We start from the raw sequence: 62,894 nt of genomic DNA on the forward strand, positions 1-62,894 counted from the left end.
AGCCCAAAATAAATGGGTCAATGAGGTATTGAGATAGTAAATGCCTTACTAGGTTAGGGAGTAAAAAGAAGAAGAGATTGAGAGACAAGGGCCTTGGGCTGAGTAATTTCCTCTTTTATCCTTTCGAACAATAATCAATTTTAATTTGTGGCAGATTTTCTTTTGTGATCTTATTCTTTAGTCTTTTACATGTACATCTTAAGATAATGATAGTTGCAGCCGTGAAATGGTAAAAGATTGAGGGTGCCTTAGTGTGAGGGGTTTTTATCTTCAAAGCATATGCTTTGGATGCTTGGATTACATCAAACCTTGCATTATAAGGTTTGATTTTTCTATTTGGAAATATAAATGATGCTGTTTGACTTAGTGAACCTTTCAAAACTCTACAGCCAATGAATTTAATGTGGAGTATTAAAAAGATAAAAATATAATGATAAGTTTCAGAATCTCAGTAAAAGTTTGTGATGTAGACTATTTACTGTTAGCTTTTAGGTAATCATAAGTTTTTGATTCATTTATTTTTTTAGAATGTTTTCAGTTATTTTTTCCTTGGTTAGTTTATGATTGGACTGGCTGTAACCTATTACTGAAAGTTAGCTAATTAGTTAGTTAATTAGTTGGATTTGGATGAGAGTTATAGTGGGTTGTTGCTCAACAATTATGCGATGACGTACCCTAACCTTTAGTAAGAGAGATCCATAACCCCAAGGATTGGCTCGAGTCGTAAGGGCCTTGGTCTTTGTGGTAGTCCCATGAGGTCTAAGGTTCGAATCCCCTTAGGTGCAAATAATTCATTGGAGCCAGCCCGCCGGCGAAGCCGGAGTATTACCCGATCCGTGTGGAGGGGGCGCTTTACATGGGTCCGAAGTTTACCTGAAGGCTGAAGTGGCCCCCGCCTTGGAGGGGTTCCCCGTCATCCAAAAAAAAAAAAAGAGATCCATGGGGTATGACCCTTGGTTTTTTTCCATGATGTTATCATGCAGATAGATCTTCTCTTTTTTTATAAATTATGCATAATCTCTTCTTCTTCTTCTTTTTGGGGCTTGTGCGTGCTGTGATTTATTTCTTTTTGAAAAGGTGAAGGACTTATTTGATAAAAGTTTTATTGAAGTGACTGAGTTGTCTATGCATATTCGTGCATATAGGTATGTCTCAAGTGTTTCAGTTCTTTTACTTTTTCCTAAAAAGGGAGTGCTAGAAAAGTGCATTTCAAGCAGCAAGATGGTTCTAGTTACGACACATCTTTTGGCTGGCATATTTAGATGGCCTTTGAATAGAGTTTACTTTGACTCGAATCTATTAGGAACAGCCATGTGGATATGTATCCAGAGCATTTTTTACCACTAGCTCTTGGGATAAATTTTAAAAGAATCTAATTTTGTTTCTTCTTCCGTGGCTTAGGCTATGTTACATAATGTGGTTGACATGCATATTTTACTCATTCTGATGTGTTCATGATACACTTTCTGTGCTTTGGGTATTTTAAGTGTCTGCGAAGCATACATAAAGTTCACTGTATTTTCTATTTGAGCTATGTCATTAAAGTCAACTTTCCCATGGACTGCATTTTTGCTGGTAATCTGGATTGAACCATGCTTCTGTTTGTACGGTGCAGTTTCAGATTTGTATTCTACTTTTAGGTAGTGATGCCTTTTACAATATTTGGTAGCGGCTAACCTATCTGGTAAGTCTGTTGGTGTCATATCAAAGACCTAGGGACGCATCCCTGCCTTCACCTGGAGTTGGCATCTAAGGCATGGGAGAGGGCCACCTTTCATTGTGCATCCCATAGGACCCCCAATCTTCAAAATAATAATAATAGTGAACAGTGGATGCACCTGACAACTTTGTTCCCTGTTTGTTTTCATGCCCTCTTTCTGAACTAAGCTACAGGGCAATATCAATAGAGAAAGTCTTAATTCTGTGTATAGAATGTTTTGCGTATAGCTATAAATTGTACCTTTTCCAAAATTTCGGGCTATCATATTGCTCAGAGATGGTGGTGACGGTTATTTTGGCAGGTTTTATGTTACTAAAGAAGGTTATTTTTGGTGTAAATTCTGATGTCATTTTTTGCCACTCTTATTGTTTCTCTTCCGTTTGAACTTGAATCTTTCACACTACAACATAAGTGGAGACATCCTTAGCTTTGTTGCTTGTGACCTTTTGACTTGAAAGTCAGCTTTTGGTTTCTCATTTGATACCAGATCACGTGTTAACGATGTGGGAAGCTAGTTGAGACCAATTTCTTTTCAAATTGAACTCTGAGGAGCTGCTCGAAACCAATTTCTTCCTTTGCTGCTAATATCCCAACATAAAATGGATGGTGGTCGGCAACATGAAAATGGGAGACATAAACCGGATTATTACAGAGGATCACACTCTCCGGTAATGAGAAAGCAACAAAAACTACCCAATTTTCTGTTGATATCTTTTCTCTTTTTGCATGCAATCGTCTTGAATGGAATAGAAATGAAATGTGCAGTGGAATATGGGGCCCCAGCATCAAGTAAAGGAACCAAATGCCTTGGTCATGAATAAGAAGATCATGTCCATAATCGCTGAGAGGGATGCTGCAATTCGTGAAAGGAATGCAGCGCTATCAGAAAAGAATGAAGCCTTGGCTGCGCGGGATGAGGTGCTCCGGCAACGGGATGAGGCAATTGCTCAGCGGGATGTTGCCCTAATGGAACGAGATAATGCCCTTGCAGCCCTTCAAGTCCGGGATCATGCCATGAGCTTCCCATTGGGTGGTGGAATTCAGCGTGGATCAAAGCGCATGCACCACCCCTCAAACCATCTAGTTAACGTGGCCGAAGCTCCTTACAGCACGAAGGAAGCGCAAATAACTGATGCCTTCCCAATAACCGTTATTGCTTCTGAAGCTGTCAAGTCACATCAGTCAAAGAGAACAAAGGAAAACAAGGCAGTTTCATCCAAGGCATCAAAACCTCCACGAAAAGGGAAGAAAGTGGGCGAGGATTTGAATAGGCAGGCTTCTTGTGATGGTACTAAGTATAGATCTGAGTGGGATAGTCAGGATCTGGGCTTGAACCTAATTACTTTCGATGAGTCCACCATGCCGGTTCCAGTTTGCTCTTGCACCGGAGTACATCGACAATGCTACAAATGGGGAAATGGTGGGTGGCAGTCATCTTGTTGCACCACCAGGTTGTCTATGTATCCACTACCTCAGATGCCAAATAAGCGCCATGCTCGAGTCGGGGGTCGAAAAATGAGTGGAAGTGTCTTTACCAGATTGCTCAGTCGGCTGGCTGCAGAAGGCCATGATCTGGCACTACCATTGGATCTCAAGGATTTCTGGGCCAGACACGGAACAAATCGCTACATCACCATCAAATAGCTTAGGAAACACTCTTTGGGATGGAGTACGTTTTGCTTTTATGGCCTCACTATCATATCTTAAATTTGTCTGATTGCTTCATTAGCAAATATTGCTGAACTGAATGGACACAAAGATGGAGCATTGCTAGAAGGTGTTTCAATGATCCTTTTGTTTATACATTGTAATTAGACCCTAGTTCTATCCCCCAATGGAGAGGAATTCTTTTTTGGGCACCGGAGTTTGTAAATCATCAGATTAGGTGGCCAGATTAAAAGGGCTTTGCTTGTTTTGCAGCCTTACCAATATTCCGCCTAGCAATTTTCAGTCAAATAGGCATCTGCTGAAGCCGGAGCTTGTTTTGCAGTCTCCAATTTTCCATTAAGCAGTTTCAGACACACCTGAAGCCGGAGACTTACACAAGAATCACTGAAACCAAAATCAATCCATGAAATACCGCCACCCATCTAATGCATGCAGACAAACAGCACAGAACTGGTTGCGGTTCATACACAAAGTTTGTGAGCAGTTAGTTCATAAATCAACTTACATCAAATAAATGTCAGAAATCCTTGTGTTCCAATTATGTTCCACTAGAACACTGAAGACCTGGCTTTGGGCTGAGGGATGGGCTCTTGAGCTGAAATGCTAATAAACATTGAGTGAAAATGGTCTACTTAATGGCCCATAAGAGAGGACTACATGAGGAAATGAAGGAATGATGGAATGGTCGGCCACACAAATTGATGATTTAACATGGTATCAAAGTGAAGGTCCTGAGTTCAAATCTTGCGTCCGTCATTTACCTCCCATTTTAATTAAACATTCTACGTGTTGGGCTTCACTTATTTAAGAAGTTATTTAAGCCTACACGTGAGGGAAAGTATTATAATATAAATTAAATGATTTAAGTTCATAATTTCTTAGTGGCTTAAGCTTTTGATACAAGTGGTGATTTAACACCGTCCTCGTGTGGATTATATGCCCCATCTTTGCCATTCTTTTCTACACCAAGGATCAAGGCCTGCATGCACTACCAATATATGATCTCTCAGAGAACCAATCACAAACTGAGGTTTCAGAAAAAGTCCAAGATCAGCAAGCTTTGGAGAAAATACCCAAATCCCATTAACCTTAGAGCATCAAACTCACTCAAGGATTTGGTGTAAATGAATGCATTCATTTATTATATATCCCACTTCTCATAAAATTGTTAGGAGAAAAATAGATAGAATTCAATGAGTTAGGTTGTAAAAGGATGTGGATATAAATGTTCACACCTAAAGTAGTACTTTTTCCATCTTGGAAAACTTGTCTTTGAAAGCAATGAAAGTGTAAACAGACCGCCACTTTTCAAATTTTTTTTTTTTTTTTGAGTTACATAAGATAGAGGGATTCTTGATTTCTTGTTCAAGGGTGTTAAATTAGCAGTTATTTTAAAAGTTTGTAAAAAATAGTGAAATTAATATTTTTAACATTTCTTTTTACGTATAGATTCAAACTCTCGTTTAATAAGTTAGAATTCAAATTTAAAACATTTACTAATTAACCCAAAATCTCAATCTAATAAAAAATTATGAATTCAATCATATTGTTGAATTACTTCTTTTGTGCCCCTAAACTTGATAGGGTTGGCATATTAACAACAAAATCAATGATTTTTTAAGACAAATAAAAAGTATCATAAAGTTTCTTGTGTGAACCATTTTCAACAAAAGTACGTTATGATTATCAATAATAAATTTGGTTTACATTTAATTTCAGTTTCAGTCAAAATCGAAACCGTTAAAATTGTGATACGTGTCTTCGTACCAGAATTCTCAAACCGAGAATCCAATCCATCAATAATTTATTAGAGGTATCAACCGGAAAGGGGCTCAGTTAGTGCATGATGTTAACTTGTGCATTGGGTTTCAAAAAGGTTCAAAATGCAATCACTATCAAATTAATCAGAGGTAGCTAGGGATAGGGCAAAGATGTAAAAGCAACGTCGTCGTTTCATGCATTTAGGCCCATGAGTGACAAAATAGGCTCCCCTTTTCAATTTAATGGGCTCGCCTATCATTACGTGGGCCCTGCTAACCTTTTTGTTTTGACAAGCGTTTCCCATGAGATCGGATAAGCTTCCTTTTTTCTTTGGGGCTCTAAAAGCTTGCCACGTGCTTACGACGTTCTTATCACCACGTGTCGGTTGTCGACCCCACTTTATTTAAGTCAACATGAGGATATCATCGATGGCGCTTTAATGGCCACGTGTAATCCATCGCGCATTTCACGGGGGTGGGGATCACGAGGCCGAAAATGAGGGTGACCGTAGAGGCCCACCGCTGAATTCTTACCCCCAATTTTTCAATTTTTGTTTTAAAGGTAGGGCATAAATAAATAATTGTGGAGATACTTTAATAAATGTCTTAACAATCTTGGTCCCATAATTGTGAGATTTTGATGAAAAAATTTATTTGACTTCCTTTCACTATGTGACCGGCCGGGAATCGGGTGTAATGAGCTACTGCAATACGTGTTATTTAGTTGGATGGAAATTAATTGTTATGTGACCGGACGGGGGATCGGGTGTAATGAGCTATCGTAATACGTGTTATATGTGTTATTTTATGTAATACAATCCGTTCATTGTGCCGGACTCAAATTATATTTGGGTCAATTTTATTTTTCAAGACAAATATTATCATATTCTTGTAAAATGTATATTTTCAAACTTAATAATTAAACTTTAAAAAAGTTTTGTAAACGTATATGAAAAAAGTAATATTTTTGTGCATATAGAAGCTGGATCAAGTGTCACCGACGTTGTAATGGAACTATTTTCTCTTTTCCGGAGCCACACTGTCCAATGTAAATAATTGGATTTGGCTTTTCCCTATAACATCACACTTGAAAAGGCAAGTACAATAATTACTAAAATCTGGTTATATTTGTTAGTCAATTTGGGTAGGTGTTTAGGTTTTTTTTTTTTTTTTTTTTTTTTTTTTTTTTTTTTTTTTTACACCTAATTATTTCGAGATGGCCTTCAAAATTGAATAGGGTCACTCAGCGGCAACTCCAACCAGATCGTGGTGGCTGTGTAATTATCCCTCTCCTCTACGGACGGTGGTCACTCAAAAATAGAAGTTAGCTCTTGTCCTTGTAAAAATTAGTCATTTGTTTTGTCAAAATATTCTTATAAGAAGGCGTAAAAAGTTTAACCTAAAGTGTTTTGTGTTTAAAAATACGTGCTATTGTTTTAAATAGTGTTTTTGAAACTAAAAACAAACACCACTTGAAGAATAGTTTCTATGTCGCATTTTGGTGGGGATTCCTATGAGTTTTGAGTGCAAAGTTGGTCATTCCAATATGAAGTGCATGCATAAATCATTTGGGTATTGAGATTTGCAAGACAATCAAGCTAGACAATGACCCCTTGTAAACCTGTTTAGGCCACTATTTATTTCATAATGTTGAAATTATGTATATGAGACAAGATATGGTTATACTAATTAAACTATGAAGAATTTCATGTACCTTTGCTAGCTATTTCTTTTGGAAGGACAAGTATTGTATTCTAGTACCATCAATAATTTTTTTTTTGACCAAATGAAATTATTGCCCCCTTAAATTCACATGAAGAGCAACTATTTATGTACTATATATATATATATTAGCCTATGCTAGCTCCAACACCTTGTCCAGGTAGGTAGCTTTTGAATAAAATTCCATAATGATATGCTCTTATGTCCCCCACAGAGTGGTAGATGTCCGAATCACTACCAGCATGCAAACTTAATTGATTTAGGTGAATTGTATAATTATTTGCCTACCCACTTAAACATTGGCAGAGATTTTCATACAATAAACGTGAAACAAGTTTTACAGAGTTCGGCAGATCTCGGACTACTCATTTACTATCTAAATTGTTAGCCGTAAGGTAATTTAACGTACGTGATATCAAAACCGAAGTATCGAGGGATTCAAGATGATGTATGGGGTGTGGATTAAGGGGGTCGTTTAGTTCTTATGATTGACACAAAAATATATAAATTAAAAAAAAATTAAAAAATTAAAAAAAAAAAAATTCATCTTATAATTTGTAACTGGCTGCACTATTTTGCATGATCATAGCGTGTGGTGGTGAGCCTAATAACCTATGTGGCACGAAAAGGAGGTCATGTGGCAAAGGGACCACATGGTAACCTCGTCCGCCGAATTTAATTTCTTTGTCAATCCATTTCGTGACGAACGAAATATATTTGAACGGCCTAACCACGTGCCGATCGGCTGCCAAAAATTCCTAGTCCAACCTCCCCGGCCAACATGTCAACCTAGTTGGTTTTCTTTCCACTCTTCTTGGATACAATGGATACAAATTCTTAGCACAAATTAAAGCTTGATGAGTGGATGGACACATGAAGAACACGTCCGAGGCTAACGTTGTTTGTGGCCAGACTGATTGAAGAGACTTTGAAAGTCATCAAACACTTCCACATCTACCATATGTGGTGGTGGCCGGCCGGTGGTAATTCGGTGGGTTCAAATAAATTTTCAAAGTAGTTTGATATATACTAGGATAAGAATTCGACTCTGAAAATGAAAATCTTCGATCATATTAATATTAGTCGCTTTGGGACCCATTGATACCATAATAAACATTTCATGCCCGTTTTCAAATAGCATGTAAAGTGATGCGTTTTTTTTTTTAAAAAAAAACACAATTTTAAATGCCGAACCTTGATTTTAACAAACACTTATGTACGTTTTAAAATTAATATTTTTTAAAATCGAGCGTTTTGAAATTGTTAAACCAAACAATCGCTAAGTTAAAAAATATTTGAACTTATGGCTCAAAACGATCAAAATAGAATAGCTAGGCTTAGAGTAAGGATCAACATACAAGGTTTAGACTTCACTTTTAATTTTTGTAACTTGGTAAATGAAAGAAAAAGTTTTTGGCTGTAACTTCATTAATTATGCATTCTTTATGTTATTGTTCCTTTTATTATCATCATTATTGGTCCTATATATATTAAGGTTAATTTCTAATTACAAATGCTGATTGATTACAAAGTAGCTAGGAGTTCAGCTGAATTATATCCATGACTTTGCCCATTTACTTTTCCAACACCTAAGGGTTACCCATTAACCTAGCCCTTGATGTTATAAAACACCCTTTGGTGCTGCTAACAATGCATGCAAGTGTTCATTGAATACCCTTTTTAAAAAGAATAATTCTATAAACTATACTATTATCCCATCATTAGGGGTGGAAGTGGAATCAAAAAATTTAGGGTGGGGTAAAACTTTTTTTTAAAAAAAAGGGATATAAATTTTCTACAATTGAGTTGTAGGAATTTGCCGAACCAATTCTTTAAAAGTGTCATGTATCATTGAGCATGTGAGAATCACTTTTTTTTTTTAAAAATGCTATTCAAAAAATGTGATTTTCGTACGTTAAGAGACACATAACACTTTTAGAGATTGGGTTAGAAGAATTTTCTTACAACCCAATTTATAGGAAATTTATGTTGGGGGAGGGAGGAAATTCGTTTTTTAGGGTCTACCATAAAAAAGAAAAAAAAAAGTGGAGAACTTCACTTACAACTCCTGATCTTTCATCACTTTTGAAAAAATGTACCCAAACTTTAAAAAATGTTAATTTAGGGTATCTATCTTCAAATTTTTTTCAATTTCAACCTCCATTAGAATTTTTCGTTAAATATTGTAAAAATTCTCCAAATATCTCTCATTTTTTTAGGGAAAAAATAAAATTGCTAAGATTTACGTGTTGGTCAGAATTTAACGGAATTTATAAAAATACCCATGCCTGAATCTTTGAAAAAAAAATTATAATTTTTTTTTTTAAAAAAAATAATAAATACAGATGCATTTTGTGAATTTTGATAAGATTTAACAGAATGTTAAAATTGAAAAAAAAAAAAAAAAAAAATGAAAGATTGATACCCTAAATTGAAAATCTTTAAAATTTGGATACGTTTTTTCAAAAGTGATGAAAGATTGAGGCTAATAAGTGAAGTTTTTCCAAAAAAATATTTATTTTTGGGGAAAATTTTTAAATTTCTTATGAGGCTTCAAGTTATAAGCTAGTTCCGCCCCATGCAACCCATCACTATTTTACCCAGATTGCGTGACAATGCCAATAAGCCCTTACGGAAAAAAAAAAAAAAAAAATGCTATATACTACTTTTTTATTTCACTTAATTTGTTAATGTGGCAATGCAGTCTTTATTTATTATTATTTTTATAATAATTAATCCAAAAATTGATTATCATACCACGTCAACAAAGTAAAATAGAACGTGGGTTTTAGCCTCACTATTTTAAAAAATGGCTCCCTTTGTTAGACGTGCATGCATGCTTAAAATTTGATGGATTATTTTTGCTTTGTTCCTGTGGAGTGGATGGCTAATGGAGTCTTCTCCCTAATTCTACAAATAGATGCATCCTTCACTGGATAATACCATGTGCCATAAACAAATGGTATCACTCTTCATTTAAAGAATCTTCCATTAGAATTATCTATTAAATTAATAGCTTGACCAACCATAAAGGCAAGCTACCAATATCTCTCTCCCCCTATCTCTCTTTCTTGCTAATTAACCAGGTAGTGTTAGTATATACATATAGAAAATGATAGATTTACAACACCACCACAATAGTTATACAACAACCCTTCACATGGAGTAGGACCCAATGTGTGGAGCTCACCCCCATGTGAAGGGATGTTGTACAATTGTTGTACCGGTGAAGTGTAGGAATAAAACCCATATATATATATATATATATATATATATATATGTATAATAATAATAATTTGAAAAATATTTGGAGTATTACAATTTTTTATTATAATCCTTTATAAACTAGTATAATAGTTCATATTTTATGAAAATGAGTGTTATGCGGACAGTAATGTAATAATCTACAGTTTAGTACCGTCATGATAAATATTACGGAGATTGTCATGTCAGTTTGTAAATATAATAAGTGTCATGTGAATTGTTACTTGACAGATTATATTTTAATGATTGACGTGATAAATACTCCGTAAAATGTCACGTTAAAAACTTGTAATAGAAGTTTTAATATCTATAAGTGCAATCTAATAATTTTGACAAAAGGAGAGAAGTATTCGCAAGCTAAAATGAACAACAGCAAAGTTGTGATTTCTTTAGCAATATATTTGTAAAAAAAAAAAAAAAAGAAAAATTAGTGGCAAAAGGCCATATATGTAATGATATAGGATTAGGAGAGAAGTAATGGCCTGGTTAATTTGCTTGGTGTACTACTAATGGCCCCGCTAAGTACTCCAATGACTCCACTGATTAATGCTTTGCTTTGATGTGCCATTTGTAAGGTCCAATTAGTGTGTAAGGTTCAATGGATTGATTTTTTATTTTTATTTTTTTCAATTACTAATGTTAAAATTCAAAATCTTCCCTGCCTAAAATGGATTGAATTCTAAATCCTCTATTTAAAGAAAAAAAAAGATTTTGATAACCATTTTTATGAGGAGTTTTTTTTTTTTTTTTTTTTGTGAAGAAAGTTATTTGTTAATATTTTGATTTTTTTTGGATATAAAGAAAAAAAGAAGAAGGAAGGAACAAAATGATTTGCAAACATGTTGAATTTAATAATTACAAGTATGCCATGGAGAAGCAAAATTTTCGGATGAATTCTGAAAATTTTGCTTCACCCAGGCATTACCCTGAATTTATTGATCATACATTACAATTGATGGTAGCAATTTTATTCAGTATAAAATACAATTGATGGTAGCAATTTTTAAATTTATAATTAAGGTTTTTTTATTTTTATATATATATATATATTATTTTTATATTTAAGGATATTATTGAAAATTTGGTTGAAAATGTTATCATTTAAGGATATTTATATTTAAGTAAGAAAATGTGGTCATTCTTGTGTTGTCACCAAACAAATGAATATGAATAATCATTTTCATTCAAACTTCTTGTATTTCTAGTAATCACCAGTTCAAATAAATAAATAAAAAAACTAATTCTTATTCCTAGATATTCATCAGTTCCATGTATTAAACATACTCTTATGCTCCGTTTGTTTCGACGTAAAATGGTTTCAGGAAATCATTTTCCGTCAAAAGCATTTTCCTGTGTTTGGCGCGTACGAAAAATCGCAAATATTTTTTTTATATTTTTATTCAATCATATTAACTTATAAAAATCAATTTTTATTTACAACATAAAAATATTAATGTAAAATAATATAAAAATCATCGATGACGAGATTCGGTCACTGACCGACAAGATTCTGACTATTTTTACTTGATTCCGACTAATATAGCCAGAATTCGAGATAAAGGCCGGAATCCGGACAGTTTCGTCAGAATCTGTGATAGCCGGATTCCGGCGAAAGTGGCCGGATTCCGACAGTTTCGCCAGATTCCGGCACAAAAGGCCGGATCCCGGCAGGCTGGCCGGATTTCGGTCAGATTGGTCGTCGGAATCTGGCTGACCGAATTCCGGCGAAGGTGGCCGAATTCCGTCGCCAGATTCCGGCGACATTAAACGGATGTTGGATTCTGATACCGGGAATATTTCGATGGTGGTCAGCTGCTTGAACATGAAGGTCGACTGTGCCGTTTAAATTAGATCGACTGTGTTTGGCGTATTCGAAAAATGATTTACGCTTTTAAAAAGCGTAAATCATTTTCTGAAATTTACTAAGCATTTTTTGTCAAACATAAATTATTTTTCGGTTGACTATTATTTTCGCCCCTATCAAACACTGAAAAATGCCTAAATCATTTTCCAGAAAATCATTTTACGCCGAAACAAATGGAGCATTATTATTATTATTATTTTCTAAGCAGTACAAGGGAGAAGGAGGACTAAAATCATTAGTGTTTAGTAAATAACAAATGTCATTACCGAGTGATGATAATAAACGAGGAAAAATTGAGAAAACTAATAACAACAACCAAAAAAAAAAGAAAAAAAGAATAGGATTATGATTAGAAAATCTAACCCATTTCTATTAGGACATTTTATTTTATTTTTTTTTTTAAAGAAAAATGGGTTAAAGAATCTTTTATTTTTTATTTATTTTTTTTTTCAATTCAATCTATTAAATTAATATATGTCATTAAAATATGTGATTTTCATATGCATAATTAAGAACAACATGCTCTAAGGACAAATGCTAATTTAATAGACTAGGTTAATAAAATTTTTTCCAACTCAATTTGGAGAAAAACTTTATCATTTTCTAGTATAAATGAGATATAATCTCATGATTTTTATTTGATGCTAAAATTTGTAATTCTTGTTTAGATAATTAAATAGAAGAAAAAAAGATAAAAAAAATCATTAGGTCTCGTTTGGTTCGTTGAATAAGTCATTGGAATTGAATGATTATTCCATTAAAATATCTATTCATTTATTTGGTAAAGAGTTATTTTCAGGAATAGCTATTACCGAGGGAATAGACATTTTTTTTAAAAAAAAAAACCATATATTTTTTTTAATTTTTTCAAACTAAACTTAAATAAAAAATAAAAAATAAAAAGTAAACAATTTAGTCCATATCTACCCACATATCTAAGGTCTATTTTTTTTTTTAAAAAATAGGGAAAAAGAAATTATGTTTATTTTTTAGTAATTTTGGTTTAATTATAATTGTGATATATGTGTTGTTACTAAACTAAAAAATTTAAATAATTATTTCATTATACTTTTCTTCATTAAGATTTTTAATAATAACTATTTATTTTTTATAATAAAATATCCATTCCACGAACCAATTAGATTCTTAAAACTCAAAGTCTCGAACCAACCGTCCTAAAATCTTCAAGAATAAATAAAAGCACAAAAATGGAAAAAAAAGAAAAAGGAGAAATTCCTATAAATCCTTCTTTTACCATAGAAAACGAAAAAGTAGAGAACAAACAAAAACGCGTAACAGTTACGCGCTTCAACACGGGCGTGAAAGTGGCACACACTTTCTAAATATATATAAAAAATGAAAAACGAGTTCTGAGAGAAAATAATTGCAAAACAAGCTGCGGAGATTGGGAGAGGGGAAGGAGAGAGAGAGAGAAATGAAGTCGGAATGAAATTGAAATGCGGAGGAAATGCAAATTCCGCCCCAAATGAAATTCTTATTAAATTCACGCGTTGTAGTCATGAAATCCGTGTAGTCGTCGTCGACGTTTTGGAGAGAGAGAGACAAGGAAAAAGAGCGAAACTTTCTTGAGCTCTTCTTCTTCTTCTTTTAGAGAGAGAGAGAGAGAGAGAGGGTCTTTTGCTTCGACATTCTCGCCGGAAAAGGTTAAATGCGGCGTTGCTGGCGGAGAATTCTCTAACGTGCACCTTCTTTGTCTCTGGAAATTCTTGCTTTGAAAAGGGTACTCTTACATTTCTTAGTCAAAAATTGTATTTTTTTAGCCTTTTGGCTTTGCTGTTTTGGTTTGTTTGTTTGATTTTTGTTGTATCTATGTGCAGATTGTTCAAATTTGATTTGTGGTGTGGAGTGGGTTTTGGTTTAGGCTTTGAATTGAGGCTTTAAGACTGTGTGAAGTGGTAGTTTATTGTGCTTTTCAAGGAACGTTAGTATCTAAGAACTAGTTCTAAAGAGTGTAGTAGTGGGTTTTGAAGGAAAAGCAAAATGGGTGACACTGAAGAGGCTAATAGTGATATGATGCAAAGGCTTCAATCATCATTTGGAACTTCTTCATCTTCCATTCTAAAGCAACCTTCTTTATCCATGGAACAACTCAATATACCCCAATTGAACCCTTCACTGAACCGTGCCCGCCATTTTCAGCAAAATTTTAGTGGAGATGGTAGCAAAAGAGTTGGTATACCGCCTTCACACCCCCACCAGATCCCACCCATTTCGCCATATTCTCAGATCCCGGTCTCCCGGCAGGTCCAGCAAATGGGTTCGCAGAATTTTAGCCCGGGACCTACTCACTCGCGATCCTTATCGCAGCCATCGTCGTTTTTCTCGCTTGATTCGCTACCCCCGTTAAGCCCGTCTATGTTTCGTGACTCCTCGTCCACATCGGTTTCGGATGCAGTGTCGACCGATGTGTCCATGGATGATCGAAATGCGGGTTCGCATTCATTGTTGCCCCCCTCGCCTTATATGAGGGCTGATTCTATGCGGGTTGGGGAGAGTTTACCCCCTCGTAAAGCACATAGAAGGTCTAATAGTGATATTCCATTTGGGTTTTCTAGTGTGATGCAATCTTCGCCGCCACTTGTTCCGTTGAGGGGTTCGGGTGTTTTTGAGAGGTCAGTGTCTGGTCGGGAAAATATGGGGACGGCAAAGCCGGCTCAGCTGGTTAAAAGGGAATCGACTTGGGAGAAAGGTGGCGATAACAATGCAGAAGGTATGGGAGAGAGGAAGTCAGAAGGGGAAGTTGTTGATGATCTTTTTTCTGCATATATGAATTTGGATAATATTGATGCGTTGAACTCTTCGGGTACTGACGAGAAGACTGGTAATGAGACTCGTGAGGACTTGGATAGTAGAGCAAGTGGGACAAAGACTAATGGAGGTGATAGCAGTGATAACGAAGCAGAAAGCAGCGTGAATGAAAGTGGGAGCAGTGTGCAGAGAATAGGACCGAATTCTTCAGCTGAGAAGAGGGAAGGGACCAAAAGAAGTGCAGGGGGAGATATTGCCCCAACAAGCAGACACTACAGAAGTGTTTCGATGGATAGCTTCATGGGGAAGTTGAACTTCAACGATGAGTCACCTAAACTGCCACCTTCACCCGGAACTCGTCCTGGACAAATGTCACCCAGCAATTCAATTGATGGCAATTCAGCTGCCTTCAGCTTGGAGTTTGGAAATGGTGAGTTTAGTGGGGCAGAACTGAAGAAAATTATGGCAAATGAAAAACTTTCTGAGATTGCATTGACTGACCCAAAGCGTGCAAAAAGGTATGGCATTCTTCATCCTGTAAAGCTCAGCACGGTCTACCGAATAAATAACCAGAAGCATTGCTTCTGTATTCTATTAACCTTAGTGGTTGATTGATATAGGATTTTGGCAAATCGTCAATCAGCTGCTCGTTCCAAAGAACGAAAGATGCGGTACATTTCAGAGTTGGAACATAAGGTTCAAACTCTACAGACGGAAGCTACCACATTGTCTGCACAGCTTACATTATTACAGGTGGGGGACTTGAACTGCTGATATTTGTTTCCTTGTCTTTAGTTTCTATTTCTTAAATTGCTTTGCCTTGTCTTCTTTACATTACGTGCAGAGGGATTCTGTTGGGCTCACAAACCAGAATCATGAATTGAAATTTCGTCTTCAAGCAATGGAACAACAGGCACAACTTAGAGATGGTACATATCTTCTCTTCGTATTTTGTTTTTCTCCATTGGATAATATATTTCACGGTGAGCAACTGTTGACACCTTTAATCTTGTGTTGGAAGTAATTATTGGTAATTGCTTCTTGGGATTGCTCGCCTATTTTTTGGTTCTTGTTTTTGCTCCAATTTTCTCAGAAATATCTTTCATCTCTTTACGTTCATTTTGAATTGGTAATGGTACTTTATGTTGGCCACCTACATGAGCCCCATTACTGGATAAACATTAGAACTGTTTTCTCAGTGAAAGTGTCTGATGCTTGTTCAGTAGCCACTATGATTGGGAGATGAGAACTTTACCATTGTTTTATTCTGTTATTTGGTTTCATTTAGCAAGATCTATCTGTTCTTTTGTGGCACTTCAACCAACTTGACTTTATGTATGTGGACCAGAACCATGAACTCCCTAGATACTTAAATATAAGGTTCAATCACCCTCCAAAGTTCACTCGTCTGTATACCTGCAGCTAAACATTTTATACCTTAAACAAGTTTCTTTTTAGGCACTTCCTGTAGTACGTTCTCCTAAGAGTTAATTGCCGATTACTGATTGAAAAATATCCACATAAAAGTGTTAGAAAGTGTGGGCTTAGTACAGCAAATTTTTTGGGTTGCAAAGATGATTTGATCAATGGCAAATATTCTTTAATTCAATTTCTAGTTCCCACCCTTCCAGCTGGATGAATATATAAGATACTGAGTTAGAAATATCTGAGATTCTAATATCTTATATATTCTGTTTTTATCTCTTGTGGAAGAACGTAAGGAAGAAACGAGCTTGAAAGGAAAAATTGATGTGAGATCATTTTTAATTGGTATGTAATTAATATGAAAACATGAGGTCACTCGAAAGTGAGATACCAGAATGTTTGTGTAAAAGTTGGTGTTCTGAAAGAAATTGCTCGGACGATCTATTTATATGTTTGAAAGAAGTATTAAAATGGATGTAGCAAAAGTGAGCATTTAGGTAGGATATGGTTAGGAAACTAGAAAACATAAGAAAGTGATTATATTTGTGAGAAGCATGGGATAGGACCTATATGAAACAAGAACAGAGCATCATCTAAACATGGTTTAGTCATGAGTAATAAAAACTATTGTAACTGGGAATTGGATTACTTGGCTCAAGGTGATGGTATTAGGATGGCGAGGCAAACTAGGAAGAGCATTTGTTGAGATTGCGGAAAAACACGTGAGGGCTTATTTTAGACAGTAAATATAAAGATATACGTCAGTCGCTTGAAGAGCCATTGCTTTTCTTCCTTCTGCAAACATCTTAATGCCTAGGTCAGAGTAAATATACGTCAGTCGCTTGTAGAGCCATTGCTCTTCTACCCTTGATGTCAATATTTTATTCTTCAGTATGCAATTCGCATTAGAACCTGACTTCAGAAATTTATATAGACTGCTTATGTAACTTTGCCTGCTTGTGGTGTAATCGGACAGCTTTAAATGAAGCCTTAACTACGGAGGTCCAACGGTTGAAGATTGCAACATCAGAGTTGAGTGGGGAGCACCCTTCTAAGTGCATGGTTCCACAGCTTTCCGTTAACCCTCAAATGTTCCAGTTGATGCAGCAGCAGCAGCCTTCTGGCCAGCTCAACATGCATCATTTGCAACAACAGCAGCAGCAGCAGCAGGCGTCACAGCAGCAGAATGGTGGCACAACCTCAAAACCTGAGTCTCTTCAATAGGTTGCGTGAAATATGGGTTTCTGTCAGTTGGATGGCTGTTTATCTTTACCAAATTATTAGCTTTTAATATTCAGTAATTGTTGCTCAATGCAATCATTCATTATCATACTTGTCTTCAACAGACGTCTTTTAAGGTTTGTTAATCATGTATTCAGTCTGCAATGTGCGTCCATCTCGGACTATGTTATGAAATCATATATACAAGTCTCAACACTAATCAATATGTTCTATCTTTTATATATTTCTGGAAGATACCTTGGAATGTAGACATTAGAAGAGTTAAAAACTCTTCTCTCTTTGTTTCTTTCAGTAAAGAAGATGATGTGTCTATTTGATTACTTCTTTTCTGCTCATTGGGGATAAGCTTACTGATCTAAGCAAAGCTTGATAGGTATGCAATACAAATGAATCTACAATGAAAGCTATAATGGTCAAATGTAGGCCATTCATTTTTTGAGAAAATTAAAAATCAAAATGTTGAATTTTCCTTTTCTTTCTTGCTTAGTAACCCAATAATGTGCCTTCTCTTTTTATGCTATATTTGTATACTTTTTTTTTTTTTTTATCAAACGAAAAATATATTTATTAACAAACATACTCTCCCTCCTCACTTTGGCCCATGATCTCATGCGGAAAATCCTTATTATTATCCCACAAAATGCACCTAGCATGTTATGGCCAACGTCACCCAACCCAAGTGGAAACGGATCCTCTCTATTTCAAATGAACTAGAGAAGAGTCGGTCCCTTATTTTATAAGAGATCAAACTTCTCTTAATTTCATTTGAAATGAAGAGGATCTTATTTTCAGGTGCAAGGAACATTGTATTTAGAAACTTGTCAAAAGAGACTAACAAAAGGATGGGGCATAGGATTAAGTATGTAATCCTCACCCTCTTCTATTTTTTTTTTTTTTTTTTTTGTAATATATATATTGTTACATATATATTATATTAGGATTAAAATATTAACTTTGCCCCTATTGGCTTGACCCTTTTGGCCTTATTATAAAAAAATAAAACTCATAGAAAAGTTCAATCTTGACCTCTTTATACCCATAGATTTTTATAATTTATGTGAGTTTAATGTGGAAATAAAACAAGGTCTTAAAGTCAATTGATGATTTCACAATGTAAAATACATTATCTCATCTATATCAACGTATATACCTTAAGGCACCAAAACAGTCAAAACAAAATAAAACTTGAACTTAGCATAAACCAAAATAATCAAACGGGTCTTAAGTTAATTGATTGCATACTATACTGTCTTTTAATTTTCATTTAACAACTATAATAGTTTTTAGTTCCTGATAAACAATTAAAATAAAGAAATTAAAAAGAAAAAGAAAACCCAAACAAGTGAGAAACACCAAAAAAAAAAAAAAAAAAAAAGGAAGAAAAAATATAGTACACAAAACAAGAGAAGCTTCACTATTACAGCAAAGCCCAAGGCTACAAAGTTAGTCTTCATGCTTTGGCCTCCATCCCTATACTTGTCAAAGCAAATTTTGTGTCTATTATAATCTCTAGGTGCATTTAATTATTTTGTGTCTACTGGTCCATCTTCAATCATCAACCATGATCAATTATTTCTCTCATTCCTTGGCCACCCTTGACCATGAAAAGGACCAATGACGAAAGCATTTCTACAATCCTTATAAGTTGAAACTAACAATGATCAAATATGAGACATTCCGTCGTTGGGTCTTGGACTTAAAATTGCGATCATAAGCATCCATGACGTTGGTCTGTAACAAAATCTGTACCGTCAAAAATTATATTTTTATTTTATATTGTTGACGTGATACGGTGGTAGTGCCAATTAATCTTTAAATAAGTTTTTGTTTAAAAAAAAAGTTAAAAGCTGATTAACACTGTTGCATCTGGGACAATGGTAGAATAATATGTTAGCAATATATAATTAAATGCTAATTAACAATATAAATAAGTAATGGAATAATTAATTATATAAATACTTATTGCCATTGCTTTGCTCAAATGAAGTGAAGAAAACTTTTTTGCAACAATCAAAGAGTCTGAAAAATAGAAATTTAAAGAGAAATTCTTCTAACCTATGCATATTAGTGCCAATAGATTGTTACGCTCTTATATATAAGTAAGTCAAGGACTCTCAATCTTTTTGTAATTGTAAATATGAGATAGGGACATATATGGAATTTCATATATAAAAGTGGTATTATCATCTCTCAAACTTATACGGTAAATTAATAAATGTAATGTAAAGTACATCAAGCAGTCAGGATGGCCGAGTGGTCTAAGGCGCCAGACTCAAGTTCTGGTCCTCGTGAGAGGGCGTGGGTTCAAATCCCACTTCTGACATTTTTATTTTTGCCTCTATACGTCGTCGTTTAAAACCTAAGAACCCTAATAAATCTCTCATTTTTTTAATCCTCCTTACCAGCGCGCAGAAGAGAGTGACACACGAACGCTCTACTCTCACACATAGCAACTGAGTTCCGAGTCGAGTCGTACCCGCCATGGACGAGTCTCCAGCGGAGCTCGTCGTGGACACGGAGAAGCTCTCGGTGGAGCCGCCGCCATCGAACGGTTCTCAGCCAACGCCGGAAGAGCTGGCGGCCAAGGCCATCGCTCCCGTGAAGAAAGAGTTCCTTCGTCCTCCACCTCCCAGAACTTCCTCCACCTCTACCGGTCTTCAAAACGACGCCGTTTCCCAAACTAAAGTCGTTTCCGTCAAGGAGAAGAAATCCAAACGCCAGCTCAAACGTGAACGCCATCAGGTCCTCTCTCTGTCTCTCTGTCTCTCTCCATTTATATATATATATGTGTGTGTGTGTGTGTGTGTGTTTGTTTCAAGTTTCTGAATTGAAATGCGATGAATCCAAGATATGTGGGAGCTAATGGTTGTGTGTGTAAACTATGCGTATGCTTAGAGATTACGCATGTCATTGACTGTTTGGAAAGAAAGAAAAGAAGAAAAAGAATTTACTACCTAACTACAGTAGAGATGTGTCCGAACCTTTGCAGGAACAAAAATCGGCGCGAAATATCTGTCCGCTGATAGCGAAGACTGGAGATGTTAGTTCGTGTCCGTATAACGATACGTGCCGCTTCAGCCACGACTTACAGGGCTTTAAGGAGCAGGTAGTGGAATTTGTAGAATGAGCATTTCGATTTCGATTTTGAATTGAATTGCAGTTGTTTCAGTTGTCGGTGGACTCGATTTGTATTTTTCACCCTGATGATTGATTGAATTGGGTGTTGTTGAATGCAGAAACCTGCTGATCTAGAGGGAGAATGTCCTTTCGTAAATGCGGAAGAGCCATGCCCCTATGGTATGGCGTGTAGGTTTTCGGGAACACATAAAGATGGTGTTCTCCCTGGAGGTTCGGATGCTCGGAAGAAAAACGAGGTCAATGGATTGAACAAAGATGTTCAAAAGCTCTTGTGGAAAAATAAAATGAACTTCCCTAAGGCGGATGCCAAACTTAAAGCTCTTGGGCTCCTGGTATTGATATTCTCTATCTGTTATCTATCTGTCTGTCTGTCTCTCTACATTGCATGTTTGTTTGCAAGCTTGTAATTACTTCATAGGGTTAACTTGCTTCGTACACTGTCAATGGAAACCATTTGAAGAAGCTTATCTTCATTCTAAACCAGTTACGTGCTTTCCGGTTCTCTTTTGTATTGACCCTTACTATGAATGCCTTGGTTGCTTATTTTGTGTGTCATTTGGTATCTTTTTACCAATGGCAGTCTCTACACCTTTTTTTTTTTTTGAAAGTTGGAGTTGGAACATAATTCGTTGATGGGCCTAAGAGACACTGAAAATGTCATGGACAATTGAATCATTCGACTGCCTTCTTGTAGACATCAGCACAAGTCATTAAAATATGTTAAGAATCTTTTGTACATCATTCTTACCAATCCTAGAACTTCTGACGTCAAGAGTCGTCACATGACTAATGATCACCAAGGCCACAGAAAGGGCTGGTGACGTGGCCGCAAATCTAAATTCCTTCATTTAAGGAGTTTAAGAAGAGAAGAATGGACTATTTAAATGCTACTTGGAAGAGAGAAGATTCATTTTCCTTAGTTGAGTTTACTTGTGTTAACGTTTTTGAGTAAATTCTTGATGTCCTTTTTGTTTCTGATTTTTCCTTATGCTGAACACGTCATTGGTTGACATAAAATTTATGGTAGAAATAAATGTATAATTTCAGTGCATTCCATTTTAAGACATTATCCTTTTAACTTCTTTTTTTTGGTTGTGTTCTTGCAGGTAAAGGTGAAGCCAAAAATAAAAGTGCTGGAAGATGAGAAGGATGATGAAACTGTTACAAGTACGTGTCATGTGACTGATGGAAATGGCTGTAGTGAAGCGAACAAAGTCCCAGATACTAAATTGGATTGTGTAGATGGAACAATTGAATCTGATGAACAGCCCCTGAAGAAACTAAAATCTGTAGTTGATGAAAACTGTAGCTCTGCTGAAGCCAACAATGGAGGTTTAGCTTTTATTCCAATTGTTCACTTTTTTATTTATTTCTTTTATCTTCTTTTATTTTAGGGAAAATCTTTTCCAGTGTTTAAATCTAAGATCTAGGTGACGTAGCTTGAATCTGCTGCTGCAGATGCGACTTCCATGGAGAAAGTTATTGGTGTAAGCAGTACACAAACTGAACCAGAAGCTAGCACTGATATTATACCACCAGAAGCCGATAGAAGCATGAAATTAAATCCACGTGAAAAGAAGCTTATCGATTTTAGAGACAAGCTGTATCTTGCACCTTTGACCACTGTTGGGAATCTTCCTTTCCGAAGGGTTTGCAAAGTGTTAGGAGCAGATGTAACATGCGGTGAAATGGCAATGTGTACAAATCTTTTGCAGGTCTCTATATTGCTTTGTCTTCTGATTTTGCTGCTTAATTGCTTATATCACTTAAAAATGAAGCAAACCTTCTCACCAGGGGTTCACACCCTTAGCATTTGCCTAGTGAATTATTTCTTCCTAACTTTTATAGGGAATATTAATGCAGTTTTGAAGTGTTACTGAAAAGCTTAATTTTTTTCCTTTATCTGTTAAGGGATGCTTAGGTATATGTATGCAGTTTTGTCACTCTGCCATGACATGTAGCCTGAGTATTGAACAATAGAATTCCCAGTATAGGAAATCAGAACTGTTTTCTGCAACTTTTAGTCTGCAGGTAGATGATAATATTTAGTTCGCATTAAGAACTTGGCATAGTCCTCCTTCCCCCTTCTTCCCCCCTTTTCTTCTCCTTTTTGTTTAGGGTTCCACTCAGATTCATGACATATTTATATTCTGTGTTTCACACTTGAACTTCAATATGACCTGTTCTTATGTTGTGGTTGCATTTTTCTTTTGCAATAGGGTCAAGCTTCAGAATGGGCCCTGCTGAGGAGACATTCTTCTGAGGATTTGTTTGGCGTACAGATATGTGGGGCATATCCAGACACAGTGGCACGGGCCATTGAACTTATAGATCAGGAATGCACGGTGGACTTTATTGACATAAACATGGGGTGCCCAATTGATATTGTAGTGGAGAAGGGTGCTGGATCTGCTCTTCTTAATAAACCAATGCGGATAAAAAGCATTATGGAAGCAGCTTCTGGCACAGTGGACAAACCTATAACTGTTAAGGTGCTGGTTTGAGATTTATGTGGTTTCTATACTTTATTTATTTATTTATTTGTTTTATTTTTTATTTTTATTATTATTGTAAATGCGAATCAAGTGGACTGTGTTAGTTTCCGTTTTAACATCTCTTAGCTGGAAAACTCGTTAACAATTTGTTTCTTTCTTCTCTGCTTTTGAAATTATGAATTGCTTGTTATAGTCTGTGCTTCCTTCCACTACCTGAGTTTTCTGAACTGATATAAACTCTTTATAGTTTTTTTCCTCATCAAGCTTGTCCAAGAAGCATTATACTTTTTTTTTCCTGGTTGCTCCAGGTGCGAACTGGTTTTTTTGAAGGAAAAAATCGCATTGATTCACTAATTACGGAACTTGGCTACTGGGGAGCTAGTGCGGTAACAATACATGGTCGATCACGTCAGCAACGGTATAGCAAACTTGCTAACTGGGACTACGTATACCAGTGTGCTAGAAAGGCTCCTGATGTTTTGCCAGTCCTGGGAAATGGGGATGTTTTCTCATATTTAGACTGGAACAGGCACAAAGCTGAGTGTCCTGAGCTTGCTACATGCATGATTGCTCGAGGAGCACTAGTTAAGGTTTGCATTTTGAAGCCTTGATTGCCCATGACTCCTCCCCCCCAACCCAACACACACACACACAGACATCTGAAAGCTTGTGCATTTGTTCTGAATTTTATGTTTTCTTTCAAGATAGTTGAACTTAAATGTAAATATGAAACGTTGTGCTTTGCAGCCTTGGATATTTACTGAAATCAAGGAACAGAAGCACTGGGACATTAGTTCTGGGGAACGGTTAAATATTTTGAAGGATTTTGTACGTAATGGCCTTGAACATTGGGGTTCTGACACGAAAGGTATATCTTATTTCTCGAATTGGCACGTAATAGTTCCATCTTATTGATTCACTACTCAATGGAGTTGTATATCCCGATTTGTCTTATAGTTATATTATTGGGCCCCAAAAGTAGATGTAGTTGCTCTTAAAAGTACATCTCCCTGTGTACTATCTGAAAGACATAGCAGAGAGTGCAGCTCCTCTATGAAATTAGCTGTGGTCTTTATTTGCCGGGTCTTCTGTCTGCAGGAGTGGAGACGACAAGGCGTTTCTTATTGGAATGGCTTAGCTATACTTGTAGGTACGTACCTGTTGGTCTTTTAGATGTCATCCCTCAACAACTGAACTGGCGCCCGCCCTCCTACTATGGCCGTGATGACCTTGAGACATTAATGGCCTCAGATTCTGCAGCCGACTGGGTATGCACTTTCCTTCTATAGTCACTGATTTGTTTCACCATTAAGCATCTAGGCATTCTAGTTTGGTTATGTTTCCTTTTCATTTGTGCAGATTCGGATATCTGAGATGTTGCTCGGCAAGGTTCCAGACGGCTTCACATTTGCAGCAAAGCATAAATCTAATGCTTATGACCGGGCGGAAAATGGCTGACATTCAACCCCAATGGTGCCTTTTCCGGATGCCGGCGTTAGAACCAGGTGATGGCAGACTATTTAATATACTTGAAAGAAATCTTGGACGCATTGCTCAGTGTTTGAATAAAAGGGCAAAGAAGGTGAGCATTTAAATCTGTACAATAATTTAAAGGCGGTTTGTCAATTGGCCACCTAAATTTTCAAGGCGTTCGTTGGTCATGAGACAACAATTGTAACTTTGTCGGAAGAATGATGACACGCAATTTTCTAGAGTTGAATTATTTATTACGCATTCTATTAGATTTGTTCTTTTGTTTAGGGTGACTTTTATGCTGACCAGTCAATATAACAGACCTCTAGTTGTCTAGCATGCGGACCAATTAGGTGATGTTGCTCTACCTGCCACATTAAAAGGTGGGGCATATTTATTAATGATAGCCATTGTCCATGAGTTTTGGCTTGGGTTGAGCCTTCTGCATTCGATAATGAATAACTTCTTTTTAGTTTAATTTATTAAATTGACATGTATTCAAAATGCACGTAAGAAATACAAATACATATGAACACCGTCTTTGAACAATTTCGTAACTAAAGTAGATGCCAATAGCTTATGAGTAGCAAGGCTTTAAGAATTGAAACACAATACACTACATCTTTTGTATATTTAATACATCTTTTTTTTTTTTATTTTAATAATTAATTAACAATTTGATCAGTAGGATTAAAAGATGTAAAAAATCATTTCTCTTGAGAATAAGTAGAGATCTATTTGTTAAATCAATGAAATATTAAATATACTAATTTTTTCCTAAATGATTTAGAGGGCTTGTTCTTCGAAAACACAAGTTTTACTTGACGGACAGTTTTCCTCAATGTTTAACTCGTTTTGCTACGCTTGTTAGGGTTGCTTTTTGCTTTTTAGCGGAAAAATTAATAAAAATAATAACAAATAACTCAAATCTGTTTTTATCTTTATGCCACCTCACAATCAAAGAGTAAAATACATTTTTTAAAAAGCATAGTCAAACGAACCATTAATCATATTAAAAATCACACGGCTCTAAAAAATGTTAGTTTAATAAATTGAGTTGAAAACTTCTCATCATCTCCACGTATTAGCCTTCCTTTTAGCGATGAAAACTGAAAAATATGGGTCATAAATTGCCGTTATCTATTGTTTCTGATTATGATACTCGGTTTCTTAGCCACTTCTGAAGGCGTTTGATAGTAAAAATACTGACCATCTCATCGTTTTTGGCAATCTAATTGCCACATTATGGGCTATTTGGCTAGGGTTTAATTAACCAGCTCATTGTTGTCACGAAAAACGGATCCTCTCAAGTTCAAATGAACGGGAGAGTATCCGGTCCTTGTAAAAATAAAGATATAATCGTCCAAAATGATTATCCTCTCCGGTTCTTTCATTTGAAGTTGTCACGTACTGCACAAAATGATTTTGTGAACTTTGCACGCTCGCGCAATTATCATTGCTGATTTCCATGTCTACATCTTGAATGCAGAATGTTTTATCTTTGGATCCTGTTTGTTTGACATAGAAAGGCAACCTCCTGGTATATTGCGACACACCCTTTGTCCTCAAATTCATCATATTCTTATCTCATGCAAAAGTGATTGAGCATGATGCTCAATGTTAGTGTGGCTAATGATAACAAGACTATCTTTCAACAGGTTCATTACCTGCAAGAAATCATCTTGCAATCCCTCCAAATCATCCATTTCAAAAAAAAATAAAAAATAAAAATTGGTTGTTTAGATTTTTGCCTGGTGCCAAACTTTTCAGTGAACAGATCTGAACCAACCTTTTGACGGTCTATAGCAACAGCTCCATTAAGACAATGAAATTGAAATGATTCAAATTGTTGAGTTTATCTCATGAAAAGGGTGGGAAATCATATGGAAGATGGAAGCCTTCAAAAAAAGATACTGTATTTGCCACATCCAAAACAATGGCTCCACCAAAGTCTCGAAATGATGTATGCTTCCATTCTTACATCTATGGACTCACATGGTTCAAGCTTTTCTCGCTTAAAACCAGAGACAATAACTTACGAGGATACTGAAAGATGGATATTTCATTAACATCAAGCGAGTGATCAATGACAAAATGCTGAAAAAGATATGTACCAAAAGAAGAAGAAAAAAAACAGTAATAGGAAGAACTATAAAGACAAGTTAAAAACTCTTGATATCAGGACACATCTCGATACAGAAGATTTAACCTTTTATAACAAAACCATGTCAAGATAAATCTAGTAAGGTCATAGAACATTGTCTATCATCAAGAAATCAAAACCAAGATAAAAGTCAGATGCAAAACTGAAAGTACGACTAACAAAATTGTACAAGCCTTGGCTTTAAGAATCCAAATTCATTTGAGGAAGCGCATAATACTATAATTGGAGATTCAGTGAAGACATCTATCACTCACCACATCTCATATCTGATAGCCCTATATCCTGCACTTGGGATCACAAAAAGCATCTATACTGTAAAGCCGACAAATTGCGACGAACAAAACCGTCAATGATAGCAGCCATTAGGCACTGCCAACCTCCAATTCTGATTTTGGTTTTGCTTGAACCCAACCCCCATCAATGGATTCCAATTCTGATTTTGGTGTTGCTTTAACCCAACCCCCATCAATGGATTCTAGACTCCCAGTTATTCCATCATCGACAAAATCACCAACCCTTTTCACCTTAACCTCTGTCGGCTCAACAGGATACTTCCCAGAGAAGCAAGCATAACAAAAATTGGGAGAATCATCACCCAACAACTTGGTCAAGCTACCAATTGGCAGAAAAGCAAGCGAATCTGACCCAATATACTCCCTAATCTCCTCCACACTCATCCTATTGGAAATCAACTCCTCCGAGCTAGGTGTATCCACTCCATAATAGCAAGACCCGATAATTGGTGGGCTTGCAATTCTCATGTGAACTTCCTTAGCCCCTGACTCCTTTATCAACCTAACAATCTTTGAGGAAGTTGTTCCCCTCACAATTGAGTCATCCACAACCACAACCCTCTTCCCCTCCAACACTGCTCGCACAGGTGACAACTTAAGCTTCACACCAAAGTCCCTTATCTTCTGTGATGGTTCAATGAAAGTCCTCCCAACATAGTGTGACCTTATCAAACCTTGCTGAAATGGCACTCCAGCTTTTGCAGCGTAACCAAGTGCAGCCACTACCCCGGAATCCGGCACTGCTATCACAACATCACAGTCAACTGGGGATTCAGTTGCAAGTATCTCACCAAACTTACGGCGAGAATCATACACAGACCGCCCGAAAATAATCGAATTGGGCAAAGCGAAGTATATATGCTCAAAGATACATTGCTTTGGTTCAGGATGAGGCATTAGGCAGAGTGAGTAAATACCAGTTTTGTCAACCACCACAACTTCACCAGGAAAGACCTCCCTCTCATATGTGGCTTCAATCAAATCAAGTGCACAAGTCTCAGAGGCAAACACCACAGCACCGTTGCTCCTCCTTCCCATAACCAAAGGCCTAAACCCATAAGGGTCTCGCACCGCAACCAGCTTATCATTGGTCAAAAAGACCATTGAATAAGCCCCCTCAAGCTTCTCACACGCGTCAACAATCCTCATAACAAAAGGCCTCGCTTTTGAAATAGCAATAAGATGAAGCACAACCTCAGTATCAGAGCTAGTATTAAAAATTGAACCAGTGTCTTCGAGATTAGCACGAAGAGTACGATAATTCACCAAATTACCATTGTGGGCAACCCCAACAGAGCCAAACCTGTACCCTGCAACAAAGGGCTGCACGTTCTTGAGCATAGACGAACCGGCCGTCGAGTACCGTACGTGCCCGATAGCCAAATCTCCAGGCAACTGATCGAGTTTCGACTCGTTGAACACGTCGGAGACTAGTCCCACCCCAGTAACGGAATGAAGCACGTCGTTATCCACCGCGACGATGCCGGCACCTTCCTGGCCACGGTGCTGGAGCGCGTGGAGAGCCAAGTAGCTGAGCCGAGCGGCCTCTGGGTCGCCAAATATGCCAACGACACCGCACTCTTCGCGTGGCTTATCGTCATCATCGAAATCCACAGAATGGTCATCTGGGTATGGTTTATTTGAGGGGAAAAAGTCGGAGATAGGGTTTTTGGATGAGGCCGCGAGAGAGGCTTTGTGGTGGTGAGAGGAGGTGGGGTATTGGGAAAAGTACGGTTTTGGGAGGGTTTTGGAAGGGAGAGATAGATGAGTATTGGGTAGGTTTCGAGCGAGAGGAGTGGGTTTTGAGAAAGAGGAAGAAACGGGAGAAAAATTGGTGGCCGCCATGGTAATCAGTGACAGAGCTTGAAGAGAGAGAAGAGGGAGAGAAAGAGAGAGGTTTTAAAGCAGTGAGAGAGAGAGAGAGAGAGAGAGAGTTTGAAGTAATTAATACGGTTCTCTAGGTTTCCAGAGTTTGAGGGAAATTGGAATCAAGTGATTGGTGTTACCAATTCATATACGCTATTAGTATTTTATTTATTTTTTATTTTGTATTTTGTATTTTGTATTTTGTATTTTTATTTTTATACCTCCTAAAAATAAAATCCTTATTAATTTATTATGATAGAATAGGATCGTCTCCTCCGTATCAATTGAAATTGACAGCTTACTATAAAGATTTTATTATGAGTAAGATTAATGCTATATATACGTTTTTATTATATTTTTATTTTATTAAATTGTTGTGAAAGTATGTATATAGGTTCTTAAATTAACATTTTTTATTTTAATAGATTGATGTGACCGTGTAGATTAACTCTTAGATCCTCATTTGTTAATAAATAAATAAATAAAATCTAAGGTTTCGTATATATCACTACTCTCTTATTTTATTGTTTTGAATAATATAATAATAAATTCACATCGTAATAACGGACGGATGGATATTGCCATACGAGTGCAATGCGATAAGAATGGAATGGAGATCTAGTTTATATATATATATATCATTTTTTTTTTATTATTATTAGATTTAACTGCGTACGTATTATCATATTATATAAAATCTTTAATAATATAATAAATTAATAAAAGCATATTCACAACATAAAAATAATCATATTCTATAGGAGAGGCAGTCAAGGTTAATGTATAAGGGAGGGGCATAAATTCAAAAGTTGTTTGCTTGTAATAAATAAGTTGTTGAAAGAACTAGATCCGGGGATTACTTAATTTTGTTTGACAGCTAATGTTAGTATGTTAGCATGGTTCTGATTATGAAATGTTATTATTTGTCGAGGACTAGAAGAGGCAAGCAAAAACTGAGAAAAGGGGGCTTTGGGTGACCTTTTATATATATATAAATAAATAAATATCTACAACTGCCTAGAAAAATAAAAAAAATAATAAATTTTTCAATTTGTCTTAGTCAAACCATATAAGGCTGGTCGGCTGGTCCAAAATGACCAAGACTTTTGAATGAGGCGGTCGTACGATTGTCATGAATCATAGGGAAATAATACCTGCACTATAAGAGTACACTCTCCCCCTCACATGAGGGTGGGGCCCAGTGTGTGGACCCCACTCTTATGCGAGGGAGAGGAGTGGACATGTTGTGCGGCTGTTGTAAAACTAACATTTTCCTAAATCATAATGTTGTCATTGCACGTGAACAGTTAGTTCGACGAAAGTTGGAACTGGAAAACAATTCCCACGTACACGCTTGTGAATTGTGATGTCAATGGGCGTGTTGGCCAGGATGGTTGGCAGTCGGCGCCTTGATTTTGCCCTTTAATTTTTAATTCTTTCTCACTTTGAGTGAATAAGTGGATTACCTCTTAACTCTTTCACACTTTTTTTTTCTTTTTTCTTTTTAAATAAATAAATAAATAAAATTTGTCACTTTGTGTGAATAAGTGGATTACAAAAGTGGACAAAGACCAAGGAGGGAGAGAAGAAAATGGGAAAATACTTCTAGAGAAGGGATGGAATGGAAGCTACCCATAGGTCATATGTGAGAGTTGGGATCGACTTTAAAATTAACAATTTTTTATACGATTTATAAATTTGATACGAATTCAATTTGGTTATCTTGTCAATTCTGAGAGATTATATTATTGACCTTATTATTTATGAAGCCAGTGTAGCTTGACGAGCCACTTTGTTCTATAGTGAGTTGGGACATTAACATGTGAAAATTGGAAGAAGGTGCTCTTCATGTGGTGCAGGTCGTGCAAAAAGAATATTGTAATTTAAGTAAATATGATCATTTAATTAAAGAGGCTTGTGGTGTCTTATATGGTCTCTAACAGTGAAAGATCACTCATATTTGACGAATAGTCGATGAGACTGCCTACAGTCTTCCTGTAAATGCCCATTAGATGAAAGGACTTGGTCAAAAAAGGGTAGTGATGAATGATGATCATAGGATTCAAGGTATATTTATAGTCAACAATGTGGTGCTATATATGCCCACTTGGATGGCAGAAAAGAACATCTTTTAGACCAAGTGGACTCCAACTGTGGGTATGCTTGGCTTGGCTAAAAGTGCTTCTACAAGTTGATGAAATTTCTGTGCTGCCATCGAAAGTGAGCCCTAAAATCCCACGGGCCAAGAAAAATGGCTAAAAAACCTATGGATGACAAAGGATGCACCACATACTCAAAGACAATACAAGATATTATGGCATGTTGCACCAAAAAAAAAAAAAACAAATGGAGACAAACTATTTTATTCTTCTTTTTAATCTAAAATCCACTTCTTGTCAACACACATAGGCCCTCTTTAGTATCGTCCCTCCCCCGACAAAATATTCCTGCCAGTGTCTGAATGTCAGCCTTTCGGCATAAGACTTTTGCTCGTTTTGAAGCATTAAGCTTTAAGAAGCTTCACTCCTCCCCTGAAATTATAATTTTACCCTGCATGGCATGAAAAAATCGTTCCTTGAAAAAAAACTACTCCTGAAATTCATACGGGGTAAAATGAGAATTGATTAAACGCTGGCTTCTTGAAGAAGCCAACATTTCAGTTTTCTTTACTGTACCGTACTGACAGCAAACAGGACCAAAGCGGGGAAGGGGAGGGGGAGTGAGTTAGCAAACAGGGCCATAATAACAATACCAAATTTTGCATGTTTGAACGGGGCTGCAGATCGCTTGCAAAACAAGAAAAGAATTATTGAAGTGGCATCGGCGGAGAGCCTCCAACAATCAAGTTAATATTCGTGTCTAAATGAGAGAAATTGGGTAGAGAGACGGATTTTTTTAGAGGAGTGATCTTTGCTCCCTTGAAGGTTTTTGGACTCTTGTGAGACAAGTGACTTATGTGCAACAAGCATAAATAATAGTGGTCGTGTTCTATTAAAGGAGTAATTTGGCTAGTTTGTCTGTTTAATTTTTAATTTGTATTTTTAATTTAAAGAGCTATACCGCCTATACGTAAGAAGATAGAAGATAAAATATCTATAGAGAAAATTGACAGGAAAATGTAGGCAAATACATTAAAACTTTTAGGGAGAACTTCATTTATAACACTTGAATTTTCATCTCGTTTGAAAGAAGGTACATAATTTTTAAAATGTTTCAATTGAGGGTATCTATTTTTCAAAAAGTTTCAATCTCAGTCCTCCGTTAGAATTTTCTGTTAAATCTTATTAAAATTCTCAAAATACTGTTGTGTTTATTTTTTTTTAAAAAAAAAATTATAAAAATTTTCAAATATTCAAGCATAGATATTTTTTCAAATTTCGTTAAATTATAACCAAGACAATCCCAGCAATTTTTTTTTTCTCTAAAAAAAATAGGGATATTTTGAAAATTTTGATAGGATTTAACAGAAAATTCTAACGGAATATTGGGATTGAAACTTTCTAAAAAAATAAACATATTAAATTGAAGCGTTTTAATATTTAGGTACATTCTTTCAAAAGTGGTGAAAGTTTAGGAGTTATAAATGCAATTCTCTCAAACTTTTAAAGGCTATATGTTAACACTTCAATTGTCAAGGCTGGGAATGATTTTTTTTTTTTTTTTTAATTATATATATATATATATATATATTGCTATCAAACAACAATTTATTGAAGCAAGTAATGAAAGAATAAAATGAAGAAAAAGACTCAACATCATAATCTTCTACTCATTTAAGCCAGATTGATTCTTTTTGCTATCAAACAACAATTTATTGAAGCAAGTAATGAAAGAATAAAATGAAGAAAAAGACTCTACAGCAGAATCTTCTACTCATTTAAGCCAGATTGATTCTTTCCAGGATGCCCAAGACCCTTATGATGGGTTCAAAGTCTAAGTTCCACAGTGCCTCTCCTGTCGGCACAAAAGACAAAAAGTGAACAGTATTTTGTCGGCCACCCGACAAAGTACTATTCATGAATAGTGAATTTTTTACTATTCACATACTTTTACCATTTCTTTCAATACAACACTTAAGTAAAAGCAAAAAATATATACTTTCGGCAAGCACTTCGAACAGCAAGCTAAATGAATCTTATCCTGCTAACTCTCTCCTCCTAAGTCTATTTAAGAAGCAGAAGTCAGTGGTTCAAGATAGGGCTTATTTTATAGAGCTAATCCTAGAACCAATTCTCATTGTAATAGCCTCTTAAAAGACAAACACTTGTAATGTCTCATTCCACTGTTGATATTTCTAAGCTTGTAATCATCAGAGCAACTCTGATCTAAGTTCATTTGTAAGGTTTCGTATCAAGTTTTAAATCAAGCATTACTTTAAGTTTATTATGATCTATGAATATTCTGTAATTTTATATTCAGATTTTGATCTTGAAGTTCGAATGCTTATTACTCTATTCACTTATTCTTATCATTTCTCCATCTATTCTACCATTTCTATTGCTTACTTCAAAGTATATCATATATATATATATATATAATTATGCTTACATGTATAACTTGTAAACTATAATGCTTCCATCTTGCATATAATCTTAAAAAACATGATACGGTTTACGTTAGAATATCAATTAAATTGTTAAATTTATTAATTTTTAGCGGTATAATTTTTTTAGATAATTGATCCTTTAATTTAACCATATAATATTAGAGCAATGGTGTTTTGCAAACAGTCATAAAGATCATAATATTGTCCATGTTAAAATATTAATCAAATTGTAAAATTTATCAATTTTTATTCTTATAAACTTCTTTGTTTTTTGAATTATTCCTATAAATTTTTAAAACAACTAATGACGTAACAATATAATATTAGAGCCTCTTATGTAATACTATACATTACATATTTATTTTACTTTTATTTAAATAAATATGTTGACGTGATAATGTCTAATAATTATTTAATTTTTTAAAATTTTGTTTAACAAAAATTGATATAAGAATTACTGCACTTTACTTATATATATATATATATATATATATATATATATATATATATATATATATATTGTCACGCTAATATAATTAGATAATAGTGACATATTAATATTATTGTGATATATAACATTTTTCATAATATTTTAATTAAAACGGTTAAAGGCGCAATCTAAAACCGCCGTCTGAAACAGCGGTTTTAGTTCGTCAGGGCCAAAACAAACAATTCACATATGCGCTACAATTCTTAGGTCTTCGCTCACACGCACAAAGAAGAAGAAGAAGAAGAAACCTCCGATGGCGCCGCCTCCAGGACCCTATTCCGGGACTAGCACCCTCGCTTTGGTAAATCCATATCTGACTCTGTTTGGTTTCCGAGAAAAGGGAAGTTAAAATCTTGAATCTCTGAAACTTTTGTAAATGTTTGAGTTTCTGGGGTTTGGCTTAATAGGTGGCTCGTGCTTCGGCATTCTCTATTGGACTCGTTTACGGTAGCCTCAAGCTCAAGTACCTCAAGGTATGGTACCCCATCGTTTGCTTCTTATTCTTTATGCAAAAAAAAAAAATGCTATCTTTCGGTTGGATAAGCGTGAATTGTTTTTGAGCAATTAATTTCATTGGCATCAGATTTCTTAGTTTTAGAGTTAAGACCCCTGTCACTGAATGTAGATTCAATCCGTAGTTGATAGTTCAATTTTGAACATCCTTTGCGTTGTGTTTACCAGTCTCTCATTGTACATTTTGGGTCCAATTTGGTTCATATTCTGCTAAAACTTGTTTAATTACAATTTTCCATTTGCATATCAAGTTATTATTATCAATTGGTTAATGGGTTGTTCTAAAGCAGTAATACCGGAAGCCCAATATGAACTTCTGTCTAGAATTCACAAGCTATTATGAGGAACTAGTATGGTGATTTTTTGTGGCCTTCCCTTTCCTTTGTATTCTGAGTCACTCTCTTATCTTATCGCTACAAAGCAATTCCTTACTTATTTTGCTTTATGCGTTCTTGTGTAAAGTTGTTCACATTTGGTTCGGTTTCACTTGAGTTCTAAGTCATTGCTGGGCTATATGGAATGATAATCTTTTGTTGTGCTTTATGGAACAACAATCTTGTGCTTCTTTTTGAGTTTGTTTTTCTGATGAATACATATGCTGTTCTGGCCATGTTCTTTGCCGTGTATCTTTATGTGTACACAATATCACAAAGTGCATTTACATATGCCTTATTGTTTATGTATATATTTTTATTTTTTACCTTCAGGCAAAGGCTAACTCTCATAAGAAAGCTGAAGCAAAGGCTCATCACTGAAGGGAGTGGGCTGTTTTTATTGCTGGAATTGAGGTATGTGCTCCATTGGGAGTAGAAATAATGCATAATGATGGACTGTACCAATTTTTTCATCTTTGATTAGAAGCATTTTGGATTATGGTGGACAGCTTATAGTTGCTGAGGTTTCTACGAGAATTGTTAACTTAGTCCTCTTGAGATTTCTTTGCTTGGTTGGCCTTGGCAATAGGGATGGTGTTTCAGTTTCTGTTGCTTTGTGAACCATGGGAAAAATGTTAGATGATGGCATCTCTTCCCTTTACTTTAATAATTGTTGTTTCTGGCTGAAACCCTATTGCATGGTTTCTGCAGTGTTTCATACACCCTTTACTCTCTAGGGATTTACTTGTCGTATTGATCGTTGTGATGCAACCAATAATGATTCTTGTTGATCTGCGGTTTCAACAGTTTATATTCTACAAAAATTCAGAACAAACTTATGGATGAGATTTTTTTGGTACCTCGATACTCGTTGCGGAATGATGATGTAAAATTTTGTTTGTATGGATAATATCTTGATTTCTTTCATTAGGCTTCTTGGTTGTGATTGACCAAAATGGTTCTTCAATATCAGATCTTTAGTGTTGTGATTTTGTGAAGCAAGTAGAGTTATGACCGTATGATGTTCTGGGAACTCTATGCTTCTATTATGAACAGTGAGTCTAAAATATAATGATGACCCAAGTACATGCTCCGCTCGGTAATACTTTTTGGAGAGTGCCTTTTTTTTGGTTTGAAAAAATGTTTTGATATGACAAAGGTGAAAACCGTTTTTGAGTATTTTGTGTTTTAAGTTGTTTGTTAATGTTTTTGTTTTGAAAACAAAAAATAAAAGTGAGAAGAGAGAATTAGACTGTGCTTGTCTAATAGGCCGAATTGAGCACATATTGTTGCTTAATTTTGTGAGGCCGTACTAGAGTAGATAAGATGACAGTGAAACTGTATTCCTGTTTGACGCCAGAATGCTGGACCGGGATCCTCTCTCATTTAGGGAATTTGGCCAGGTAATTCCAGGGATCCCAATCCCAGAATGTTAGTGAGATTTAGATTTTTTTTTTTTTTTTTTTTTTTTGAAAAATTGAAATACCACCAGTTGTTTTAGCGCTGTGGGAGTGTGGGTTGGCCCTGCCCTACTCTAAAAAGGAAATTCTGGTCCTTTAGTTATGGGTTACTGTTGCCTTTGTGTAGTTGCAGATGATTACTAAAATCAATCCTTTGATTCTTCATATGGGAAAATGAATATGGACATATTGATATTATTGGTAACAGAAATGTTCTCACAACAATGTAGAGAGTAATTCCTAGACCAAGAATGGCACTATGGCAGTAACAAGTCTTATCAGCTACATGATTATAGTTTCATTTAAGCTGTGGCATCGATGGCTATGATCTATTTTTGGAATTTCAAGGTTTTCAAGATCAGGTTGCCTATGAAATTGTAACTGAGACAGGTCACCGGTTTGTCCCATTTTTTTATCCCAACCAGGCATTCTTTAAAGTGATATTGCATACTTACCTTGGAGAGATACTAGAAGGGATTACCTTAAATGTTTCATGACCCAAAAAAGCACACTATTGCAGTTGGTAGTCTATCACCAATGTGATTGTAGTTTCATCTAGACCGTGGCTCTGCTCAGGGCAAAGGAAGGACATTAAGGGAGATGGAGGAATTACAACTAGATTTCCATTCTCATCCATAAAAGCATCTGTATCTCTCATTGTCTGACACTTGAAACAGCGGGGCACTCTTTTGATGATTAAAACTGCTGGGCGCTCATTGCAGCTGAGCTCATATAACATTCTTATTTTATGGATACATCCCAAATAAAATTTGTTGGAATTGTGTCTTCACAAAAGGAATGTTAAACCCGATTATGAGTTTCATACTTCACAAATCCAAAGCCTATATTCTAAAAGCGAGAATGACAAGTTTATCCAAGTCGAAATCTGTCTGATTGGGTTGCGCCCTTTTAATAAATTTTGCTTACTTTATTTATTTATTTTTTATTTTTAAAAAAACACTGAAGTTGGGGCTTCTTTCTTATTCATTTGAGTTGGAGCTATGAATTGTGTTTGAGTTGGGACAGACAATTGTTAGCAGTCTCCGTATGAAGCCTATTTGTCCGAGTAGGTCTCGGGTTATCCAAACGCTTATTTGAGCACGTGGGCATCACATAGATCCTCTCATAATTGTCTACCCAAATTGCAAACAATTGTATTAAAGCTCAATCCCATTCACAAGCCTTCTATTCTTACACTCCTACTTTGCAGCTCCTCTTTATTGTCTCTCGTTTCCTCACAGCTCTTTCAGATTATATAAAATATACGAAATAATTGACGATTTTTTCATACAAGCTAAACGCCAAAAAAAATGCATTTTGAACCATTTTCAGGGTTATAAACACAACGAAAATAACCATTTTTTGAAAAATATTTTCAGCTTAAAATATTTTCTGATAGAAAATATTCTGTGCCGTAACGAATGGAGCCTAAGTTAAGTTTGTTTTTATACTCAAATTAGTGCTCAGGAGTATCTGATCCCAACTTAATGAGTTGAGTCAATCAGAAATTTAAATCTTAGTTTACAAATTAGCAACAAACCGTGTAAGGCATAGGAGGACGGGGACAAACATTTTACATGGGTACTGTCAACTTTCATATGCTATGAACACCACTTCGCAACAAAATGCTTGCACTCATTGTAAACAAGTCAATCAGAAGATCATATAAAACACGAACTATTCCATATGAGCAGCAAAACAAAGGGTTAATTTCACATGGAATGACATGGTTGATGTCAAGTAATTCAGATGCCGGGGATGCATGCAGTGTATTGCTTCTGTCCAGCTTAGCGAATGACTGAAGTCTTCACCCTGCCCAAAATAGAGCAATTTATAAGTTTTATACTCCTGATCGCCCATAATCAGAGGCTGTCATGTGTGCATATCGTGTCATATCACAACCGGTCCCAAAAGGCCAAAAAGCCATGAGAACGCCAGTAAAAATAAGAACCTCATCAGGACATCGGTCATCACTACAAAATAGTACCTCTTTAATCCATTCAATGGTTTCATTACAGCAATCCTACATTTCAAATGCACTATATTACACCAAAAAACAACTGTTATGTAGATATTTGACTATCTTTTTGTATGAGGAAAGCTAACTCTGAATTCATGAAGATAAACTAACCTGTGAACAAGTATAGCCATACGGCCCATACTCCAGTTCACAAAGGCCTCATTGTCGAGCAACTAAGGAGCGACTAGTTTACGTATATAATGTCTTCATCTGGGTCATCACCCTCCCACTCTCCGTCCTCTTGAGACACAACAGGTGAATCAAATTGCTCTTCATCTTCGATGTCTTTGGTCTTTTTCTCATTCTTTATCTTGTCCAATATTGCAATTACCTGGAAAGGTTAAACTCAAGATCAGTAATTTTTGAGACCCTCATTTAGTATTAGAATCCTAAGCTAAAACTCAAGCAAGACAACCAAGTTTTAATTGAAAAGAGACATGAAAGTATGATCATAGGCAAATGCTCAGCAATGTTTCTTCCTATCATTATAAAAGTTCTTTCTGATTCCTTTTTCTCTTTTCAGCATCTATAAAGAGAACTCAGAAAAGAATTATAGGTTGGGAATCGGGATACTCAAGGAATCTTCAGTAAGATTATCTCCAAGCTCCATAAACTGCATGTGTCTTAAAAACTTTGTATGCAGAAGAGACATAGTTCTCCGAGCAGACAAATCCATAATCATAGCCATAATTTACTACATTCTTAATAAATAAAAAAAATGTAATACATATCAATTAGCTTAATAACGAAAAGATGACCTAGTAAAAGGAAGCCTGGCCTTGAATAAAATGATGTGCATGAAAATGCGACCTATAGACCAGAATGAGTCTTTATGAAACATCTTTTATGAAGATAGTCCACTGTAAAGTCATATTCTATGCTTATGTTGGAGCCATTACACAGAACTTAGTGGGCTAGGCAAAGATCCGAAGCAGAATTAAAACATTAAACATCTCTGTCAACCTTTATGTGCAGGCATAGACTCAAGGTTAAATTTTGACCAACTGTGTGAACCTTGATGCTAGGGTAATTCAGTGAGAATAAAGATAAGCCTTGGCTCATGACTTAAAATATGGAAGAAAAATGCAAGAGGAAACTAAAAATTGTGTTCAGGACTATAGGGTGACAATGTTATGAAAAGATTTACCCTGCTTCCTCTCTCTAGTGACTCATCTTCTATAAATCGTATCTCAGGAGTTAGCCGCAACTTCATACGCTTCCCCAACTCGCTTCGGACATACTTGGCTTTTGCCTTCAAACCAGCAATGGCAAGCTCCTTCCCTTTTTCATCACCAAACACAGATACATATACCTTAACCACCTACAAACATAGAAATAAACAATAATTACAAACAAGTAACCATAAAGCTGTTCAATCATAAGCAGCATCATCAGCATTGCGGAGACACAAGAACAGTCATGCAGTTTCTAATCCTTTGAATGTGCACTGCTCAAAGAAGGCAAAATTAATCTTCTTATTCTTTTTCCCTGGAATGTGCACCCCTAGAAGCAATAAATATACTTCAACTACATATAACACACAGAAGGCCTCGGGCATATTAGACCAAAAGGATTGCAGCAGAATTATATCTGCTAAACGATTGGTCCTGACCATTTTTAAAAGCTTGTATCATAAAGTTTTCTCAGTTGGAAAAAGAATTACAGATGCCATACCCAATGTATCTATCAGCAACACATCCTTTTGTATATGATGACTGATTATATGTAAAGGTACGGACAAAATATAGGATAAGAGTGTGCAAATCAGCTACCTCCAATCGCTGTGTTATCTTCACAGTAATCAATTGCCCTCTATATTCAGACAAGAAGTATGACTCGAAATAGCAGTGAGGCACACATTCATCACATTTTACCTCAACTCTTTTCAGACATTACACGCAGTATATCACTCCAAAGTTTACGGCTTTTTTCTCTCGAAACAAACCCAACAACTTCGCTAAGTTAATTCTATCACAATTAAGCAAAACATAATCCAATTATTCACTTCCCCCAGTTGCCCAGATGACTCTAATACACATTAGGGGTATCAATTTAAAGAAAAAATAAATTTAAACATTTTAATTCTATGAACATCCACATATGCACATTGCCACAGCAATAAAAAATCATAACTTTACAATTCAAACACAACCCACAAAAACTTACAACTCAAACGCAAGAATACCCAGAAAAACAAACACATAAATGAAACAGCATAATCATATGGGAATACCTGCAAATCGCCGGAGACTTCAACATCACTAATGGTGGTGAGGGACGAGAGGTACCGGTCGGCTCCCAAAGAAACTTCAGGGAGAATAGCGTACTGCAAGACCTTGTCAGTGAGGAGCATGTCGGAGAGCTCTCTTTGTATCTGCTTGGCCACCATCTTCACTCTCCGTGGGTTCGCCATGCACCGTATCGTAGAGCCAATTTTGGGCTGCAAGGAAGGCAGGCTTATGGGCCTTGCTGAGTGAATCCACGCCGTTGGATTCTGGGTGCGGAACGGTGGACGGCGGTGATGGGATAAGGGTGGCGTGGGTGGTGGCTGCTGGGCGTTGAAGAGCAGGTGTGGCATTGCTGTACTGAATCCTAGCTCCTCTTCCCTCTTCTTCGTTTTCTTTCCTTTTTGGGTTTTAATTAATTACTGGGTTTTGCCCTTTTGGGGGATATGAGGATTGAGAGTGGCCTTGCAGTTGCAGAGACGAGAGGAGAAAGAGGGAAAATGGACTGTCAAGATTCAAGAATATCCCTTTCATAAATCTATGGGTGTTTTAGTAAACTAACATTTCTCTTCTCTTTTAGAAAAGGGAATTGATTGTTGGGGGACCAAAAACCGTCCCCCAACCGGCATTTATAATAAATAAATGCTTTTTTTTTATTAAAAAGTAATTCAACATCAGAAATTAGAGTAATGCTACACATCATCCCCTTGTCCTCCTTTTATCACCCCAAAATTGATGTGGCTCTTAAAATTACCATTGGATCAAAATCCAAGAGTGATATATCAAAAATTCAATGGTGATTTTAAGAGCCACATCAATTTTGGGGTGACAAAAGGAGGACAAGGGGATGATGTATAGCATTACTCATTGTTTTTAGATAAAAAAAAACTTATTTTAATTAAAAGTGGGGGGCAAGGGGACGGTAAGCCGTCCCCTGCCAATCAGCCCTTGAAAGAAAATGGTTCACAATTCTAATATTTGGCCCAATGGGCCCAACCACTTCTTAACCAAGTCTGATAAGTGAGAAACCCATTGTTTTTGTCATTTTGAATTACGAGTTTGACTTACTTCACCAAAAAGAATATTATAAAATTGGGGGAAGAATTCCAATTATTTGTTTTTTTTTTTAACCTATTTTTTTAAGTACAATGAGAAAAAAGAACAAAGCTAAGGAACATAAAAGGAAGAGGGAAATCTTTTCTAATATAGGGAGGAAAAGAACTAGATAAAGGAGAAAGGATGAGAATGTAGTTCAAAAAAATTCTAGTTGTGACCCAATTTGTCACATAATGAGTACAAAAGTTTGCACTTCGGTTAACTTTACTAGCTGTTCAGCTAGTAGATAATGAAATTATGGAATGAAGAATGGAAATAGTGAAAGCAATTCTTCGATCTTGAGTAAGGGCGAGCAATTGAAGAGCTAGAGTAATTATAAGCGAATATTTTCATTCAGAATTGGGCTAAGGAAAATTCTTTCAACTTAATCTATTAAAATGACATATTTTACATATTAAAAATGAACGAAAAAAATCACTTGTACCGAAGACACATATTAACTTAATAGATTAAATTTTAAAAAAATTTCTTACCAGTTAGAAAAACAAGTCCAGAGGAGTCGAACTGGTGAAGGTTACAGCAGGATGAATCTGAATAGAATCTAAAAAGCCCAAGAAAAAAAGCTTAGGTTTCACAATCTCACCATGCCTCAAAGTTTTTTCTTTGGTACATTGGGCCTGCATAATTACCCTCTGTATCTTCAGTAATCAATTAAACTAATCCATTTTAACACAGAGTAGAAGGACCCAATTATTTCATGGGCCATACTTTGCACAAGATGTATGCTAAAACAAAATATTTTCTTTAAAAAGAATTAGTATAGGGTTTTTTTTTTTTTTTGTAATTTTTTTTTGTAGGTTGTAGGGCTTTCATTTGTGCTTTTAAAGATATATACACTGCATACAAAATTAGTGTAGGACTCTTTTTAAGGCAAAAATTGATTAACCAAATCATCATTAATTTCCTTCAAATTAAGGGGTGACAACTTGTGTTTGTGTGCTAGGTTCGGATTGTGTTGAGACATGGATATAACATTATATAGGTCAACTTTAACGGGACCAATTTAATTAAACGTATCAAACTCCTCAACCTTAACCCTCTAATTTTGTGTTGAGTTTGAGGGTTATGTCAAAAATTGATTGTCATTATGTTGTGTGTCGGATTTGGGTCGTGTTGAAGTCTAGGTATAAAACTATCTAAGTCAACTCTAACCTGACTCATTTAATTAAATGGGACAAACTTCTCAATCTTAACCCTTTAATTTCGTGTTAAGTTCGTGGATCGTGTAAAAAATTGCAGCCTTACTCCAAACTGGGTTGAAGGAAGTTTTTTTAATTTAGTCTATAAAAATGTAATATGCCCCTTAGCATGTAAAAAAAACACATGTTTTTTAAATAGCATGTGAGAAGCACGAGTTTTTTTTTTTTTTTTTTTTTTTAATAAAATTTCTTCCAACTTTGTCAATGCTATTAAAAAAACGTGTTTTTCACATGCTCAAAAATACTTGACATTTTAAACACGCTAAAAAAAACACGTGACATTTTTATAGACCGAATCAAATAACTTCGTCCAACCCAGTTTAAAAGAAAACTCAATCCTTCAAAATAAGTTAAATAACTACTCCTTCCAATAGAATGAGCTTCTTATAAACAACACAACAGAAACCTATCACAGGTTTATTCCTTAAGCTTTTGGTAGTGGTTAGGAAGGGCAGAGAAAAAGCAAATGATTTAATTTAGTATGAATTAATGTATCACTTTTGGCCCAAGCAAACATCACTTCCTCCATTAGAGGACTTCAATAATTTGATTCCAAAAACATCCTCAGATCCATATTTGCCCACCTAATCAAAAAACTGAGTCGGTCTCACCATTAATTAGCATATATATATATATTCCTTAATTATATCTTCCATTTTTTTCTATTTTAATCAGGATTACTAAGTTAATAAAATGATGGGGGTGGGGGTACAAGAGATCATGGGATCAGAAATAACTGTAACAGAAAATAAACCATCCATCTGTCCCTTTCATCTTTAACTTTGTTGCCTAGTTGAGCATTGATGGAAACAGAAACAGTACTTAACTGCATGAACATAACTGAGGTTGTTACTTGCTGAACTGCGGTCCGGGATCGAGTACAATAAGGTTGTTCATTGCACGTGCCTGAACAGAGACAGTACAGCCTTATTACACGGAATATCAATTAAATATTTGAAGTAGTGCAAATACATTTTTCTTCTTCTCTCTATAGATCTCTACCTTCAAGTAGTTCTTGGACCACCAATAATTTATTGTACAAGTTATGAACCAAGTTGATCGATGGTAGTAATGGTTATGGGGAGAGCCTAGTTGGTGGCCACTTTCTGAACATTAAATCTTCATTTCTTTAAAAGAAATTTAATTATTCACGAACTTCCCTCTTCTTACTGGCAGTTGAATTGAAGTATCTCTCAAGTTTGTATACAAGAGTTTAAAGGTAGGCCACTAGGCTGGCACAACCGCCAAAGTAGAGTTCTCATAGCATATTGTTGGCTTTTCTACTTGGGAAGATGGTTAGAATCTAACCGATAAAGTTAAAATATTAATTAAATGATTATTTTTTTAAAAAAATATTATTATTTAATATATAATACGTTGCAGAGCAAAAATTGTGTTTGGATCTGATCTATCTACTCGGCAATTCATTTGGTGACTTCACGGACGCCAAAGAAACTCCAAGAAGCTTAAAATATTTCTAATGAGACCTGTGGAACATTTCTTAAAGAGCAAGAACTAGCTCCCGGTGCGATTTCATAAAAAGTAATCAAAGATAAGATTGAAGAGAATGAAACGTATGTAGCGATCATTATAGCGTGCACGGCTCTTTCTAATCCTAGAAAACGTCCGAAAAAACTTGCTACGGAACTACGATGTTGATTATTCTAAGACATATGCCCCAATTGCCAAGACCAACTCCTTACAAGTCCTCTCGATTGTTGCTATTCGCATTGGCCTCTCCATCAGTTAGTAGAGCAGAAATTTTAAGTTTAAACCCTAGTTCCACACATGAGGGTTGGAGCCCACAAGTTTCCTCTTTACGCACATTTATCACACTTATGTTATACCGGCTCATGTGGCATGTTTTAAGTTTCTTATATTTTTGTTTTTCTCAAGCGGGTAGGAAGCCATTTAAATCATATTATGTCAGCCGTGACATAACTATGATAAATAAGTGTGAAAAATATATTTACTCTTTAACTTAATTTTTGATATAACTAGACTAACTAGTGATTTACCGTGTAATAAATCAAAAGCAAAGAAAATACTGACATAATCAATAACAATGGAAATGATAAAAACACTTCAGCTACACAACAACTTTACTTCATGTGCCTTGAGAGAGTGAAGTTATTGTACACTTGAAGTGTAACAATCACTTCTCAACTCTGTACAAAGGAAGAGATGAATATCATTGACTATTTGCTTGACCCAAACACCTAGACCGACTGTAGCGCCCCAGATTTTAAGACATAAATTATAAATGGTTTAAATTAATTTTAAAACACTTTTAATAAGGCAAAAGGATAACTATGATTATTTATGAAAATAAATAATGTATCTCTGTTTTTAGAAACGTTTATAGTTGCAATTTGATAAAAAACTCAAAACAGACCTTAAACTTTGGAATAACGGAAACAAGGTCAAACAAACTCCGTTTTGGTCGATTCAAAATTATAAACGCTCGTCTTGAAGTCCTCTAGCTCCCCTCCAAATTTCATGATGTTTAGACATCGTTAAGGCCATGAAAACATCCGTCAAAAATACGACCCCTGTTCTGGACGGAAATTCACATTATTCATTAATGGGCCATCTTTGGACTTAACCCAACCCATTCCAATTGCTATCCACAAACCCAACACATCTATCACATGTTATCTTCCTATGATCATGATGATTACATGAGTCATCACCCAACTCAACATGTGAAAGACCTATTTTTATACCTTAAAGAATGCCATTAATTAATGTGTGTTAGATGAGTAAATATGTTAGTAGAGGATATAATGATTCAACACCTAGTGCAACATTCCACTACTTTTATTCCCTCCCCCTCTCATGATGAAAGAATAAATAGATGTCTAGGATAGAATCTAGAGTAACCATAAAATGAAAGTAGTCTAAACAATATCTTGTTTTAACTTGTCAAAGTAAACCAGAAACTTTGATTGACCAAAACTAAGTCATAACGAACTCGGATTGAGTTGAACCAAAAAGAGAAAGTGTTCGTCTTGACGTCATGTATCTACCCTCAAAATTTCACAGCGATCGGAGTAGTTTTGACCATCAAAACATTGCTTAGAGTAAGCTGGTCTCTATTTAGACGAAAATTCATATAGCATTACTTAATACTTCCTTTGATTGTCAACTCATCACCCACTTCTCCTAATTTGTGCACTATCTCCCTAGTGGCCAAGCCATCATGAATGAGAGAGAAAGAGTTGGCTTAAATTTCATTTTCTTTAATGATAATGCAAATGCACTACCTTAGTGATGATGAAACTCACTTGCATTGGATGCACCAATTCTCATCCATTGGATCAAAACCTATCTACTTGATCCTAACCATTCATTCTCCTATAAATAAGCATGCAAGGCTCCTTGTTTTCCACACAAATCCTAGACAACTCTCTTGAAAGCTTTGTGCTTTGGTTTTCTCTCCCTTTTCTCTCCATCTACCACACCACCACTTTGGTGTTCTTGAAGTCATTTTTCTGTCCAAATCAAATTGGTAAGTAAATCTTGACACTTCCTTCTTATTATTCGATTTTATTACTTGTTTATTTATTTCGTTACTACGGCGTTGGTTTAAGAACCCCCGTATTTATTCACTTGGTTATTGCCTTACTACGGAGTGGTTTAAATCCCCCGTATTTATTTTATCATTTATTGCGTTACTACGGAGTGGTTTAAATCCTCCGTATTCATTTTATCATTTATTGCGTTACTACGGAGTGGTTTAAATCCCCCGTATTCATTTTATCATTTATTGCGTTACTACGGAGTGGTTTAATCCCCCGTATTTATTTTATAATTTATTGTATTCCTACAAAGTGACTATGCCTCTAATTTCCCTATTCCTTTAAGTAATCACCTTTTAATATTAAGGACTAAAAACGATGAATGAATGGATGTAAAAATAAACAGTTTTAATATTTGAAAAAGGACTGATGAATATAATGTCTTCTTTGTATATATATATTTATTTATGACAGAAAAGGAGCTAAGAAATTACACGAAGGAGGGTAAGTATGGATGTACTTACTGAGGAATGATTCTATGTTTCATTAGGACTGTGTGTTGAGTGCTTATTGCATGTGGTTGTTTATGCATAGCATGTTGTGTCGAATAAAATATAACGGCTGATAAGATAGCCAGTACATCAGTTGACTTGGGGGGTTAAAAAACCAAAGCTGATGTAGTAGCAAAGGGGAGGTAAAGCTCATCAGTGAACCCTAAAAAGTGCGAGTCCGAAGTTCTAATATATAACTAATGCTGGGACCGGTAGGATTCCAGTAAAAACAGGTAAGACATTAAGTGGGAGGCAACGGACGTGAACGGGTTTTGATAACCTAGAACGAGGGGTCTGAAGAAAGATGATCATAAAATACAAACTAAATGGTTACTACGATGTATATTCATACAACTCTTGCATTTATACTATTTATGAACTGTTATTGATCTGATGGTAACTTAGATATGAAAATAGATGACTCACTTGTTTGTCTATGTAAATATGATGACGTCATATTTACATAGTTGCTGATGCAGATCTGGAGGACGAAGGCATGGACTCATATGCCTGTTTTAATGGTTTTTGAAACTATTGCTGTAGCTATATGTGCTAGCTTAGAAATTGCTAGGCATATTTATGCGTGTTTTATTTCAAGGCCTGTAATAATTATGAAGATGTTTTGTTTGGTGTATTTTTATGTTGTATATGAGCCATTCGTGGCACTTATTTTAATGAACCTAGTGTGCAAATGGCGTGTAAAGATAAACCTAAGTAACTTTTTATAAACGCATCGAGGTATTTCAGTCAGCTCTAACGTGTTATGCCATCGATTCCTAAGTCTTTAGAAGAAAAAAATATATATTCCGCTGCGAGGTTTATCTCTGATGTAGTAACGTCACGTGGGAACCGGAGGTTTCTGCTTACGAATTTGCTGGCTCAAATTCGGGGCGTTACAGTATGGTATCAGAGCAATTGTTCTGCGACCTAGTGAACATTCAGTGTCATACTGTAACTTGGGTAAGTTACAGTATGGTATCAGAGCGGTTTGCTCTGAGGACCGTTAGACTTGACCATAGGAGTCTAAGAATAACACAAGAGCTATAGGTGTAAACCATTTTTTTTATAAAATACTTTGTGTGATGTATCTTAGTGCAGAAACCTTCCACCTTGATGATGACCCTAGCGTAAGGGGATAAGAAATCGGAGGTATGTAAATAGAAGTAATTTCAGAATTTAGATGATTTGATATCTAGTATTATTTTTGAGGTATAGTCATAAATGTTTCTTTTTTGGAGATATAGATTACAGAATCCAGATGTTTAATACGTTGAAATAATTTATGGATATTAAGTTAGTAAATTTATAAAGCACTCTATAGATATTTCATGTGCTTAGAGATACAACTTTCCCATAACCATAATAAGGATAACCTAAGGATCAGAGATAAATTTTGAGGCTTTGAGGTCTATCCGATTAACCCTAGAATGTAAGGAAAGGTATGCTATGATTAATGAGTATCTATTATTCCAAATCTGGTATCTTTTGAAGATAGGTGTATAAAGCGTAAATTACTAATTTTTATATGTTGAGGAAATTAGTTGATCAAATGATTTGATGATTTTTGGAAAGATTATTTTCCCCTATGCATCTGACGAACTTTAGAGAAGTTTATATATTATTGAGGCTTTCTAGAGCTTAAGTTAAATAAAATCTTGATTATGTGATTTATTGATTCTCTTAGAAATCCTTACTTGACGGATAAGTTTATGATTAGCAAATTTAAGTATTGATTGACTGCATAACTAAATTGGAGTAATACTAAGGATTTAATCTAATGAAATTTGAGGATAATAGTAATTATGCAGAAATAGAAAGAAGAACATAGTACCATATAAAAATTACACCTTAGTAAAAGATCGAGTAGAAATAATTAGTTCAAAGGATTACAGACATATTAGATAATAAGAACGGTGCGTAAAAGAATAATTATTGTCTTACAAATGAACTACTTTTGATTCAAAAAAAAAAAAAAAAAAAAGACTTGCAAAACAGGACCTTTTCTGCACCATTCCCGGAGAATACTGGTATGCTTATACCTGCAGGTATTTCATAATACTGCAGTTAGTTATTATTTTTGTAAATAAAAATTTCTAGATCAAATAGAATACCTGGCTAAGCCTCTGGGCGGAAAACCCTAAGGTTTTGGACTGCGAGCAAGAGATCCCTATGTTGTTCTCGGAGGCGATTGGTGTTCTGCTCCAAGTCAGCATACCTCTTTCCCAAGTCTTTCTCATACGAATCTACCACCTTCTTCAGCTTTTTATTCTCTTGTTGTAGAACCCGATTCCTTCGCCTAAAGTCCATATACATTCGCTGCAAAGTCGAAATTTGAGCTTTCAGTGCTTGAATTTCATTTCCTCGAACTTGCAAACGTCGAGCCATATTTGCAACAGAGGAAGCGCCCTGAATACTGAAAGCCAAAGAGTCATTGATGGCTTGAGCATCAGTCCTATCCGCCAACAACTTTTCATCTCGGGGAGTCATGATGCCTTGAGCTACGGATGCAGCTACTGCATCACTCAGCATCACAGAGTCATTAGTCAGAAGAGGACCTCTCTGAGACAAGAACAATGGACGCCAAATTTCTGGTACTACAGGCGCAGTATTTAGATCAAAATTATTTTGAGAGGATGAAGAAGCCATTTTTTTGGAAAACTAAGAAAATGATGATACTCCTCAAAGGACCTGATGGAGAAAAGAAAGAAATGAAACGGTTATTCGAAAGATCTGAAGGAAGAAAAGAGAACTTAATCAGTGAATGAGACGCAGTCTAATCAACGTCATTCGGAGCGCAGCTGCCACTACCACTAGTGGACAACTCTCGAATCGCGAACCCTCTTTCCTTTCGGCTTTCACCCTTTTCACCTTCTCGAATTCCGAATTCACCCAATGACTTTTCCAGATTTCTCGCCGCACCTTTCGCACCTTGCAGAGCTGGAAGAGCATCTCGAGATAGAGCTGGATGAGCATTCCGAGAAAGGGATGGAGATATTACGATCCACTGTCGGCACCACTTGCACCGTTCCCTCTCAAATCTCCTCTATAAATTCACTCGTCTTCTCTCTTGCAAAGCACACCCTTGAGCTCTCAACCCTTCACACTTTGAGAGCCAAATTTTCCTTCTAGTCTGAACTTATCATCGCCTCCTACGAAAGAAGATGTAGTTCGATAACCAAATTTCCAAACCTATAGTTAGAAAAATGCAGCATCACAAACAGATTCATAAACACAGAAGCAAGATTATTCTTGATCATGTCATCCAGAAGCAAGATTATCCTTGATCATGCTTCTGAGATGAAGTATCTTTCTCTTCCTTCGCATCACCATAAAATTTTCTGGCATCTATTCTCAATCCGGTGATGGCGATCTATGACAGAAGAGAGAGAGCACTACGATATGAGTACCGCGCTCATATCCTTTCCTGATTGCTTGCCTTGACTTCTTTGCTTTCTTCACCTTCCCCACCTTCCTCACCTTCGAGGCTTCCATGTTCTCATTTGGCAAGCTTTCCACCATGATTATCAGAAAACATCATCACAAAAGAGAAATGTTGTACAAGAAATTTTCCTATAATGAGAAATGAATATTTTTCCTTCTTCAAGCTACACATTTGTTTGATCTATTATACTTCTTGTTATAATGAGCTTAAAATATTATATTTGATAATTATCACACGGTGCGATATACTTGGTTATTTTTCATGTCTAATAATTAGATGCTTCACATAAAAATCTGTGACGCTAGACTTAAGAATTTGAGATCTAAAACTTCCATTAGGTAAACTTTATGCGAAGCATAGTTTACGAATTTCGGGGACGAAATTCCATTAAGAGGGGAAGAATGTAGCGCCCCAGATTTTAAGACATAAATTATAAATGGTTTAAATTAATTTTAAAACACTTTTAATAAGGCAAAAGGATAACTATGATTATTTATGAAAATAAATAATGTATCTCTGTTTTTAGAAACGTTTATAGTTGCAATTTGATAAAAAACTCAAAACAGACCTTAAACTTTGGAATAACGGAAACAAGGTCAAACAAACTCCGTTTTGGTCGATTCAAAATTATAAACGCTCGTCTTGAAGTCCTCTAGCTCCCCTCCAAATTTCATGATGTTTAGACATCGTTAAGGCCATGAAAACATCCGTCAAAAATACGACCCCTGTTCTGGACGGAAATTCACATTATTCATTAATGGGCCATCTTTGGACTTAACCCAACCCATTCCAATTGCTATCCACAAACCCAACACATCTATCACATGTTATCTTCCTATGATCATGATGATTACATGAGTCATCACCCAACTCAACATGTGAAAGACCTATTTTTATACCTTAAAGAATGCCATTAATTAATGTGTGTTAGATGAGTAAATATGTTAGTAGAGGATATAATGATTCAACACCTAGTGCAACATTCCACTACTTTTATTCCCTCCCCCTCTCATGATGAAAGAATAAATAGATGTCTAGGATAGAATCTAGAGTAACCATAAAATGAAAGTAGTCTAAACAATATCTTGTTTTAACTTGTCAAAGTAAACCAGAAACTTTGATTGACCAAAACTAAGTCATAACGAACTCGGATTGAGTTGAACCAAAAAGAGAAAGTGTTCGTCTTGACGTCATGTATCTACCCTCAAAATTTCACAGCGATCGGAGTAGTTTTGACCATCAAAACATTGCTTAGAGTAAGCTGGTCTCTATTTAGACGAAAATTCATATAGCATTACTTAATACTTCCTTTGATTGTCAACTCATCACCCACTTCTCCTAATTTGTGCACTATCTCCCTAGTGGCCAAGCCATCATGAATGAGAGAGAAAGAGTTGGCTTAAATTTCATTTTCTTTAATGATAATGCAAATGCACTACCTTAGTGATGATGAAACTCACTTGCATTGGATGCACCAATTCTCATCCATTGGATCAAAACCTATCTACTTGATCCTAACCATTCATTCTCCTATAAATAAGCATGCAAGGCTCCTTGTTTTCCACACAAATCCTAGACAACTCTCTTGAAAGCTTTGTGCTTTGGTTTTCTCTCCCTTTTCTCTCCATCTACCACACCACCACTTTGGTGTTCTTGAAGTCATTTTTCTGTCCAAATCAAATTGGTAAGTAAATCTTGACACTTCCTTCTTATTATTCGATTTTATTACTTGTTTATTTATTTCGTTACTACGGCGTTGGTTTAAGAACCCCCGTATTTATTCACTTGGTTATTGCCTTACTACGGAGTGGTTTAAATCCCCCGTATTTATTTTATCATTTATTGCGTTACTACGGAGTGGTTTAAATCCTCCGTATTCATTTTATCATTTATTGCGTTACTACGGAGTGGTTTAAATCCCCCGTATTCATTTTATCATTTATTGCGTTACTACGGAGTGGTTTAATCCCCCGTATTTATTTTATAATTTATTGTATTCCTACAAAGTGACTATGCCTCTAATTTCCCTATTCCTTTAAGTAATCACCTTTTAATATTAAGGACTAAAAACGATGAATGAATGGATGTAAAAATAAACAGTTTTAATATTTGAAAAAGGACTGATGAATATAATGTCTTCTTTGTATATATATATTTATTTATGACAGAAAAGGAGCTAAGAAATTACACGAAGGAGGGTAAGTATGGATGTACTTACTGAGGAATGATTCTATGTTTCATTAGGACTGTGTGTTGAGTGCTTATTGCATGTGGTTGTTTATGCATAGCATGTTGTGTCGAATAAAATATAACGGCTGATAAGATAGCCAGTACATCAGTTGACTTGGGGGGTTAAAAAACCAAAGCTGATGTAGTAGCAAAGGGGAGGTAAAGCTCATCAGTGAACCCTAAAAAGTGCGAGTCCGAAGTTCTAATATATAACTAATGCTGGGACCGGTAGGATTCCAGTAAAAACAGGTAAGACATTAAGTGGGAGGCAACGGACGTGAACGGGTTTTGATAACCTAGAACGAGGGGTCTGAAGAAAGATGATCATAAAATACAAACTAAATGGTTACTACGATGTATATTCATACAACTCTTGCATTTATACTATTTATGAACTGTTATTGATCTGATGGTAACTTAGATATGAAAATAGATGACTCACTTGTTTGTCTATGTAAATATGATGACGTCATATTTACATAGTTGCTGATGCAGATCTGGAGGACGAAGGCATGGACTCATATGCCTGTTTTAATGGTTTTTGAAACTATTGCTGTAGCTATATGTGCTAGCTTAGAAATTGCTAGGCATATTTATGCGTGTTTTATTTCAAGGCCTGTAATAATTATGAAGATGTTTTGTTTGGTGTATTTTTATGTTGTATATGAGCCATTCGTGGCACTTATTTTAATGAACCTAGTGTGCAAATGGCGTGTAAAGATAAACCTAAGTAACTTTTTATAAACGCATCGAGGTATTTCAGTCAGCTCTAACGTGTTATGCCATCGATTCCTAAGTCTTTAGAAGAAAAAAATATATATTCCGCTGCGAGGTTTATCTCTGATGTAGTAACGTCACGTGGGAACCGGAGGTTTCTGCTTACGAATTTGCTGGCTCAAATTCGGGGCGTTACACCGACGGCCAAGACAGTTTGGCAAAGATAAGGAGAGAGTGCAACCAATCAAGTTGACAAGAGGTTGGACAAAATTTTCAAAGAGTTCATATTGGTTTGGCAATTTTAGACGCAATCTGAAAATGACAATAGTCAAACAAAAATACAATTCTATCCTTCTTCTAATGTTACATTGTTATAGTTTGTGTTACATGTCCTTTGCAAATTAAGTACTAATCCACGTGATAGTTATCACGTTAGTCACTAAAATTGAAATTTAACGTGATAGTCCCGAGTGCTTACTACGTCAATTACTAAAATGCACTTGGTACTTATTTTTATAAAATATGGACAGCCATATAATTTGTAAGGACTTGTAATAGAAACTGTAATAACCCAAACATTTTCAATGATACAAAAGTGATAGAAATCATTCCGTTGTACATCCCCGTACAACAAAATTACAAATTTACTTTTAAATTTACGATAAGATGTCTAATAGCTCTCTCTATGTGATTATTGATATGGATAAGAACGGTCACATAAAAGAAAAGATATATATGGAAAGATTGTGATCTATCATTAGTGGATAAAAAAACAAAGAATTCAAAAAAGAGTGAATGTTAGTTTGAAAATTTAAAGATAAGACGCTGTCGCAAAAGTGTAACGTCACACTTATTTATTACACAATATCATATTGGTTAACATGATGTATTTGAAGTAGTTTATATTTTTATTTTTTTAAGTAATTGACATTGTAAATCACTTAAAACACGTTATGTCAATCGATGTGACATGAGTGTGAAGAGCAACGTTATTCATCTAAAAAATAAAAGAAAAATGATATATATTATACTAATATTTTATGTCTATCTTATTATGCTAACATGACAAGGTGTAATAGCCTTTGAACCCGCCATTGCTAAAAATTAAAAGAAAAAATCGAATGACTACTAAACCCCAACACGTTAGCGTAAAAGTGCAATGAACTTCTGTATATCATTATTCAAATAAAATGAATTACGTGCCACAAGAAAATTATTTCATGAAATTTAAAAAGAAAACCTTACAATTACTCTTCTTAAAAACACACAATTTCTTTTTATTTTTTTAGAAAATTATTGGTGTGATCTATTTTTTTTTTTTTTAAAAAAAAAAAATTATAGTGAAAACTACTCTAAATAATTTCTTGCACTTTAATCTCACAGCATAAATAATAACAATAAAGAAAAAAAAATATTAATAACAATAGTAATTATTATTATAATTAAAAAATGCACATTTATTGAGAAACTAAGACTGATTGGTAAAATAATATTAATAACAATAGTAATTATTATTATAATTAAAAAAAATGCACATTTATCGGGAAACAAGGACTGATCGGTACTCTAATCCCATCATCCCATGTAATAGTCTTCAGAGTGCATGTTAGCACATGGCCATTGGCCTCGCTAATTGGATGAACAACAGGCAAAATCTCGTAATTATCTCCAACTCCAAGGGCACTCTTCCACTCCATCCCCATATATAAATAGACTTCTGGTATTTTATTTCCCTCAAACTGATCAGTTTCTATTTCGCTCATACTCACTTTCCCACTCTTTCCGTCACTTTCCCGAGAAAAATGTCACCGGGAAAATCCAATCACATACGCCGCATTGTCAGGATTCGACAGATGGTCCAGCGGTGGCGCAAGAAGGCCCGCATCTCCGCCTCGCGCTCGCCGTCCGATGTTCCCGCCGGACACGTTGCGGTCTGCGTGGGCGCCAGCTGCAAGAGGTTCATCGTTCGCGCGACGCACCTGAACCACCCCATCTTCAAGCGGCTCCTCGTACAAGCCGAAGAGGAGTACGGGTTCGCGAACCAGGGCCCGCTGGCGATCCCGTGCGACGAGTCGGTTTTCGAGGAGGTCCTACGAGTCGTTTCGAGCGGTTCGGCTCGGTTCTTGAGTCTCGAAGATTTCCAGAGTCGCTGTCACGTGGACATCCGGAGCCGTCTTGACGTTCTTGGTGAATCTTGGCCGTTGCTTCATACGACTTCTGAGAAATCGATCTGCTGAATCGGCAGAGTTTCCGAGTCGAGTGGACTGAGTCATTGACCGATTTTAAAAATATTTTAAATCTTTGTGTTTCTATGGATGAAGATGGTTATTATCTGATTATCTAGATTGTAAAGACTTCGATGATTAATTGTAGGAATTGCAGAGTTGTAACAATTTTTTTATTTTATTTTATTTTATTTTATTTATTTTTTTTTTTTTTTGGGGTGTGTGTGGAAATTTTTGTTGTTTTTAGTTAGTAAGTTTAATCCTCTATTTCGAAAGATATAATTGGTTCAGTTTCTTCGTTTAAATTTTTAATTTAAAGCATGATAAATATTGAGATTACAAAATCTGAATTTATTCAACCCAAATAAGATCATTAGAATTTAAAGAATTTTACAATTGAGAAATCTACAAAATATAATTATGTTGCATGCTTTGTGGATATTTTTGTTTTGTTTATGGTTAAGAAGTGTTAATTTTTAGTGGGTTCTTAATTTTTTGTTAATTAAGATAATATTCAGACATCTGAATTTGATTAATTCAAATAATAATTACACAAAATTTTCTTCTAAATTAATTTGGAGGAATATTGTTTAATCAAGTCTATTAAACTAATATGTTTTCAAAATGCATGTTATTAAAATCTAAAAAAATACTAATTTGAAATATAGTAACCATTAATCCGACTAAAGATTGTATCAGCTATCAAGTATGGAAACAGATTCTCTCCGTTTCATATTTTGAAATGGAGAGGAGCCGGTCAATGTAATAATTAAGGGCAAAATTGTCATTTTAATTCTTTAGACAATTTTGCCTCTACTTTTTGCATTGACCGACTTCCTCTCTATTTCAATGAAATGGAAATGATCCATTTGCATAAAGTATAAGAAAGTCGACAGAATCTTATGATACGTATTTGTCAAGACACATGGATAGAATGTCCGAAAACTACCCGAACAAGTGAATTTCATTAAAAGAATTACGATCCGAGCAACAAAATTAGTGAGATTATCTTTCCATATGAATGAGTGGGTGTGATAATAGAATGTATGAAGTTTGATAATTGCATTTAATTGTAGCCGTTGGGGATTAGGATTTAGCTTAGACAGGCTGTAATTGTCAAGTCAAAATGTGGTCATTTGGTCTAAAAGAAAAGCATGGAAAAGTGTGGGATTGCGGGGACTTTAACTTTATTATCACCATGATTGCGGGTGCTTTATCATCATCATGGGGGGTGGGTGGTGCTATATCCTTGTTGTGTGGTTTGTCTCATCATTTTCATTCCTAAGTGCACAATGATTCAATACTATGTTTGAGAATGAGATGCTTCACTACAATGACCAAAAGACTTGTAAAAGAACTCTTAAAATAACCATCACTAATGAATAACCTAATAGACCCCCAAACCTTTTTGAAAAAAAAGTAAGTTTTTTACTTACTAATGAGATGCCTTCCCCACCTTTCCCCTCCTCTAAGCATCAATTAGAGAGTTTTGTACTTTTTTAAGGACAACAATGCTAGGGTGGGCTTCGGATGTGGCAAAGGTGGAAATGGAATTTCTATTTTTGCTATGTCGGAAAGTCATAATAACCTATGACTACTTTTCGTCGGAGGCGGTTATTTTCGCTTGCATCTGCTTTCAAAATTTACTAGATGAATCGAACGAAAAAGATATGCGTGACGCCGTGGGAGTCGAACCCATGACTCCCACTATGGTCGGCCATAGTAGCTGACTACTTGTAACAGACAAGCGGATTAAATGATTAAGTTTACCTATTCTTATTAGTTTAAGTTTTTGGAATAAATGATGATTTAATATGATTTAAAAAGATTGAGCGTTAAATGCAGTATTTGTATAGTGGACTTTCATGGGATTTTTTTAACCTTTTGGTAGTGTGGACGGACCTTACGAGGTTCTTGAACCTTTCTTACTTAGTTGGGTAAAACAGATTAGAGAAGCCATGACTTGCATGCATAGATGTGAACATTGACCTTTTAGAGATGACGTGTGGGACTTTGTAAAGATTTCCATTTGAGTGGAAATTTAATGCATGTGGAGTAGGTGAATAAGAGATTGTTGAAATATATATATGGATGCATGATAGAGAATTAAGTTTTAGGTTAAAAAGATAATAGTGGACCAGTTTCATAAGGCCCATTTAGCCCTCGTATCGAGTTGGGCCCTTTCGAAGAGAAGGCCTACTATCGATTGGTGGATCCCTTCTATCGAGGTCTCCTAAACCCTCGGATCACATTGGGCTTGCTCGGTGAATGAGTATGTAGGCCTCTTGACCTATTCCAAATCAACGTAGAGTCCAACGACTCCTTTGATGGTTTGTAGTAGACACGGAGCAGGGAATCATTGCCCTTGCCACGTTACGATAATAGCCTACTGCATGACAAATTTGAAAACTACATGCGAAAGGGAATATCTGCTGGCCACTACCCACATCTATACATCCTTGAAGCGGATTCCGTACCATCATGATGTCGTCCAATCATTGAATGCCAAGCGTCCCAAATGGTTGTCCATGGGAAGGCCCTCATCTCTATAAAAGACAACCATTGTAGCGGGTATGTTCTAAGACCTTTTTTTTCCTTTATTCGGAGCCCTTTACTGGCTTACGTATCGAAAGTATTTTTTGCCAGCACAATTCCCAACAAGCCTCTTTTGCATACTTTCCGTTCATCTTTGTAAATGTCCTTGAGTAACGTATCGGTATGTGGTCAATACATAACATGTATCGTAAGCGTGAGTGATTAATTTAATACAAATGGACTCAAATCCATAAACCTACTCTTAATATGTTATATATCCCATGGTCTTACCCTAAAAAAACTCCGAAAACAATTGATCCATGAAAAATCTATTGACAATAACAGGTGGTTGATCTACAATTGGTCTAGAGTCAAGAATGTGAGCCCACTAGATCTCTATCGTGTGGAATTCTATTAAGCCCAGCTATATAAATCCTATCTACCTAGAGAAAAATATAAAGAAAGAAAAAGCTTCGATATGGTCATCGTTGAGTACAACCTGGCTACCTAACTCAAACTGCATGCAGCCTGAAGCTTTGTTAATTATATTATTATATTTTAACCTTGTTCTCTTTTTTTAACCATTGAAGTTTCAGATCTGACAATTTATTCAAAGCAGAGAATATAGAATGACAAAATAGGTTGTTTGTATTCGGAGAAAGAGTAGAGAAATATGGGAAATCGGATTCTGGTTCTTTTAATAGAGCATTTCTTGGTCTCTATCGATGAAAGGCATGAAAGAGAGAGAAAGAGAAAGAGATCACGAGCGTGAGTAGTTAATATAGTATAATCGGACTTTAATTGATACGTACGTGAATGATTTCGCAAATACACGCAACGGGATAATTTAATAGGTTACGAGAGAACGTAGACCTTTTAGATTATAAGAAAATTTAGACATTTTCAAACACAATATTTTTGATTAATTTTGCCTACTCTTTATCAATTGATCATGCTTTAAATAGGAGACTACATGAATCAAACTAAAACACTTGGAGATAAACTCTCTCACAAGGGGTATAAGAGACAAAAGCTGGTCATTTATATAGTTGGTATGGACGTAACTTTGATATAATGGATGGATGTAACATGCAATCATGCATCATGCATGCATGGTTCTTTTTCAAGTCAAACAGCCCACCAATTAGCAAAATTAGATGAGATTTCTTGATACATTTCATTTCATTTCATTTCATTTCAATGTTTGTGATGAGATTTTTGCTACAAGCATGAAATTCTAGAAGATCCAATCAGAGCCGGTGCATGCTCTCTGAAAAATCATAAAAGCAACGTAACCCATAATTTCTTCTTTCTTTCTTTGACAATAGTGGGATAGAAGAAGCCATATTATCCTCGTTTCCTTATCTCATCTCCCACCTAGCTAGATGAAGGCAAAATTTGATGTCTTAGTCATCTTTTGGAGGATAATTGATCGATGTTTGTGGGCAAGTGGCATAAGAAACAAGAGCTGATATTTGTGGTATAGAAGAAGTCATTATCCTCCATCGTTTCCTTCGATCTTTCATCTTCCCACTCGATGAAGGCACACCTTGATGTCTTAATCCTTTTTTTTGGAGGATAATTGATCTTTGTGGGATAGTGGCATAAGAAACAAGAGCTAATTAAATGGATCATGAAACTTCAGAGATTTGCAGGTGGCCATTTTTTACTGGCTCTTGTGCATGCATAATCTTGCTAGATTGGCTGCTTCTGCTAATTAATCAAAGTAAAAGCATCCCCATTATCTAGGAGCGGAACTAGAATTTTAGGTACCGACAAAACTAAAAAATAAATATTTTAGGGAAGGTTAAAAATTAATTTTAAAGGGCCAACTTTATTTTCTTGATGTTTTTAGCTCGTTTCTCCCTTTCGTCTACTTTATCAGGAAAAAAAAAGGATCATGAAATTCTATATAATATATGTACCTAAAAAAGGGAGAAAATGAAGATAGAAATTTTTTCGAGAAGGACATAACATACGTATAAAAACACGTGTTTTTCAATTACTTGTAGAGATTTTCTTTAACCTAATTTGTAGAAAATTTGTATCCTTCCAAGAAAAAGACTATGACATTTGTTATTCATATAATGTCAAATTTCCCAATAGCTACTTGGGCTTGTGAATGATTACAAGCTCAAAAGGTGCCTCTCTACAACTCTGCCAGTCTGCGTGCCCATCTAATGCCATCCAAGAGAGCCCAAGTTATGGTAAGCGTATCTGAGCACAAGCCCTTAACAAAGGCAGATTCATATTTTTTTTTTTCCCATCCCCAATAGAAGGCTAGGCTTTCCCAAGCCACTTAATTCAATGCTAGTTGAACTAAACTAGTCCATATTGGTGCACAAGGCTTGAATTCAAGCTGATTCTTCAAGTGTGTTATAGATCATGGTGGCTCATATTTTGAAGTAATACCGAGCGTACGTAAGCGAAACGAACGAACGGAGATGGACGTTTGTCGTTATGAGTACAATCAAAATCGATTAACTGGCTCCGGTCGTTATACCGGCTTCCAAAATACATGTTCGCTGCAACTAAGTTTTCATTAATTTGTTGGTTCAATGGTTGAGTTGTTCATGTTTCTTGTTGGTTCAGTACTTAATTTGATCATTGTGTTGTCCGGAATTCCGGACATCATTTTCCAATCTCAGACATAGGAACATCATGGTGGAACCAAAGACCAACTTTATGCACTTTTGGATAAAGCAGAACTGAAAATATAAATGCTGAAAGGAAAATTATACAACTTGTTAAAGAATGTGACATTATTAATTACGAGATAAGCTTGGAAAAAGAGTGATTAGAGAGATGTAAGCATCTTTGTCATGGACTTGATTAGAGAGAAGCTTTTTGAGGAGCTACTAGTTCCACGTAGTGACGATTCTTTCCGTTTCAAATGAAATGAAAATGAGTGATTTCTTATTTTAAGAGGTGTAAAATTGTCATTTCATTTTTGTTGAACAATAATTTGCTTCTTTTGAGTAAGGATCCCGCTCGTTCTCCAACCAAGTAGGCCAGGCCAAGAGCACTAGCTTCTAAATTGGCTGGTTAGCATCCAGGATCATGCCGGATATAACCTTTGCGTTCTTAATTAGATCATTCTTATCTGACTAGTCAAATGTTATTTAACTTATTTTGGTTAGCTGAGATGTTAAAATAGAAGCAAAAAGAGTTGCATCCAAACATTTGGTGAGTTGCCGCAATTTGGTGAACACTGTTCACCATCAAATATAAAAACGACGCTGTTTTTATTCTCTGATTAATCTCTAACATTGTCTCTTATTTCAATCAAAGAATAAAGAAATCCATTCATAAAAAAAAAAAGAAAAAAAAAAGAAAAAAAAAAGAAAAGAATATTTCAGAAAAAAAATATTGAAATATAATAGTGAAATTGAGTAGTTAAAATAGAGAGTCAAATATAGGTGCTTTGGAAAAGTGGTAATAGCTAAAGTAGAAAAATGTGATTTTGTTTGCTAAAATATAAAGCAAATTATAAAATGGGTTGCTCTCTCCAGATTTTCTAGAAGTGGAATGCTAGCCATCCAAATATTTTTTTTCTAGAATTTGGTTCTAATTTAATGTGTCACAATCCCATGAGATCGATCATGTGCCACAATCTTATGAGATTGTGACACATCAGGTTGGAACTAAATTCTAGAAAAAAATGTTGGGATGTTTAACATTTCTCTTTCTAGAAGTGGGCTTTGTTTGATAAAAAAAAAATCTTTTTCTTTTTTGTTTTCTCTTTTCAAAAACAAAAAATAAAAAACATTCAAAAAATAAAAAAAAAACACCATAAAAAAAAATAATAATAATAACAAACGAAGCATTATTTTTTAATTTTTTTGGGTTAGATCTTTCCCTTAATGGTGGGAAGAAGCCTTATAACTTTCTTTTCTTCTTCTTCTCATCTATTTAAAAAAAAAAAAGAAAAAAAGAAAAAGAAAAAAAGAAAAGAAAAAGTAGGCCATGAAAATTGAACCACAATTTGTCTAATTGCCAACTTCTTTTTTTTTTTCCTCTTTATTGGGCCGAAGACTAGGACTGGAATTATTTTGACTTTTAGGAAGTACTAAATAAATATTAGGCCCTCCACATGCTAGGGGCCAGCTTTTCTAAAAGACCTTCCGTACGGCCCTTTGAAGTCTATTCAGAAAAGTGGTATTTTTTTTTTTTTTTCTAAGTAAATAAGTGGATAATGGATATTCATAAATTTGAATAAAGATCGGATGCAATGAATTGCCGGTATTGTATGTAATACGGGTAGTTTATCAAAAAGGATGTTATACGGCTCAAATTGTCCAAACACTTATTCAACGGAGTCATCGTTGCATCACGCTCTCTCATATGAGCAGTCTGTTATTGCACCCGATCTAAATCTGGTAAATTTTACTTGACATGCAAGTTTCTATTCATGAATTTTAAGTTGATTTTTCACCCATTGAACCTTTAAAACAATGGTGAAGGGAAAAGGGGGCCAATAAGCCCCCTAATCTCCTTTGGGTTTTTTCATCTTAAACAGCTTTTATTTTAATTAGCTTTTTATAACTATCTTATAATATTACAATTTTATGTTAAATAATTTATTTTTGGGTATATTGTTACTTTTCGAGTTCTCTTTCAAAAATAATAATTTGCATCATTTGTGATTATTGTAATTTATATTATATCATTTGCATGAGTACCTATTTATTTATAAACCTTGAAGCAACTGTGTATTTTCTAAAATAGTTTTGTCAAAAAAATTTGAATAAAAATTTTCGAATATATATATATTAGTTTTCCTCAAACAAATTTCTCAATTTAATCTATTAAACTAACATCTATCCATATAACATGTGATTCTCACTTTTATTTTTAGAAGCGAAATG

The 62,894-nt window shown here is 35.5% G+C and overlaps 7 protein-coding genes, 2 long non-coding RNA genes and 1 other non-coding gene across 15 annotated transcripts in view; 8 read left to right on the top strand and 2 right to left on the bottom strand.

Moving 5' to 3' along the window:
• LOC133882325 (protein BASIC PENTACYSTEINE4-like) overlaps positions 1-3,649 on the top strand; it is a 5,267-nt gene extending 1,618 nt beyond the window's left edge. Inside the window, exons 2-3 of one of the 2 annotated variants that reach the window (XM_062321467.1) lie at positions 2,208-2,388; positions 2,486-3,649. In XM_062321467.1, coding sequence (XP_062177451.1) covers positions 2,320-2,388; positions 2,486-3,364 — 948 coding nt within the window. In that variant the 5' untranslated portion in view covers positions 2,208-2,319 and the 3' untranslated portion in view covers positions 3,365-3,649. Of the gene's footprint in view, positions 1-2,182; positions 2,389-2,485 lie in introns of both variants that reach the window. The other variant, XM_062321468.1, reaches the window with a different exon arrangement.
• Positions 3,650-13,521: 9,872 nt separating this feature from the next.
• LOC133881705 (bZIP transcription factor 29) lies at positions 13,522-17,754 on the top strand. Its single transcript, XM_062320710.1, has 5 exons — positions 13,522-13,739; positions 13,837-15,285; positions 15,388-15,520; positions 15,612-15,696; positions 17,169-17,754. The coding sequence occupies exons 2-5, from the start codon at positions 14,000-14,002 to the stop codon at positions 17,414-17,416; spliced, it is 1,752 nt and encodes a 583-aa protein (XP_062176694.1). The 5' UTR covers positions 13,522-13,739; positions 13,837-13,999; the 3' UTR covers positions 17,417-17,754.
• Positions 17,755-19,673: 1,919 nt separating this feature from the next.
• Positions 19,674-19,757, top strand: TRNAL-CAA (transfer RNA leucine (anticodon CAA)). Its single transcript has one exon. It is a non-coding gene; the product is annotated as a tRNA-Leu (tRNA).
• Positions 19,758-19,819: 62 nt separating this feature from the next.
• On the top strand, positions 19,820-24,969 carry LOC133882360 (tRNA-dihydrouridine(47) synthase [NAD(P)(+)]-like). The gene is made up of 10 exons (XM_062321509.1): positions 19,820-20,176; positions 20,424-20,540; positions 20,671-20,904; positions 21,679-21,904; positions 22,031-22,287; positions 22,792-23,064; positions 23,376-23,657; positions 23,815-23,935; positions 24,166-24,335; positions 24,427-24,969. Exons 1-10 carry the CDS (start codon positions 19,916-19,918, stop codon positions 24,523-24,525), a joined length of 2,040 nt encoding a protein of 679 aa, XP_062177493.1. The 5' UTR covers positions 19,820-19,915; the 3' UTR covers positions 24,526-24,969.
• Positions 24,970-26,734: 1,765 nt separating this feature from the next.
• LOC133881868 (amidophosphoribosyltransferase, chloroplastic-like) lies at positions 26,735-28,963 on the bottom strand. The gene has a single exon (XM_062320918.1). The coding sequence runs from the start codon at positions 28,840-28,842 to the stop codon at positions 27,067-27,069; it is 1,776 nt and encodes a 591-aa protein (XP_062176902.1). The 5' UTR covers positions 28,843-28,963; the 3' UTR covers positions 26,735-27,066.
• A 5,069-nt stretch (positions 28,964-34,032) lies between these two features.
• Positions 34,033-35,645, top strand: LOC133880907 (uncharacterized). The gene is made up of 3 exons (XM_062319865.1): positions 34,033-34,200; positions 34,307-34,372; positions 35,120-35,645. Exons 1-3 carry the CDS (start codon positions 34,153-34,155, stop codon positions 35,165-35,167), a joined length of 162 nt encoding a protein of 53 aa, XP_062175849.1. The 5' UTR covers positions 34,033-34,152; the 3' UTR covers positions 35,168-35,645.
• A 2,057-nt stretch (positions 35,646-37,702) lies between these two features.
• On the bottom strand, positions 37,703-40,991 carry LOC133880908 (probable ribosome-binding factor A, chloroplastic). 5 transcript variants are annotated; one of them, XR_009902459.1, is made up of 5 exons: positions 40,500-40,991; positions 39,414-39,587; positions 38,378-38,597; positions 38,234-38,269; positions 37,703-38,058 (listed from the first exon to the last, which is right to left on the bottom strand). XR_009902459.1 is itself a non-coding variant. In XM_062319866.1 (3 exons), exons 1-3 carry the CDS (start codon positions 40,842-40,844, stop codon positions 38,451-38,453), a joined length of 666 nt encoding a protein of 221 aa, XP_062175850.1. In that variant the 5' UTR covers positions 40,845-40,990; the 3' UTR covers positions 38,217-38,450. The 5 variants fall into 5 exon arrangements, 1 of the variants encoding a protein (XP_062175850.1); XR_009902460.1 differs by having other exon boundaries at positions 38,234-38,285; XR_009902458.1 differs by lacking the exon at positions 38,234-38,269.
• Positions 40,992-46,014: 5,023 nt separating this feature from the next.
• LOC133882849 (uncharacterized) lies at positions 46,015-47,579 on the top strand. Its single transcript, XR_009902741.1, has 3 exons — positions 46,015-46,317; positions 46,802-46,831; positions 47,346-47,579. It is a non-coding gene; the product is annotated as an uncharacterized LOC133882849 (long non-coding RNA).
• Positions 47,580-51,700: 4,121 nt separating this feature from the next.
• On the top strand, positions 51,701-53,267 carry LOC133882831 (uncharacterized). The gene is made up of 3 exons (XR_009902736.1): positions 51,701-52,004; positions 52,489-52,518; positions 53,033-53,267. It is a non-coding gene; the product is annotated as an uncharacterized LOC133882831 (long non-coding RNA).
• Positions 53,268-54,985: 1,718 nt separating this feature from the next.
• Positions 54,986-55,659, top strand: LOC133881829 (indole-3-acetic acid-induced protein ARG7-like). The gene has a single exon (XM_062320874.1). The coding sequence runs from the start codon at positions 55,069-55,071 to the stop codon at positions 55,501-55,503; it is 435 nt and encodes a 144-aa protein (XP_062176858.1). The 5' UTR covers positions 54,986-55,068; the 3' UTR covers positions 55,504-55,659.
• Positions 55,660-62,894: the final 7,235 nt, after the last annotated feature.

The sequence above is a fragment of the Alnus glutinosa genome, chromosome 11 (genome assembly GCF_958979055.1).
Source record: "Alnus glutinosa chromosome 11, dhAlnGlut1.1, whole genome shotgun sequence".
In the NCBI taxonomy this organism is placed as follows: domain Eukaryota; kingdom Viridiplantae; phylum Streptophyta; class Magnoliopsida; order Fagales; family Betulaceae; genus Alnus; species Alnus glutinosa.

Bases quoted from the DNA above. Each gene is read 5' to 3' on its own strand.
- LOC133882360 (XM_062321509.1), top strand. From the start codon at position 19,916: ATGGACGAGTCTCCAGCGGAGCTCGTCGTGGACACGGAGAAGCTCTCG. The intron at 20,905-21,678 runs GTATTGATATTC...GTGTTCTTGCAG, and splicing joins TTAAAGCTCTTGGGCTCCTG to GTAAAGGTGAAGCCAAAAAT. The intron at 21,905-22,030 runs GTTTAGCTTTTA...CTGCTGCTGCAG, and splicing joins TGCTGAAGCCAACAATGGAG to ATGCGACTTCCATGGAGAAA.
- LOC133880907 (XM_062319865.1), top strand. From the start codon at position 34,153: ATGGCGCCGCCTCCAGGACCCTATTCCGGGACTAGCACCCTCGCTTTG. The intron at 34,201-34,306 runs GTAAATCCATAT...TTGGCTTAATAG, and splicing joins GGACTAGCACCCTCGCTTTG to GTGGCTCGTGCTTCGGCATT. The intron at 34,373-35,119 runs GTATGGTACCCC...TTTTACCTTCAG, and splicing joins TCAAGCTCAAGTACCTCAAG to GCAAAGGCTAACTCTCATAA.
- LOC133880908 (XM_062319866.1), bottom strand. From the start codon at position 40,844: ATGCCACACCTGCTCTTCAACGCCCAGCAGCCACCACCCACGCCACCC. The intron at 39,588-40,499 runs GTATTCCCATAT...CTATGTTTGTAG, and splicing joins AAGTCTCCGGCGATTTGCAG to GTGGTTAAGGTATATGTATC. The intron at 38,598-39,413 runs GTAAATCTTTTC...TAACCTTTCCAG, and splicing joins CACTAGAGAGAGGAAGCAGG to GTAATTGCAATATTGGACAA.
- LOC133881829 (XM_062320874.1), top strand. From the start codon at position 55,069: ATGTCACCGGGAAAATCCAATCACATACGCCGCATTGTCAGGATTCGA.
- LOC133881705 (XM_062320710.1), top strand. From the start codon at position 14,000: ATGGGTGACACTGAAGAGGCTAATAGTGATATGATGCAAAGGCTTCAA. The intron at 15,286-15,387 runs GTATGGCATTCT...TGATTGATATAG, and splicing joins GACCCAAAGCGTGCAAAAAG to GATTTTGGCAAATCGTCAAT. The intron at 15,521-15,611 runs GTGGGGGACTTG...CATTACGTGCAG, and splicing joins CACAGCTTACATTATTACAG to AGGGATTCTGTTGGGCTCAC.
- LOC133881868 (XM_062320918.1), bottom strand. From the start codon at position 28,842: ATGGCGGCCACCAATTTTTCTCCCGTTTCTTCCTCTTTCTCAAAACCC.